At 42.3% G+C, this 60948-nt stretch overlaps 4 protein-coding genes across 7 annotated transcripts in view; all 4 read left to right on the top strand.

Moving 5' to 3' along the window:
- The first annotated feature begins 1171 nt into the window (after positions 1 to 1171).
- ctbp1l (C-terminal binding protein 1-like) lies at positions 1172 to 19821 on the top strand. 2 transcript variants are annotated; one of them, XM_026999323.3, is made up of 11 exons: positions 1172 to 1260; positions 2575 to 2621; positions 2838 to 3013; positions 11763 to 11917; positions 12012 to 12156; positions 12458 to 12664; positions 13276 to 13490; positions 13980 to 14110; positions 14561 to 14688; positions 14772 to 14892; positions 15165 to 19821. In XM_026999323.3, the coding sequence occupies exons 3-11, from the start codon at positions 2956 to 2958 to the stop codon at positions 15352 to 15354; spliced, it is 1350 nt and encodes a 449-aa protein (XP_026855124.2). In that variant the 5' UTR covers positions 1172 to 1260; positions 2575 to 2621; positions 2838 to 2955; the 3' UTR covers positions 15355 to 19821. The 2 variants fall into 2 exon arrangements, with proteins under 2 accessions (XP_026855124.2, XP_081554861.1); XM_081698735.1 differs by lacking the exons at positions 1172 to 1260; positions 2575 to 2621; positions 2838 to 3013 and adding an exon at positions 7437 to 7615.
- A 2862-nt stretch (positions 19822 to 22683) lies between these two features.
- spon2a (spondin 2a, extracellular matrix protein) lies at positions 22684 to 36873 on the top strand. 2 transcript variants are annotated; one of them, XM_026999331.3, is made up of 7 exons: positions 22730 to 22804; positions 23766 to 23786; positions 25734 to 25962; positions 27490 to 27710; positions 35007 to 35198; positions 35500 to 35674; positions 36069 to 36873. In XM_026999331.3, exons 3-7 carry the CDS (start codon positions 25734 to 25736, stop codon positions 36254 to 36256), a joined length of 1005 nt encoding a protein of 334 aa, XP_026855132.2. In that variant the 5' UTR covers positions 22730 to 22804; positions 23766 to 23786; the 3' UTR covers positions 36257 to 36873. The 2 variants fall into 2 exon arrangements, with proteins under 2 accessions (XP_026855131.2, XP_026855132.2); XM_026999330.3 differs by lacking the exon at positions 23766 to 23786 and having other exon boundaries at positions 22684 to 22804.
- Positions 36874 to 38463: 1590 nt separating this feature from the next.
- On the top strand, positions 38464 to 53613 carry kdm3b (lysine (K)-specific demethylase 3B). 2 transcript variants are annotated; one of them, XM_026999299.3, is made up of 25 exons: positions 38464 to 38896; positions 40065 to 40232; positions 40532 to 40645; positions 40949 to 41054; positions 41187 to 41311; positions 41493 to 41561; positions 41667 to 42395; positions 42513 to 43851; positions 44213 to 44420; positions 45152 to 45366; positions 45462 to 45614; positions 45862 to 45969; positions 46080 to 46207; positions 46365 to 46641; positions 46980 to 47233; positions 47507 to 47779; positions 47968 to 48139; positions 48720 to 48810; positions 48895 to 49025; positions 49212 to 49331; positions 49811 to 49834; positions 51494 to 51633; positions 51950 to 52126; positions 52216 to 52350; positions 52612 to 53613. In XM_026999299.3, exons 1-25 carry the CDS (start codon positions 38744 to 38746, stop codon positions 52690 to 52692), a joined length of 5490 nt encoding a protein of 1829 aa, XP_026855100.2. In that variant the 5' UTR covers positions 38464 to 38743; the 3' UTR covers positions 52693 to 53613. The 2 variants fall into 2 exon arrangements, with proteins under 2 accessions (XP_026855100.2, XP_026855099.2); XM_026999298.3 differs by having other exon boundaries at positions 51494 to 51654.
- Positions 53614 to 54422: 809 nt separating this feature from the next.
- Positions 54423 to 60948, top strand: part of reep2 (receptor accessory protein 2) — a 12014-nt gene continuing 5488 nt past the window's right edge. The window contains exons 1-6 of the mRNA XM_026999339.3: positions 54423 to 54630; positions 56600 to 56672; positions 57917 to 57993; positions 58691 to 58811; positions 58936 to 59049; positions 59148 to 59310. Of these exons, the coding sequence (XP_026855140.1) occupies positions 54599 to 54630; positions 56600 to 56672; positions 57917 to 57993; positions 58691 to 58811; positions 58936 to 59049; positions 59148 to 59310 (580 nt within the window). The 5' untranslated portion in view covers positions 54423 to 54598. The remainder of the gene's footprint in view (positions 54631 to 56599; positions 56673 to 57916; positions 57994 to 58690; positions 58812 to 58935; positions 59050 to 59147; positions 59311 to 60948) is intronic.

Here is a 60948-nt window from a genome sequence, read left to right as displayed (position 1 = left end):
ACTCAGATCAGATGTGAACAGAGTGAAATAGAATCTGCATATGTAGTTCAAGCCCTGATTAAAAAAAACCCACAAAGCTGTGCTTGAAAACAGTGCACTGCAGTCTCACTCTCAAACACATGATGCAAGTATTTCAGTGAAAGTATATACTAAAGTTAGTGTGGTTTCAAAGCCTGGCTATCTTGTCTTTGTAATGCTCATTCTTTTTAACTTTTAAAATGATGAAATCACTCATTTACACAAATACTTACACTTTGAATGTTGCATCAACCCTTACATTGCATGTTGTAATACGAAAACATAGAACACCTAAACATTTGTGTTATACCTGTTTTTATGGAGAGTGTTGACATTTCCATAGATAACTACTTTTCAGCTTTTCTGCATTTTAACTAGCAAAAATTTGGTTTTACATATCTGAGGTTTTATTTATATTACAGTCAGTAATAATATATATTTATATTACAGTCAGTACATGAATTAGATTAGTCATATAAATCTCCCAATGAGTGCTGAAGAAGTGATCTGAAGAAGTGATATGATGTGATACTTAACTGTAACTCAGTTTTGCCAAGCTACAGTAAAATATTTTTTAAAGTGAATTACCTATAAAGGATAATAATGACTAGTTAAATTAAGAATATCTGTAATTCATATTCTGTGCAGTTGGAATTACATTTTGAGTAGTTAGAACAGCATTTTACTAACCTTGAGTATTGAGTAAAACACCTTGAGTAAAGAGCTTTCCATAAACCTCTGCATAGAAAACTCTAGATACTGTATAGCTAACCTACAATTGTAAAAGTCAGCACAGTAATTATCAGGATATCAGCTACAAAGAAACCCAGCTGAGTGAATCTTTCTTTGTTGTATGTGAGTACGCTGAATTTACATGTAAGCTATTTCATATAGCCTACATTTGAACTAGTGTAGACTCATTCTCCTTTTAAAAAAGCATAACCCAAAACATAAGATAAATTGTGGTAGTTTTAAACTGCTGCAGAAAATCTGTTACAATCCCACCTTGACGTTTTTGACCATGTCAAAAGACCACCTCTGGGAGCCGCTATGCTATTCTGCGTTAGCATTATTTTTCCTGTGGTTCACTCTTTCTATACCACGTTGTTCACAAGGCCTCAACTCCCGACTTCCTTTTATGCAGATTTCATGGCAAGCGGTAGCGGGGAAGAGTTGTTTCACGTAACGTTACGCTGACCATACTGACCTGTCGCGGGCTAACCGCTAGATACGTTTTGTCGGGTGAGTTGTTTTATGTTACTTTTTCATTGCTACACTAATTATACATATTAAACTATTACAGCTGTGAGCACTGGACAATATAACAAGCAACCATCCACAAACTTTGCCTTTCCAGTAGTTGGTTGCTAGCTAGATAGCTTGCTAGGTAGCTATGCTACCTGGCTAGCTTGCCAGTAAATGGCAACGGGTGAAAAACTGCCTTTCTTGCTGTATGGGTCGCCACCTATAAGGCTAGCGTGGGCAAAGCTTTCAAAGACAGTAGAAAATAAGGAAACATTTAACAAAGTATTGTAATAACTACGAAATGCATTCAACACAACATTCCCTCGATTTGTTTAGCTATTTGCATTTTTCTTTAAAGTTTGTACTCATTTGAATTGTAGCTAACGTTAGCTAGCTACATTGGTTAGCTAGCTAGGTGTACAAACATCTAGATAGCTTACGTTAGCTAGCGAGCTAGTTGTTTAAGTTGCTAAGAAGTTTAGTAGAGGCTTGGAAACTACTCGACAGTTTGGCTTTTTCGACCGTTTAGCCAACACAATTCAGATTGTAGTAACTGCGAATGTACCATTAAAACACAGAGTGGATAAACGTGTACGCTAGAATAACACAAATTCATAGGAGACGACGTTAGCGAAACTGTTTTTAGCTAAAGATGTAGCTTTAGCATAGCTATTCTAAGCTGGCTAATTTTCATACAGCGGTGATGGCAACGTTAGCAGACAGCGAACTACAGCAGGCAGGTGATGGCAAGCTAAACTTGCTACTCAAGGCGACCCGCTACTAATTTGTTGAAACTTTACTACTACTTCGATTTTAAAGTAGCTAGCATTAGCGATAGCTGATTTAGATGCGTCCTTGCGATAAATGTATATGTACATTGGGTTTGCGTCAAAGTGCCAAGAAAACAAAACAGATATGTTGGCGTAAATAAAACAGCGAGAGAATAGCTACGTTATGTTTAATATGATTTGCTACTGCCGTAGTCATACTACTACCATTGAGTTTTAGTTAACTCCAGGGCTAAGTGTAACTATTATCGTAGCGCTTGCCAACTTTTTATTTTGAATTTTAGCAGATATTGCCAATTCGATTGCAAGGTGTTACGGTTTAGTTTGAACATGGAATATGTGGTCGTCTTTTTCATGTATGCCTGCAGGGTTGTGCTCGCCGCCTTATACGTTTCCTGATATTTTCTCTAGGATGAATACCAACCTCTATATGAACTGATATTTTAGAACGAACTTTTTCTAGATTGTACACGAAGTAGCCTGCAATAACTATTAACAGATTTTTTTTCTCTCTCTTAAACAGACTCCGTTTAAAGGAAGGTGACAGCTATTTATTGACTTGGTCCTCAGGTGAGACTGACAACTGTCATATCCAGTTGTGCTCTACTGTGTTGTATTATATTTTCAATTCAGCTGAGAGATGAATCCCTGTTTAAATGAATTGTAAGAACTCAATTACCCCGTTTTAAATTGTTTTGTTACTACTGCTACTTTTCAGACTTATCAGATAGTTCTACATTTATTTTTTGCTTCATTAATTATTACTTCTTGTCTGTATTATTTCAGGTTGTGAGAAGATTTCACTGATTTCTCTCCTCGTGTGGACGAGACCAAACTCTGGTCTGTGCTCTTTTACCTTCTCTTGTTGTGGCCTTAGCTGGTCTTTGTTAAGAACTGCCAGTCGATGGCTCTGATGGACAGACACAAAGTCAAGCGGCAGAGACTGGATCGCATCTGTGAAGGTGAGAATAACCTGTTGAATGTGTGCATAAATTTGACTTAATTCGCAATTATAGCTATGGCATTTTAAATAAGTGTTTAGAGCATGTTTTTCATCAGATAAGACGCATATTGAATATAACTGCTAGTAAGCTTGTAATTAAAAGTAATGCATAGATGTAGTCACTACATTTTAGTTCTTTGTAGTTTACCTTAGCAGTAATTAGGACATTGTGTTCTGATCTAGCTGGTTTGTTAACAAGTAACTTAAGAATAGGTAAATGAATGCTACTATGCAAAACATGCCCAATGAGGGTACTCGGCTTAGAAATGAAAAATGTTTAAGGGTCTGTATAGTGGTACAAGAAAATAGTCTCAAGACATTTGCATCCAATTAAAGCAACAATAACATTTTTAAAACAGTACTGTCATTGCATACAGTATTTTTGTTTTTCCTTTCAGTCAAAACATCACCAAGATCAGTGTGCTTTGTTAGCTCTTATGAATTATCAGTGTGAATTTGACACACTGAAAACTGCATATGATTACTTATTTTTTCCATATTGTGTGCTACTATTTGCAAGAATATTTATTAAAAATGTGACTGAGAAATGACTAGAGATGTATCAGAGATTTAAATCACTGTGCAACAATTACAATTTTTGTTCCTGGATAATAAGTGTTTTGTTAATTGCTTATGCTTCAAAGGTATATAAAATAGCCCATAAACTTTGCCTTTGTGTATAGGACAGTGATATTTTGACTTTCAACCTATTGTCCAGAACAGTGCAGATGGTCAGTGCTGAGTAGACGTTGTGTAACTAGTAGAATTTTAGAACTCTGACCACTCAAGCAATTACCTTTGCATAGTAGACCCTTGGTGGACTGGAAGAATGCACTGATCATGTATCCAGACCTTCCTTTGTCCATCGCCATGGTATCACACTGCCCTGAGCTCCCCGTACCCGATCCTCTGGAGAGGGAGCTTCTGTTTGCAGAAGAGAACAGCAAGTCAGAGAGCAAGGAAGATAGAGAGCCAGAATAATTTCAGAGGTGTAGCTGAAGAGAAAACCATACTACCCCATCCAAAATGTCATGAAATTTTGATCAGAAAGCATATTCTCACCAAATACAATGTCAAGAGTTTGGCATATTGACTCAAGCTGTGGAACTTGTTGAATGAAAGTGTGTAAGTTGCAGTCCAGAGGATGCGTCACTAAGATGTTTCCAGCTTCTTTATCCATTAAGATGATCTCTTCTTCTGCCCTAATGGGACTAATGTTTGTCAGAATCACCTGTAATCCAAACTAGCGGTATATCTTCATTGATGGCTCATCCAGGAATGTCAAAGCTGCACTGCTTCATAACTGGAACAAGAACACATCTCTTTCCATGGCTTACTTAGTGTACCTCAGATGATTACTACAGTATGAAAACTTGCTAGATGCTTTGAAGTATGATGAGTACAGCTGGGAAGTCGCCAGAGATTTCAAATGATAGCATTCTCGATTCTCTGTAGTGGTTTACCAAGTTTCCCTGCAACTTTGCCTTTGGGACAATGGGGACATTGAGGTGTACTACCACAGACAGGACTGGCCACAGCAAAATGAGTTCTCTGCAGTGAGAAACAGCATCTTGTAAGAGTACTACTGGACCTCTGGAAGGTGTTGATGCCACCACTGTACATTGTATTGAGCCTTATGAAAGAATTTGTCATAGCTCCAGATAGTCAGCAGCCGTCATGTTTTCATCCCTAAGCTCGGAGGCAAAGGTCGAAGCCAGTGTCACTGATGAAGATCCTGAGTGCAGGGAATTCACAAAGCAGCTCACTAGGAAGCAGAAAACTGTGGAGCTGTTTGAGGCACTGTTGAAAAACTGTCAAAATGGATTGCAGGGTGTCCCTCAAAGTCTATATCCTTGATGCTCATCTTGATAAGTTCAAGGAGAACATGGTGAGCTTGAGGAAAAAGACCAGCACTTCCATCAGGACAGATTGGGCCTTGAATGCTCATTAACATGGACAGTATAATGAGAACATGGTGGGAGACTACATTTGGGGCCTGAATAATGAAAGTATTTACAGTGTAATTGTAAATCTTGAATAACTGCTCACCTCAAAATCTTTTGTGATCATCAAGATGTTTTTTTTTTTTCTTTATGTGAAAGAAAAGCTGCAAATTTGCCCTTTAAAAAAAAATATATATATATTTACATTTCAAAACATCAGTCCTCATCACAAATATTATGGGGAACGAAAGCCATTTTCTATACTTTAAACGCATAAGCAATTAGGATGTAGGCTAAAGCTACCCAGGCTCAAAACTGTTAAAATGTGGCTTTTAGCCAATGGTGATCACCTTTTATAAATTATTTAATTGACCATATTTATGGTAAGAATCAGTTACTGATATGTAAGTATGGTATTATTTATGGCATATCTTAAAACATGGGTATATGTGCAAGTTTCACATATACAAATATTCAAGACCCAGGATGTGTGCTAAGAGGTAGGGATTATGTAGTTTAAGTTATTCAGGCTTGTGTTTACATACCGTTGATTGTGTGATTGGATTGTTTGAATGTGTTTAGTGTGAGCTTGTGGGCAGGTAAAGAGCTAGAGCTAGGCTGTAGCAAAGGCAGAGTGCTATTCTTTCTTATCTCTGCTCCTTCCTGTCAACCGCTGGGGTGGGGGAGACAGCTGGCAGGCCTTAAAGGGGCTCTTGCCCAGCGCAGCTAAAGGCAGCAGGAACAATGTGGGCCTAAATGGGGTGCTTCAGCTATTTATGGCACACTCAGGATAGTGTGCGCTAAAAATGGACTTGATTTTTTGGACTTGATCTCTTATGAGTTCTGGAATCAAAGTAGTCTTGCCCCAAGATATAACTAAATCAGATTGGTTCCGGTAACATTCTCAGCTAGAAAATGTTTGAGTGACATCATTTACGCCCAGTTGTCTCTACTGGTGTTAGCTAGTGGTTATCATCTAGCCTAGTAGGCGATGAAAAAAATGTTTTATGAATAACATTTAATACAGATCTGAAATTATATTCATGGGAAATTCCTGCTTGAGAAATATGTGCATGTGAACAGCGCATGTAGGACCTGATAAGTACACATGTATGCAGCTGTTATGTTATCAGGACAGGATGATGATGAATAATTTTGTAAGATAATAGAATGTTTTCTGTTCTAAGTCAGTGGTCTATATATATTTTCTTATCCTGGCAAAATGTAAATAATAACCAAACACAGTGAGCACTAGCCTTCCCACCTGCAGTGTGTGTTGGTGCCATTAACCAATTTCAGATGTTACTCACAAAGGTATTGGGTATTTTACCTAAAAAAACCCCCAACAGAAAATAGACATTGAAGTGAATTCACTGAATTTATCAAATACTTTTAATTGTGCTTTCTCATAAACTGGCTTTTTCTTTCTTAAGTGTATTTTCTTTCAAAGTGCAGCTTCTGCATATTGTGATCTTTTCACACATTGCTTACCACAGCAGGCTTTACACCAACCCATGTCGAGTGCTGTGCTTAACCAAGATTGTTGAGCATAAAATGGAGCTGACCTGGGTCAAGCTACGTGGCTTATGTTTTTTTGGTTTTTTTTTTGCTTGCTAGCAGCTGATATTGTTAGTTGTATAGACTGGCTATGTAGCTAGTCTGTTCAAAATGATATAAATTGTGGTTGCTTTTTAGTTAGCAGGTATCTCTCTGGTTTATAGAAGTATAGCAGGGACACCAGGCAAATTGTAACCATTAGCCACATGTTAAATTAGAAGTAAACCATGCTCATGTCCATTTTAATGATGCACAATAATTTTTGCACAGCAATGGCTACATTCATTTTCAGTGCTGCTCACACACATACGGCCTATGAAGGACCCCTGTCTGAAACATCTTGTTTCTCTGGAAACCTTATATATGTAGTTGAAAAAAATATAGATGGATAGATAGATATATAGATGGATAGATATATAGATAGATAGATAGATAGATAGAGAGAGAGAGAGAGAGGAGATATATAGAGAGAGAGGAGATATATAGATATGTGTATCTATATATATATATATATATATATATATATATATATATATATATATATATATATATATATATATATATATATATATTACAGAGAGATACACCTCTATAGAGATATAGATTTGATATAGATATATAAATTGTATGTGTGTGTATAATAGATATACACACACACACATATATATATATATATATATATATATATATATCTCTTTCTCATTCATATATATATATATATATATATATATATATATATAAAAGACTGGAATCAGAATGCCTATGAGAACAAACTGCTGTGTCTTTAAAAAAAACAACTTCTGCCCAAATGCCTCTAGCGCTTCTTGTATATGCTAATGAGGTTAGTGCTGGTTGGTCAGCACGCAATGCTGTGCCCCTGATTGGAGCTGGCATGTGGGGGAGGAGCTGGGTGTGGATGACAGCTGGGAGCCTGCCAGGCAAAAACAGTCTGACACTGATTGTAAAGGGTGGACAGAGAGTGATAGAGAGCGATAGAGGGAGAGGAGAGAGAGAGAGAGAGAGAGAGAGAGAAGACAGGCGTGCACACTTCATGATGCAAGGTTAGGATGTGTATGTTTGTGTACGTGTATTTTTGGTGGGCTGTGAAGAAAGGCTTTAGGGTTGGGAGTAACGTGGGATGGGTGTGGTTTCTCCAGCGGTCGTAATTTCCTTTTTGACAGTGTGTATATGTCCTTGTGGTCTTGCTGAGTTGAGCAAGTGTGTGTGTGTGTGTCTGGCAAGCAGGAGGTAGGGTGTGGTGCTGCTGTATTATCATTCCCCCCCCCCCATGTGTCCCTCCTGTAGCAGCAGCAGGGTAAGAAAACGAGGTGGAGGGGTGGGGAATGCAGAGAGAGAGAGAGAGAGGGAGACAAGGGGGTTTGGCAAGAGGGGGTGGTAGGGAAGAGATGGAGGCCTGAGCTATGAATGAATGGCATTGTTCGCATGGCCATGCCTCCTCTGCGGCTCTCTCTCTTTCATAGACACTGGCGCAGGCTCAACACACGACATCTGTGCTAGTTGCCGCCAAGCAATACTCCCTCTGTGACCTCGGTGGAATAAGCTTTTTCATTGTGTACATGAGGGTTTTATGATTGTTTTTGCTGCACTGACGTTTTCCCCTCTCCATGTATTTTAAGACCCCCTCCACTTTTGTTTTAACTGGGACTAGTAGCATTTTTTCCTCCATAAAATATCTAGTCTCTGCCATTTCAAAATTGTGTATGTATGCTGTGAAAATGAATGAATGGAAGAGGAGTTCACAGATATTTGTATTATAGCCCTCTCTGTGCCATGCTTCTCAGTGAATTGACTGGTGTGTTAGTGAGAGTGAAATGAGTGTTCTTGTATAAACACCCGCTGCTCTACAAAAAGTCTCAAGCTAGCAATGGACTGGGCACCTGTCGTTGTGGCACTGGGGAAAAAGATTTTGGAGAAAGTGGGCTTTGATCTCATTTGTGTTTTTTTTTTTTTTTTTTTCCTATTACATTTTAAATGATCATACTCTGGTGTTTTAATTGTATTCTTTGGTTTCATGTTTAGAAAAAAAATTGGAATATGTTGATTATATAGGGGACCTTTTTTTGTTGTTGTTGTTCAATACTGAATTGCAAAATGATTTATTTAATAAAAAATATTTGGGGGGGTAGACTACACTGCCAAAGCTTGAAGCATTTGCAGTGTAGTTGGTCCTTTCCCCCCCTTCGTCATACATCCAAATTACTATATTGGAATCAAATTTACCACTCAGTTTTGAAGAATGCCCACTTTGATTCTAATCTGTTATCAGCTCATGTCATTTTGTTGTGAAGTAGAACTTGCCTTATGCTGATAATTCAGTTATTTCACTATCTGTTTAAAAGTTAAATTTGCTGTAGGTGGGATGAAGTTACTCTTGGTAACTGTTGCATTTTGGGTATTTGGCAGATGTTGGCTCATTTTTAATGGTGATTGATGTGTAACCATTAAGTGCTAATGAAGTTGAGAAGGCAGTGTCTCTTTCTGCCAAAAACTTAAGTGGGCCCATGTGTAGCTTGTCCAAATTTGCAAGTAGCTTTCCTTACCTCCTAATATAAAAGGTCAATACACCTTCATAAAGTTCTAGTGATCTGTTGAGAAACTGTCCAATAACCAAGAAAAGCATTATTTAAATACCTAAACACAGATTTAGGATCACTGTGTTTTGTAGTGGTCTTTCAGTTCCATCTTGCTTCTGGAATGGGAACAGCTATACTGTGGAACCCAGGTCCACTCCCTATTGCTGCAGCAGTATTCAAGGCCATTGTGTTTGAAAATAGCAAACTATGGTAGATATGTGTTTGAGGCATGCAAATGAAAGCAGTTCTCTGGGGTGAGGGTCAAAGTGAGTTGTGTTTCTAGACGCACTGCAGAATTTAGGTCATCACGAGTCATATCAAGACTGCCTGCCCCCACTCACCAGTTCTTCCATTGCCCTTGTCATCCCACACTCCATCATTTCTCCTGGTCCCTCCATCCACCTCATCATCTCGCCCCCAACCCCTTTAGCTGAACAGCTGGTGGGGGGAGGGCTTGGATATGAACATGAGCCAGCAGTGGTGTGATTCTCAGTGTACAGATCCATGTATGAGTGTGTCAGTAGGTGGAAGTCGGGTATGCTTTTGTTTGTCTTTTTACATTACTTCTGCGGCCTTGCAGTGTATGGAGAATTAAACCGCGTAAAATGCAGGACACATTTGTTATTGGTCTTCTATAAGTTATGCACATTATCATGCCACAGCTAAAACACAAAACAGATATGATTGCTTAGCTTGGTATTTTTGCGTGCATTGAAATACAATCATGGCATTGTCACTTTTCTTAAATGAATGGCGTTGTGTTGGATTTTTTTGTGCGATTTTGAAATGCAATCCAAACTTAGGAATGAAATCCAGGCAGGTATTACATTTCACTGTCTCTACACAGTAAAGGTGGCACACAAACACCATGCCTTCCATGTTTGAGGCCATGAATCTCTATAACTTAAGGCTTAGGCATTAAGTGTCAAAATGAAATATAATCAACAGTCCAATCGCAGCTTTGAGCTGACTTATCCAGTTGAGCTGACTGATGTATGAGACTTATAAATCTAGTTTGTTGGAATTTGAAAAGATTCACATAGTAGTGTAAACAAATCGTTTAGTGCAGTGTTTGTACCATTACTGATGATTATATCCTCTTCAGAGTAGTTTTATAATATAGAATGAGACCGGTGGAAGCTGTCTAAGGCCCAGAATAGTCTGTTGAAACAGTAAGGACTATTCACAGCATTCAAGTGATAATGTACTATTAGTCAGTTAGTCTGTCGAGTCCTGTCTGAAAAATGTTATGTCTGTGGCTTGCCACTTACATGGTTGATTTCATTAAGCTGTAGACTCTTAGGATATCAGTACTTGGCATCAGTCTAGCAGTAGAAATACATTGCATTGAATTTGAGTCACCTTTAAGGACAGAGGGTGAAATGCAATAGCCACCTGGAGTTCATTCCTAGGTTTGGATTGTATTTCAAAATGGCACAAAAAAGGAAAAGCAATGATTGTATTTTATTGTATACCAAACAATTAAGCAAAACCATGTCTGCATTTAGTGATGATTGTGGCATAATAAATACTCTAATAGAAAGGCAAATGCATTTTGCATTCCAAAAAGTTGTTTATGCATTACTTTTTATTTAGTGTTGGTCTTCCATAGTTGACACAATAGTCTAATGAATGTATCATGTGACTGACTATAGGTTGGAAATTGGAGGAAACTTAAACATGTTTTTCCCCGTTCCATAAGGGCAGAAACTAAAAATGTTTGTTTATATATATATATATATATATATATATATATATATATATATATATATATATATATATATATATATATATAAATACACACACACACACACACCCACAGACAGTTATGTCTTTATTGAGTCATCAAATTGACTGTTATACTTATTGAAATGAAAGCCTTTCAAAACTTTTAATTATATGATTTGCACTGTTGGGATATGATTTAATCAAGCCTTTGGAAGTAGATTCATAAGAGTTAGGTTTTTCTTTTAGAAAGCATAAAGGGCCACAGTTACAAAGAAAGAACACCTGATTTATTTAATTTCAGTGAAGGGTTCTTGTAGGGCAGGCCAAGCCATGTAAACGTGACTTGTAAGAGGCTGCTTTTATTTGTGCTAGACTAAGTTTTCTGACAGTGGTCCAAGTCCCGTGGGGGAGTATCCAGTATCATATAATCCTCGCTTCTCAGTGCAGTGAACTGTTTCTAATAAATAAATCATGGGCCCAGTAATCAATATGGCTAGAAATATTCAAGCTTAAGTTTACATGTTTGATTAAAGCAGGGATTCCTTCCAAACCCATTTATAACATCTGCCTGCTTTTACTATCCTGGTTAAATTTGTTTAGCCACAGCGTTACCTAAATATGGGATGTTTGTGCTAAGACTTTAGATTTTCTTATGGGTCACGGGTCTGACAAGCTGCCTGACATTTGGCTGACATTTTAAAACACAGAGGTAAGCACTGACAAACTGGTGAAGCATGAAGCACAGCCCAGTCAATTCTATATGTGATTGTCAAGCCTGGTAGTTCAATTAGTAAATGTTGTCCTGTGTTCATACATTTCGGCAATAATAAAAAAAAAAAAGAAAAAAGCTCTGCATGATTTAAAAGGCTTTGCTTATGTCCCATAGGCATTCGCCCACCCATCCTCAATGGGCCCATGCACCCTCGGCCACTGGTGGCGCTGCTGGACGGGCGTGACTGCACGGTGGAGATGCCCATCCTGAAGGACGTGGCCACTGTGGCCTTTTGCGATGCCCAGTCCACCCAGGAGATCCACGAGAAGGTACAGGAGTAGTGCGTAGCATGGTGTTTTCTTCCACTGTGTGCATGTCCTGTGGCTGCGTTGCAGTGAAGGTGTCCTTCAATCTGGATTCCAGGTTCTTAACGAGGCTGTGGCTGCGCTACTCTATCACACCATTACACTTTCACGAGATGACCTGGACAAGTTTAAAGGGCTTCGGGTCATTGTGAGAATTGGGAGTGGATATGACAACGTTGACGTTAAAGCCGCGGCAGAGCTTGGTAAGATTTGATATTCGAGTCTTTGAGCAATTTATATCTAGTTAGTCACTAGTTGTGATTTTTCAGTTGAATTTCATCCCTGGTCACACTATCTGATGAGTCGTGCCTTTTCTGTTATAAGATGCCAATTCTTACTGTTTTTCTGATTGATGATAGTTAATTGAGTGAGCAAATCTTGAGTGCATCACACTCAATTAAACTGGACTTTCAAAAGGATAGTCTGGATGAATAGTCTTTTGAATATGGCAAAAATCCTTCTTTTACAGTTAACAGTACACACTACCCTGACTTCTGTATACAGGTATAGCTGTGTGTAATGTGCCTGCGGCATCAGTGGAGGAGACGGCAGACACTGCCATGTGCCTGATTCTGAACCTCTACCGGCGGGTCACCTGGATGCACCAGGCCCTGCGGGAGGGCACCCGAGCATCCAGTGTGGAGCAGATCAGGGAGGTGGCTGGTGGTGCTGCTCGCATTCGGGGAGAGACCCTGGGCATCATTGGCCTCGGTAAGCCTTTGTCTGTTCTGCTGTTTTGAAATGAAATCAACATTAGTCAAGAGCAGCTGCTGTTCTGTGTTTCCTTACCTGTTGCAGATATGTATAATTGTTTTTAAATCGGTTATTCAAACTTGGTAGTGATTTCAGTTCAGATTCAGTTTGTTTGCAACCTTCAGTTCATTGATCGTCAGGCACAACCATTTTCATTAGATGTTTTTCAGCATTAATAGTGGTAGACAGAAGTGCTTCAGATGCGTTTAGTGTTTTCTTATCTAGTCCTCTGGAAGTCTCCTGACATTTTTGCTTTAACCCAGTTTCCAACACAACAGAATTAAGTCTTTAAGTGTTCTTGATTGCTTGATTCAAGTTTGTTGCTTGCAACATCTGTGAGTCCCTGAGGACTTCACTGACAAATGCTGCTTTAGGTATTTTTTGTGCTTTTCACATTGCTTCTTTTGGGTTTCTACTCTTGGTTTGAACAGTGACTTAGCATTAGCTGCTGTTGAAAGGGGCAGATGATGTTATCAGCCAGAACAGATTAACGCTTGCTGCAGAAGAGGTGAAGAAACTGAGTGCAGTTCAGAACAGCATGTTGTCTGACATTGACATTTGTGTTTTAGGGCGCGTGGGACAGGCCGTGGCTTTGAGGGCGAAGGCCTTTGGTTTCGGGGTGATCTTCTATGACCCGTACCTGCCCGAGGGTGTGGAGAAGTCACTGGGCCTCCAGCGTATGGCCACCCTACAGGACCTGCTTATCCACTCAGACTGTGTTTCCCTTCACTGCAGTCTGAATGAGCACAACCACCACCTCATCAATGACTTTACCATCAAACAGGTCAATAACACACACATAAACACATCACCCGATCAATGACACCATCAAACAGGTAAAATATTCCACATAATCAAAGGCCTTTCATCAGACTGATGGCTGCCACACCTAGTCATATTGTGAACTTTCACAAAGATACCTTATGAACATTGTTTTCCCCCCCTTTCCATTTTTGTGATCAAATGCTTGTCTGCTCTATGAACATGTCTAAAGGCACACATTCGACACCATTAAAGCCGCTATTTCTTGTCTAGGAATTCTGTACCTTACCCTGTTTACCTAGGAGTTAGTTTTGATACTAAAGTGGACTAGTTAGCTTAACTATTTACATTAACTGTCCAATAAACAGCCCCCTATGAAGGCAATTACCTTAGTGTTGTCCAAGCGCACACATTTTTTTCTAAAAACACTATGATTCACTGGTTGGTGTTGTAACATCCACTATGCTGAAACCGCAATCACATTTACATGATCCGCTGGTTGGTGTTGTAGATGCGCCAGGGTGCATTCCTGGTGAACACAGCGCGGGGGGGGCTGGTGGATGAGAAAGCCCTTGCTCAGGCTCTCAAAGAGGGCAGAATACGGGGAGCAGCTCTAGACGTCCACGAGACAGAGCCCTTTAGGTGAGCCTATGTGTGTGAAAAACATGGATATACAACCCTTTAGTAGAGCCTGTGGATGTGAGACGGAGAACGTGTGGGTGCATGCACACATGGGTGGGTGGCTGGGTGGGCGTATGTCTTTGTGTGTGGGTCGATGGTGCGCACGCGCACACACACACACACACACAGAGAGAGAGAGAGAGAGAGAGAGAGAGAGAGAGAGAGAGAGAGAAAGTCCTTTAGGTGAGCTGTAAATGTGGGTGGATATGAGCAGAGGGAATGGAATTCTTTACCTGAGGTGTGTAGGTGTATGAGTTGGAGAGATTTGGACTCCTTTAGATAAGTCCTATAGGCTGTGGGTTGTGTAAGAGATTAGGGACAGTTACTTGGCTTAATGGGTCTGCTATATGTAAGCATATAGTCTATGATCACAAAAACCATGTCATAGTTCCTTCCCTCACTCCTCTCCAGTTTCAGCCAGGGCCCTCTGAAGGATGCCCCCAACCTGATCTGTACACCGCATACATCCTGGTATAGCGAGCAGGCCTCCATTGAGGCCAGGGAGGAGGCAGCACGGGAAGTCCGTAGGGCCATTACAGGTCAGAAAAATCCTGTCACCCCAAGACCTTGCCACCCTTTTCATTGTCCCAGCACTCCATTAGTTAATTCTCTGTTTCTGCAGGTCGTATTCCAGACAGTCTGAAGAACTGTGTTAATAAGGAGTACCTGATGGCTGCTTCCCAGTGGCCGTCTATGGATGCTGCAGCTGTGCATTCTGAACTTAATGGAGCTGGAAGCTACAGGTGAAGTGCATCAGATCATTCCCTTGGAACAGGTTCAGCATATCTGCAGCCATTACCTTACTGATATTAAAAGATGGAGTGCATGCTTAACATGATTGATTTTTCTTGTCTCACAAAGATACCAGCACAAAATTAAAACACAAAATAAAACGTTATTTCTTTATGTAAAAGGCATGTGTGTAATTAGGTTTCTGTTCTTTTCTCATCTCATGATTATTTTTCAAAACCAATGCTGTAAACCCTAATGTTGAGAATCCTGTGTTCTTTCTTAGGTTCCCGGCTAGTCTCATTGGTGTAGCACCGGGTGGTCTAGCCAGTGCAGGGGCAGGAGTGGAGGGCATTGTGGCGAGCACTTTGCCCCTGGCCCATGCCATTGCCCCGGTCTCGCACCCACCGCACACCCCCTCACCCGTGCAGCCCTCCAAGGCGGAGGCTGACAGAGACGTCCCTTCTGACCAATAGCATCCCAACACATTCCATCGTTGCCCCAGCGATGCCCTTTCACGTTTTGTAGGGCTGAACCCATGCCGAAGCCCTGCTTTGATGTGACCCCGGGTCAACCTAGTTCAACAGAACACAAGTCTAAACCCAGAAGTGACCCGCTGAAAAACATTGTTTGTTTGTCCCCCTCCCCCCTCGTCGTATCCTCTCCCCACCCTGCCCTCACTTGTGCAGTAAGCAATAACTTTTCTCAAGGATTAAGTAATTAAGTCATTTTTTTAGGCATTTAAACCCCTGTTTTTTTGTTTTGTTTGTTTTTGTTTTTTTAAATCTACTCTGGATTAGTTGGAGTTTATTTGAGTAGTGTCTCTTCTACCTGACTTCTTTCTGTCCAGCTGTTTTAGAAGTGTAGTGAAGAAAGCATGAACCTTTCTCTCCCACTCCCCACCTACATTTGATATTTCACTTCCTTTACCATAGTGTGGAACAGCAAAGCAAAGTCAAAAAGATGGCTTAAGTCTTTGAACATTTTATTTCCTTTATGGTTCCAAGGGATAGTCAACAACAGCAACTTATTTCCAATCTTAACTAGATTTCGAATGACGTCTGTGATCTGCATGTGGCTCTTGGTAACTCGGAGCACATGGAAAGCTCAAACTGGTTTCCACTCTTCACATTGTGGGCATCCTATAGAACTCTGTCTTGTCATGAGAGTGGAAGACGAGGGAATGCTGCCTCTCCTGGAACTATTAAGGATTTGTTCAGTCATGTACTTCAGTCTGTGTTTAAAGTATGCATGGGTGACAGGTCTGCTGTGAGATCATCATAAATGGGACATTCTTTGTGTACAACCGTTTCATTGATTTCCATATACAACGTGTCCAGTTTTCCATGTCACCTGTCAAACTATGTGAGAGTGAATCCTTTTGGTCTCAGTGTTGCATTGTGTTTGGCGCCTTTCAGATTTTTTAGATTTTATAGGACAAAGGTGATTATATATTATGGGAGTGTATGAAATCTGCTCTTATTGTTTGGTTTGTGTGTAACTCTGAACTTCACCCTTGTCTTTGTGTTTGTTTCTCTTATAAAGACCTTTTGTTAGAGGATATACAGTAACCTGTTTGTCATTGTCTACACTTAAACAGACTATCATTATTTTCACTGTTTTTATGAATTTATGGGAAGGAAAAGGAGGCATGTTTTCAGTCTGTAGGCTGTAGTTCATTCACAAACTTCAATATTACCATTATGTCTTCATACACTGCTCTTTGTAACTTCTCTCTGTGCTGTTTTAACAAAATGGTGGACATGCTTATTTTTTCTCCTTTAACAGTAACATGCTGTAGTTTTTGTTGGGTGGGATTGGGTTTTTGTGGGGGTGTTTTTTTTTTGTTTTTTTTTTACTCTTGCTTGTTTCAAATATATTCTTGTCCTCCATGATGAACCTGATGTGTACACCTCAGTATGCTTTACCCCTTTGTTTCTCTCTTTTTTTTCTTTTCTCTTGGTCCCTCTCTTCTCTCACACTGATATCTCTGTGTTTCCTGCCTGTGCCTCCTTGAGTGATTAGGCCTTGTACTGACGCACCCTGGGCCACCCTGCCTTTATCTCTTGTGGTCCTTCCCTGTTGCTCCTGCTCGTCCTGTGACATCACTGTGTAGAAGCCAGCCCAGCCCTGCCCTTGCCTTGCCCGGCCAGGCACTCAAGCAAAGAGGAAACCCCTTGTGTATTGTACACTTGCACGCGCACACATGTCCTCCAGTAAACCTACTGCAGTAAAAGTTTTGGAGATATGCTTAAGGTGAAGGCTGGGCTTTTTGAGTCTGCACCTCCCCCCTCATCCCACAACCCTTGGTAAGTGACTCCCAAACTAGTCACAGGGTCTTGTTCTTCATGGAAAAATGGAAAACTCTGTAGTAACAAAGAGCTACCAGTAGGTGCCGGTGATGCAATGTTTCTCAGAGTTCAGTCTCGCAGCACTTCATTTCACACACTGCAATTCTTTCAGACAAACTCGTTCCAGCTCAGCACTGATCAAGGCTTTTGGAGAATGTCCAGGGTTTTGTTTTTTTTATAAAGGACAGTGTCTACCTATTAGAAACTTGATATTGGATCTGGTCATATAGAGATGGAGGCAGGCAGACTTGGAGTAGACCACTGTCCATAAGCAGTCAACTGACTTCCAAAGACCTGGGGCAGAGAAGTGTGGGCCGCACCGTTTGTCTCTCTAACAGTAAAATCCCTGAGACAGGCGCATATTTTCTCCTGCAGATCCTGTCAGTGTTGGCTCTTCTCTGGTTCTCCACCCCACCCTTTCTTTTCCTATAATTGTTAAGGATATCTTTATATCTTTTTCCAATAACTCAACCCAGCATAAGGAGCACAGAAGCTTAAAACGAGAGTTTGGATGAAGCTAGTTCACGGGCAAACCAGTCATTGTCCAAAAGGGGACGCCATCCCCAGGATAAGCATGTTAGCTCTGAATACTGTTCTGCATCAAGGGAAAACCTTTGTAGTACCTCAGTAACAGATATTGAATGTATGCTTTACTGTTCTTGTTCTTGCTCTTTTTTTTTTTTTCTTTGTACAGCTTTTTTAGATGGTAGTTTCCTATTTCTGAAGTGTTGCGTGCTTGAGTGTATATTTTCAGCTCTTTCAATACGTCTGATGAACCCTACCCATTGTTGAAATCCTGCCCTCCCCATTTTTTTGTTTTTGTTTTTTTAAATATGTATAAAGCATCCACTTGTTTGATTAGCTAGATTAATAGGTTAATCTTATGTTTAGAGCTAACCCTTTCTTTCATTTGTAATTAATGAGCACAAATCAACATTAATTTACTCTGTGGATGTATGTGTATTAGTGATTTGTATAATTGTGGGGATTAGGGTCTGGTAAACTAGGTAACTAGTGCATTTGAAAATAAACTCTTAACAGGATGATTTAAGAACATTGCCTACTTCTAGGGCCATTCACCCTTATCCTAAACTTGGACTAAATTATTCTGTTGAGTATTTTTTTTTCTTGGCAAAAATCCAGTGTAGTTTTAGTACATTTTTTGTCAAGGACAAAATTGTATGTTGGATCTCACTGGCTTGAATCCCACGTCTGGACACTGTTGTTTAAATGATTCTGATCTTCATGCCAACATACCCCTTGAACGAATATGAATCTCATGGAATAATGCATGTTATTCACATGAGGTCGAAATACGACACAATATTGCAATATAGGAACTGTTTTTGGATAACTTGGTGCATCCTTGACTTCCCTGTCCCCATTTTGCTGGTTTTCCACATTTTGATGTTTGGTTTCTGGTGTGGTAGTTCTACTGAACTAAAGTGGCACCCATTATACCCATATTGAAATTTTCTTGCTACTCTGTCCTTTGCTATATATTTTTGACTGCTGTCATTTATTGGATTTTTGAGCATAACTGGCATTTCCTTTGCTATCGTTTTCATCAGGCTTTGGCATCAGCTGTGCACTGTACATTTACATTTTTTGTGTATAATTAATTTTAGTTGATATCGTTCAGTGTTCTACATGTTGTATGGAAACATTTCAAACAGATCTCTCTTCCCTTCGTTCTTCCCCTCAGTCACATTGCATTTAAAGATCATTTTTAGCAGCTAGTCTAATGGGCCTCCTCCGGGATTTCACTTACATGTAATCATTTAGCCCCTCACTGCCTTAAAGATGTAGACTGTGATGGGTTTGGTGCCGGCCTCTTTCGGCCAATCCCTGCAGTACGCATACAAGAGAGAGGAAGTTTTCTTTAGCCATTCTCTGCTAAAAGGTCATAGCTCTGTGTGCTGTATGCATATGTCCAGCTGGATTTTTCCTTGAGTTGTGAATTGGGCGCTGGTTGGCTGCTCTTTAAAGCTCCTTTTCAGGCTCTGCTAACCCATGGAATGGGGTGCAGCTATCGCTAAATCTAGTTCATGAAGGGAGATGGAGTATAGAGGAAAATGTGAGTCTGGAGCAGTCACTTTCTCTCTCAGGGTTCAAATGCACACATATCCTCCAGGAGTTTGTGGGTCACTCAACTCCAAAACCTCAGAATGAAGATCTAGAACTCCACATTGTTCTCATTCAGTCCTTTCTGTCTACATGATGTCTCTTTTCTACTCTCCCCTTTTTTTTTTCTTCTTGGCATATTTGTCGCACTGACATCTAACAATGAAAGAATGAATGTTTTAATTGAACTGTGTGTAATGTTGAAATTGGGAAATGTATTTTTACAACATGTGAACTTTTTATTCCTTTCTTTCACCACCTTTTGTTTTTGTTGTGAATTGATTCTTTTCCCCCCCATCACTAGACTGCAAAAACAACAAAAAGGAAAAAAAAAAAACTCCAATAACTAGGCTCTTAAGCTTTTACTTTTGTTTTTGTTTACTTTTTTATTAGAAAACAATCATGTTTGTGATGGTAACCTCTGATGGTAAATTCCACAAGGTATTTTAATAAAATCCTAAAGATTAACCCCTTGTTTATTGTCTTTGTTAAAGAAAATTGAGTTTACATAACTATAGAAATTGTTTTTGATTGTTATTAAGGAAATTATTGCTGTTGTATGTGGTTTTTTATTTTATTTTTTTTATTTTTGTTTTTTTTTTTTTTTACACCAGGCAGCCTCCACAGACTGTGTATATCCTGCCCCTGGCGAAGGTTGGCAGTTATGGTGCTATTAGCTTTATGAGGGCTACAGTGCGTGCACTCCCTACCATGCCTGCCAACTAAAATCATTACCATATGGCCCTTTTATGAGGGTTCTGTCCTGTAGCCTCGATTTTTGACCCACATTTAGTACAGCAACATAGAGTGCTATATTTCCAACTAAATTATAAAAGGATCTTAGCAGGTGAGGAGGCTCACCGAGGATGTGAGGTATCTTCTCAAGAGGATTTGTGACCTTTTTTCAATTACCTATACTAATTTTGATCTAAATAGAGAAAAAAAGATGTCTGTACTTGTGCTAAAGAGAAAATATAAGATGCCTGTATTTTTAAAGCTTGCTTGGTGCCATCAGCTAGTGGGACCTTTGGAACAACTTGGTTCTCAAACAGCACTTGTAAAGGAAAAAGAAGTGTGTTCTAGAAATCGTTTGCCCTCATTTCACAATGGGTGCTTGGCAACCCCTTAACAAATTAAAATGCAGGCTACTTTGAGTGTGTGTTTTATGTTACAATTCAGCAAAATTGGCTATTGTGTTGTTGCTGGGTATATAAATATTTGAAGCAAATGTAAAATATCTGCTTTAACTTCCTTTTTAGTGTTTTTCTTTTGTGTGTCATTCAGGTAAGCATCACAAAGTGCTCCAGTGTCTGCAGAAATACCCTTTTGCATTAATTTTTTAAAATATTTTTAAAAATTAAAATTTATTTATTTTTTTTTTAGCACAGGCCTGCAACAGTTCTGTTTTCTGTTTTGTAGATATGCATGGAGACTCTTAAGGTCATAATGAATATTGAAATTAACTCCTAAGGTAGATTTATACTGAGGAATGTGTCTGACACTAGACTATAGTCATCAACCCTAATTCCCTGATTACAGCAGCAGTACATGGGGTTTTGCCATTGTAAGAGCTGATCACTGACCACTCGCCCTACTACATGTCCTGGCAAGAGTTCCGCATATTATGTCTAAAGAGGTTTCACTGAAATAAAGATTTAAAGCAACTTCCACAGTTCTCACACCACAGTCAACAAAGGACAACTGTTAACGCTGCACTTGGTCATGATCTAAATGTTTGCAAATGGATTGCTCCCAGTGCGCATCACTGTTCAGGGTGGTTTCTCTCTTTTCACTTAAGTGCATCAGCACTTAATCCCAGGCCATGATGTCAGTTTTTCCACTGAATATTTAGCTTGCTAAGAAAGCTAAGTTGAAATAGGCTTAAAAGTTGCACTCAGAGGTACACCTGAGGACCAGCTGAAATTGTGCAGTTGGTATAAAAGTAGGACTATTGGCCTAAACAGCCGTTCTTTGCGGCCTACGGGCTCCCAGCCGGCGTGACCTCCACTAGGGCCTGGGAAGTTCAAGCCAGGGTCACCATGGCAGCTGTGTGCTCAGCACTGCTAGAGAGAAGGCAGCTCTGTTTGCACTGGCATTCAGAAACTGCTCAGTCCAAACTCATTTACGTCAGAGCAAACCAATAAGTGGTCAACCAGTGTGGCGATAAGGCACATTCTGCTTAAGTTCTCATGACTAGTGTGGCTTGCTGCAGTTAACATGACACATTTGACAGGCACTGGTGCTTTCTTTCCCTCCATTTCAGAGCAGTGTGTCAGTATCCCTTTTCATTTAAATGCCATCACTGATTTTCATGGAGCAGTTTAATAGACCTCATTTTTGGCAGGAAGGCACACTGGAGCCAGTAAGCTGCTTCTTATGGACTGAAATAAAATGTAGCTCTAGCTTATTTTTTTTTGGTTCTTAAGGAATAAGTAGTTTGAGCTTGTATATTTTTAGCACTAAATACCATCCATATTGACAGTACCCAGTTGTGGGGCAGCACCTCTCGCTTCCTTGTTTTGGCATTTCCCAGCACATGAAAACATAGACATGCTTCATACTGCTCCCTCTAGCTACAAACTGGGCATTGTTGTAAATTTTGTTCCCATTTGACTTGGGGCTATTAAGACAGGTCAAGGTTTAGGCTTAGAAGCACCAGTCTCCCTCCTGAACATCAGACCCATTTAAATAGTTACCTTAATGAAAATTGTTTAGTAACTACTTTGAATTATTCAGTAGCTTCATTGGAATTACAGTGATGTAATTTCAGGAGTAAGAGTCCAGACCCACTGAAGGGTCTGTGGAGTTTAAGCAACTGAAGCATTCACACTTGGTTTTTCACACAATGCTTTTTAAATTTTTGCTTAGTCATTGGTTTTTGCAAACTAGTATCTGAACAGAATGCTCCTGGCAAGAGTCACAGTGCTCTTAACTATAGTAACACACCCCAAATCTAAACGAAGTGCATGCATTTTCCATAGGCAGTGTGTTCGGAGTAAGGCTTGAGGATGCTGCAGGATGCAAGGATGCACACTCAGCTTTTCACCCTAACAGGGTGCCCTTAAGCAACTGTTTCCACCGTTTGAGGAATCCTGAACTAAAGCAACTTTGTGCAATAAAATGTGCTTTGCCTGATGTTTGCCTACAGAGATGAGGGAGTTTAATGGCAATGGGGGAGAGGAGGAGAATTTTTGCATGGCTGTGAAGAGCTAAGGAGAGACATAGAGGTAGACGAGAGAGAGAGAGAATGAACGAACACAACTCTTATGGGAGAGTGTGTGTGCTCTGCACCCATACAAGGAGGGGGTGTAGAATGGGAGGGGAAAGGGGGGGAGAGAGCGTGTAAGCGACAAGGGGAGAGTGAGAAAGAGAGACAGAGTAGAGAAGAGTACTGCACAGTGCTGCACATCATCTCCTCCAACTCTTCCTTTCTTGACCTCCTCCAGAACAGGTAAGAACAAGCCGCACTGCCGCTGTGAAATGCATCTCTTGTGCTCTCCCTCTTATCTTGTCCATCTCTGTCTCTCTCCGCAGGACTGATGTTCCTTTCAAAAACTGTGCCCTCTTTCTGAGTGATTTAACATATGAACTCCCTGTAACCAGTTTCTTGCTTTCTCTTTTCTTTTCTCTCCTTTATTGCTCAATTTTTCTTATTCCATGGTCTTGAAAAGTCCATCATCACTGTGGTTTCTGTGTGTATGAGATGAAAATGGGAGTTTCTCAACCTTTCTGTCGTTTGTGTTTCACACTGTGTCGGGCTCGGTAATTTTGTCTTAGCATGGTAAGAAGTGTCGAGCATTTTTTTGGCTCTTCTATTCCTCTCCTGATTTTATTGTGTCTGGTTCGTGCTCATGGAAGGGAAATGCTGTCTGAAAGCTGAATATGAGGTTTGAGGGTGTGTGTGTCTTGTGGCTTGTCTAACAAAGAGGGCAAATAAAAGTTGGTTTGCTTTAGGCCAGTGTGACTAAAGCTAGCAAAGCCAACAGTACTGGTTAAGTTTTAAATCAATGGAACTGACTATAACACTGGCAATTCTGGCTCCGGGCTTTTTTCTTCACCAATCACAATAACTTTTAATGCAAAACACTATTTTATCTTTAAAGGTGCCCCAAGTCTTAGTTTTGTGTTATGCAAGACACAAATGACAGATTTTCTGTTTGCCACATGTCATAACATTGCAGCAGAAAGAGGTGTTACTGAGGAAAAGAACTACTGTCAGATGTGGTAAATGTGGTTAATATTTCCTTAAATGAAATGAGAAGTCAAACATATTACTTTAATTAGCAAATGTTTGTGTAAATGACTTGGATCAAATGCATCAAGTCCTTATGAAGTAATGCAGAAGTTGGTTGGCAACATAGAGATGTGCAGCACAGTAACTGAGTTTGTTGTGTTTGTGTCGTTTTCTGCAGATGTCAATGGAAAGACTTTGAGTGAGTGTTCTGTTTTCATGAGTTGTGTGTTAACATTCTCTGTATTCTCACTTTGTGTTCTCTCCCACGCAAGCATCTTTCTTTGGTCATGTTTGGTTTCTCGAAAATGCTTTATGGCAGTGCAGTGTACCCGATAAATACACACGACTTTAAGGCTTCCAAGAAGAGTTGCATCAGACCTTTCAGATCTGTGGTCCAATAAAAGGAAGACAGACGGTCACACTGAAAACGAACATAGCTTTCGTCCTTCAGCAGTTGTATCTGTGATTTAGGCCTCTTTTCAAATCTGAGGAAGTCTAGATTGCACCAAAGACCTAGAAATTAGATGGTTAGACATTAGCTCACCTCGGGTGACTCAACATTGTCCCATATGTTAATATGGTTTATATCACTTCTGATGAAGAATTATTGTTCTCCACTTTGTGCTGCATGGGTCTGATCATTGTTTTGTGCTGTTACAGTTCCTTCTAGCTAAACACACTTTCTAAAAGCCTATACATCAGTCTTTTAACTTGCATTAATGACTTCAAAATTTAAAAGCCACTTTAAAGTTTAAAAATACTTGGGTGGAGGAGGCGGTTGAAGCTTGCTCTTTAATCTGTGGACCCATCTGATCATGGGTGATTGGTTCATTTAAGGAAACAGCTGGCAGGGTGGGTGCTGGAGACCTGGTGCTAGTGACCTAGTGACCTTCGGGGCGTTATTGTCTTTATAAAGTGGCTGTGACAGACAGGGCAGCTCCCTGCGGAGTGTTCAGCCATGCCACCGCGTGCCGCGCCGACCGCGGCGGCGGCGCTCTCACTTCACACAGCCACTCAGACAGAAATATCTCAGCCCGAACGGCTTTGCCACTGTTCTGCTATTTTAATGCGGCCAGGCAGTAAATCAGGGAGTGTGTGTATACGCATGGGAGCATGTCGGCGCACGCTTGTGTATGCATGTGCAGAGAGGAGATGAGGGGGGGGGGGTTGGGGTTTGAAGGGCTTTTGTGGAGTTTGATTTATGCTGATCTGAGGCTCTAGGTAGAGCTCCATCTAGGAGCAGAAAAGAGCACAGAGAGAGGGACCTGCTGCTCTAGTTCCTGCTCTGTCATCACGCCCCTCATCTGACCCTGCACAGCCCTGACAGATGCTTTATTTTAAGTTTGGCTCTTTACACCAGTCTCACCATTTATAACAGTTACGTCATTATAAAGGAGTTTAAATTGGCAAGCTTCTGACCTCTAGTCAAGAGCAACTGAACACACTACAAACACGCAGTGACTTAGCATATGTAATGTTGCATATGTGTAAGTGACAGTAATATGTTGGTATCTCTTAAAAATGGGCTAACATAACAGAACCTCAGGACATCTCCATAACTTGTGCTTATCTAAGGTTTGAAATTACGAGATGATGTAATGAGACACAAATAAGATTGACCAATCATTATATGTGCCTGGTTGCTTAGCAAGAGGCAAAAATAAACTGCAGTCCCTGTCTTCAGCTTTTAATCACAAAGGATTTGAGGGGCCCATCTGAAAACCTTGCACCTGGTGCAAAGTGCTGTAACACCATTCTACGCAAATTATGATGATATAATTTCAGATATAATAATCTCTGTATTAGAATGCAGAGGATTTGGAGGATTCACACAGTTGCGAGGCATCAGCTTCAGTCCCTAAAGAATATCTATGAAGCAGTGATCAAGTTAACGAATTCGGAAGTTTGATACTTCAGGTACAAAATTTGTACCAAGATTTGGTAGGAAGAAGTTTTATTTGGTAGGAAGAAGTACTGGATTTATAATGCAGAACAATTACATGCTAGACATATGGTTTGCCCTGGTCTAACAAAAGCACTTCAACTCACCGGCAAATTATCTAGATTTTCAGTAATCTGTAGGTTTTGCAGCAGTTCACGAGTACAAGCCTGTAGTGATGTCTTCCCCACTTTATATTTACTGCAGATGATGTCATCCGATACCTTCATCCCTGGTTGGCTTCAGCACCTGCTTATTGTGCTCTTGAAGCTTACCCTCTCCTGTGCCTCGCCGGTAAGAGTGGCCAATGAAACTGCATGCACTGCTCGAGGAGCTGCCTCTTACATCCTGGTCTTCACTGGTCACTGGAGCTCACAGATGTTCCCGAAACAGTACCCCCTATTCCGACCTCCCGCACAGTGGTCCAAACTTGTAGGTAAGACATGTCTATAGGGTATATGAGTCAGAAGAGATACTCTGTAAAACTGTCCTTTACCTTCTGCTGAGCTCTGGAGCTCAGTATGAGGTGTACCAGCCCAAAAAGATGGCTGTCCCTTCTGGACTGCCTCCACAGAGCCTCTCCATGCACTCCCTGATTTCAGTTCTGTTCCCAATGAAATTTGTCTGTGTGGGGCGGGTGGGGGAGGGGAGGTCTTACTTGAGGTTGTGACATGTTGGAAGGCTGAAGATTCACAGCTGGCCTATTAACCTACCGTGGTGCCCCCCACAACCCCATGAGAACTTCCCAAACCCCCTCCCCCTGCACCTCCTCCATAAGTGAGTGAGGCAGCCTAATGAGGAAAGCAGAGGGCAAGAAATAGAGCGGGGGGGGAAAGGAGGGGAAGTGTAATAACTGTTACCAGATGATACCAGGTACCCCACAGCTCCCCTTGACCTGAAGTGGAGAGTAAGAAGCCCGAGAGAGACAGACAGAGAGACGAAGAAAAAGCAGGGCAGAGACAAGCTAAGTGGGAGAGGGAAATGGACCTTTGGTGCCCTTCTGCATACAGATGTTACACAGCATTAATACCGGGCTACCAAGCAATGCCAGCCAGAGGGGGATGTAAGGCCCTACGACTGTGACCCAGACATTTACATCTGGTGTGTGTGGGTTGTGGGGATGGGACAGATCAGGCCACTCCTTTATGCCTCCCTGTTCAACTTTAAAGTAATTTGTTTTAAAATTGCAGTCAAATTGAAAAGAAATGAGAGTAGATGTGAAGAAGTGAGTAGACCCTGTCTACATGAGGGTTTGGTTTGGTAAAGGCAGATATGGCAGGGGGAGGAGGGCTTGCTGTGGTTCTGTGGTAATGTTGCCTGAGGTGAAGACATTTGGTTCTGACTGATTGCGTATATGCACAACCAGTCATGCCCTGCATTGAACGGATGAAGTATGTCAGTGTAACCAACAATATTTTCCTCTTTCTGTCTGTCTCTGTCTCTGTCTCTCTCTCTCTCTCTCTCTCTCTCTCTCTCTCTCTCTCTCTCTCTCTCACCCACCAAAATGGTTTGTATCTGCATAAATTAAAAACTTTATTAATGAGATTTCAATCTCCTCTAAGCTTTAGTAGCTGTTACAGCTGTTTTGTCACTGTGTCGCACACTGGCGCACACTGGCGCACACTGGCGCACACTGGAGTTTCTGAGAGGATACAGAAGTATGGCAGAAGTGCGTTTGGTCGTGTGTGGGTGTTTAGATGGACGCAAAGCTCCTGGAGTGTGTATATGGTACATGTGCCTGTCCATCAGCATGCCACGACATGCCTTATGGATTATTATTACCTGGTTTTATTTTGATAGATTTTATTTTATTTATGTAGAGCTGGTCACACGTGAATTACTAAATCAGTATCAGTAAAATCATTTTAGATGTTTCACCTAAACTTTGAGTACCACATGAAAGTATTTTCTTCACATCTTAATTAAATCTTAATTGCTTAATTAACTCTCCATCTCCCTACAGCTGTCACCCATAATGATCAGTACCAGCTGTGGCAGGAGGGGGCGCCAGCGAGTCTTGGTGTACAGATATTCGCTGAGCTGGGTGTGACTGTGGAGCTGGGGAAGGAAGCCAAGGAAGCAAGGAAGAGAAAAGCGTTGGGCTCCATGTACCGCACAGCTGGGATCCCCGCCGGTGTGGGCCACAGCTCCACTGAGCTGCTTCTGCTGCCAAGGAGCCCACTGGTATGTCCAGATGGAAAGGCCTGAGGGCCTGAGGGTCCTGAGGGTCCTGAGGGGCTGATGGGCCTGAGGGGCTGATAGGCCTGAGGGGCTGATGGGCTGAGGGCTCACAGGATGTGCTAACTTGGCAGTTATCTCTGTTTAGACCAATTATTAATAATATACATACAATATATAAAGCATAATTTAAGTTACTATTAAGTTACTATTGATGAAATTCTTATACTAAACTAATTTTCTTTTTTAAATCTTGCCTAAAACAAGTTGTGTTGATGTCAGGTCCTAAAGATAAAATCCTCTGTTGGTCCTCTGGCCGACAAAGGACACTACAATAGCCACAATATAAACAATAAAGACGAACTAATGAGAGAAAAATAAATTAGCTAATTAAATAAAAAATAAGTAATGAATGTCTGTTCCAGTTTTTAGAAGTCATAGCACGTGTGTCCGAACCCCATCTTGCATGAGAATGTCTGTTCAGGGCAACGGAGAAGTGGTTAGCTGGGGTGGAGGGGTGGTGGGCTGGTGGGCTACAGCATGGGTCATCAGGGGGTGGTGGAAGGAGCCTTAGAGGCTCAGTAACAACATGACATCAGGAGTAGGTGTACCTCGACAGAAAGAAAGAATAGATTATTAGGCATGTCCAAGTACAAAGATTTGTAAATTAGGGAACTATAATGTACAAAGATGACCTTCGGCAGAGGCTATGGCAGCACAGCATTAAGTATAGCACCACAAGGAAACACAGGCATGAGGGCTCCCTAGAACATCAGCACTCCACCGCTCTCTGTCTCTGTACTGTGGGGCATTTACATTTATGGCATTTAGCAGACGCTCTTATCCAGAGCGACTTACAAAAGTGCTTTGTCATTTACTCATAGAATATATCCAAGTACAGTATAGTAGGTTAGAATTAAACATACCAATGAACTAGAATACTGCAGAATACAGGGATGAATGCTGATACCTAGAAGTACAAAATACATAAGGTCTATCTTAAACAATGATAAGTGCTATAAACAATAAGTGCTAGAGTTTGTTAAAAAACATAAACAGTGCCCTACAATAAGTACTAAATTAGTCAGTCAATAAGGGAGCAGTGTCAGTTGTCTTTTAAGTATTCTGCAAATAGATGGGTCTTCAGTCTGCGTTTGAAGACTGCAAGGGACTCTGCTGTCCGGACATCAAGTGGGAGTTCATTCCACCATCTTGGAGCCAGGACAGAAAATAGTCTCGATGCTTGTCGTCCATGATACCTAAAGCAAGGTATTTCAAGCCGAGCCGTACTTGAGGTTCAAAGTACTCGAGGTAGAGATCGGTCTTTGACCATTGACCTCATGTATGAAGGGGCTGGTCCATTTTTGGCTTTGTAGGCAAGCATCAAGGTTTTAAATCTGATGCGTGCAGCTACAGGGAGCCAATGAAGGGAGCGCAGCAGTGGAGTAACGTGTGAACTTCGGAAGATTGAAGACCAGTCGTGCTGCTGCATTCTGGACAAGTTGTAGAGGTTTGATGGCTCTTAGAGGAAGACCAGCAAGTAGCGAGTTGCAGTTGTCTAGCTTTGAGATCACAAGAGACTGTACAAGCACCTGGGTAGCTTCCTGCGAAAGAAAGGGTCGAATCCTTCGTATGTTACAAAGGAGGAATCTGCAAGACCGGGTTAGATTAGAAACATGAGTTGAGAACGACAACTGGTTGTCCAAAGTTATACCCAGGCTATGGGCAGCTTCGGATGGTGATACCAGGGAGTTCTCAAAGGAAACAGTGAGGTCATGGTAAGGGTTGAGAGTACCTGGGATGAACAGAAGCTCAGTTTTACTGGGGTTGAGCTTCAAGTGGTGGGCTGTCATCCATGACGCAATGTCAGTCAAGCATGCCGAGATACGTCTGGAGACCTGCGTGTCAGAGGGTGGAAAAGAAAGAAATAACTGAGTGTCATCGGCATAGCAGTGGTAGGAGAAACCATGAGAAGATATTACATCACCAAGAGAACGAGTATACAAAGAGAAGAGAAGGGGGCCTAATACTGAGCCTTGTAGAACACCAGTGTAGAGTCTATACGGTTTAGATGTGGATCCTCTCCATGTCACCTAATAGGACCGTCCATCCAGATAGGACTGAAACCATCTTCAAGCAGAGCCAGTCACACCAAGCCTGGAAAGAACAGAGAGAAGAATGTTGTGGTTCACTGTGTCAAAGGCTGCTGAAAGGTCTAGAAGAATCAAAACAGATGACTGTTTGGCAGCTTTAGTGGCATGAAGTTTCTCAGTCACCACTACGAGGGCCGTTTCTGTGGTTTGTAGCCAGACTGATTGGGATCGTGCAGCTGGTTCTGGGTGAGAAAAAGAGACAATTGATTATAAACTGTTCGTTCAAGGGCTTTTGAGAGGAAAGAAAGAAGTGATACCAGTCTGTAGTTGGTAACGCTGGAGCTGTCAAGTGTGGCCTTCTTGAGGATTGGTACCACCCTGGTGGTTTTGAATGCAGTAGGCACGTATCCAGAAGATAAGGAGTTGTTGATGATGACAGAGATGAAAGGAAGCAGATCTCTTGCGATTGTCTGGAACAGAGCAGAAGGAATCGGATCCAGCGGACATGTAGTCAGATTGCTAGAAGTCAGGAGTAGAAGAATTTCATCTGTGGAGAGAGGAGAAAAAGAAGTCAGAGAGTTGGATGTTGAGGAATGCACGTTAGTTGGAGGGTTGGGAACAGAGGAAAAGGACTGGTGGATTGCTGCAACCTTCTCCTCAAAGAAGGTGATAAAATCCTCTGGAGTAAGAGATGAGGAAGGAGGGGGAGGATTAAGGAGAGAAGAAAAATAGTGAAGAGCTTGCGTGGATCAGATGATGATGATGATTTGAATTTCTCCCTATAGTAGGATGACTTTGCAGATGTTACTTCCAGTGAGAACTTGGAAAGGAGAGACTTGTATGAGCTAAGGTCTAAATCTACATGAGATTTCCTCCACCACCTCTCTGCAGTCCTTAGTTCTCTCCTGTGGCAGCGAAGTGTTTCTGTTAGCCAGGGGGCAGGTGGGGAGGACTTAGTGGGTCTAGAGGAGAGAGGGCACAGATGATTCATTGATGGGGAGAGTGTAGAAATGAAAGTATTTGTAACTGTATCCAAAGAGAGGATAGAGAGTCAGGGTAAGGCAAGGGTGGGGCAAGACCGTTCAGTGCTTTGTAGATCATTAGAAGTATTTGATTATTAATATGAAATTTTACTGGGAGCAGTGGTACAACCAGATAGTAAGGCATTACAGTAGTTCAATCTGGAAGTGATAAAGGCATGGACTAGCTTTCCTGCATCATGTGAAGATAGTATGTTCCTAAGCTTTGCAATGTTCCTGAGGTGGAGAAAGATTGTCCTAGAAATATTATTTATATGAGCTACAAATGAGAGCCTGAGGACCATAATTACACCAAGATCTTTAACTGTTAAAGAAGGTGTGATTGGGAGACCATCAACGTTTATTATGTAATTAGAGAGCGAAGGCATAGTCTGTAGGCCTAATAGAAGGCATAGTCTGTAGGCCTAATAGAAGCACTTCTGTTTTAACAGGATAACGTGAGAGAACGTTTCTTGACATCCAGTGTCTGATGTCCTTCACACATTCCTCAGTATTATTAAGCTGATATTTGTCCTCTGGTCTGGCATATATATATATAACCCTATATATAAATAGATGGCAAAGTTACAGGAAAGTGGGTTTTGCAATAAAAACAGAAGAGACAGGTTAGGCCGATTTAGGAAATCCATGTATTAAGGAAGATGACAGCTTAGGTCCAATATTCCCTAAGTAAGGATCCCAGACTTTGTAGAAGGTGTCCACTGAAGAGTAAAACATACATGAAATGTATTCATTGGCGATACACTCCATTATCGGATCCAGCTCTATTGGAACACCAAAAATTACACACAGTTCATTGACAATACCAGATCAATAGCTTTGTAGCTTCATGCATGACCAGAAACAGTGAATATAGCCAAGCACTAAATAGTTTTTTAAATAATCTGAATACCTGTAGATGATCTATGAGGTAACTCATATATAGCAGGCTATTAAGTTTCAAAGAATAAATATAGAATGTATAATGCTAATCATTTAAACCAGAAGATATGAAAATCCTGCCACTAGTTTCAAGTTTCAAGTTTGGTTTATTTGTCACATACATAGTCATACACAGTACAACACGCAGTGAAATGGTGGAGAGTGCTCTGTCCAAACTGAGGAAGAGAACCAGGGGTGCATAGAGAAAAAAAAAATATATACAGATAAATATATATATTCTATGTATGTACAAAATATATTAATAATGTATGTACAATATATATGTATATTGTGATTATATACACAATGTACAATGTATATGGTTGAGTATATATGTACACAATCTACAGAATGTACAGATCCATTGTATAGTACCATATCTACAGTTGTTGTAACAGCCTCATGAAGTTCACACAGTGCAGTGTCCATGTTAGCCTGAGGTGGGATGTACACGGTGTTGATGATGACCGAAGTGAACTCCCGGGGAAGGTAGAAGGGACGAAGCTTGAGGGCGAGCAGCTCCAGGTTGGGTGAGCAGGAGCAGGCGAGAGTAACAACGTTGGCATTGTTGCACCAGCTGTTGTTTACCATCACACACACTCCGCCGCCTCTCGACTTCCCCGAATCTGCCGTCCTGTCCATGCGGTGAACCGAGAAGAACTCGGCCGGCTGTATAGCGTGGTTTGGTACCGCTGGGTTCAGCCACGACTCGGTGAAGCAGAGGAGATTGCAGTCCCGAATGTCCCTCTGGAACTTTATCCTGGCCCAGAGGTCGTCTAGCTTGTTATCCAGAGACTGGACGTTGGCTAGCAGGATGCTAGGTAAGGGATCCTAGTGTTACATAGTAGGTCAAAACTGAAAACAATTTCTTTTGCGTTTAGTTGTGAAGTGCTCAGTAGACCATAATAACAGCAAAAACCAAAGCGGCTTTCCAGAACCATCCAGAGTTGTGCTCTGAGCCCCCTCCAAAACCACATCCTCCTCTCCCCAGGCCCGGGTCTCTGGCCTGTGTCTCTTGTACCCTGAGCTCTGCGCCATGCAGCCCAAGCCATCGTCTGGATCCTTCTCTGCCACTCTTGATTGTTTATCTTCCAATGTCTTACGCTTTCCACTGACTCATGGCTGCTCCCCTGACCGGTGGGGGACATTTGGGCGTAGCGGCTAAAAATGGCCACAGGTGGGGATGCGACGACTTGTGTTCATTACCCAGAGGGCTATTTTCAATTTGGCACCTGCAAAATGAAAAGAAGCCTCCTAAAAAAAGGAAAGAAAAGAAAACATCAGGTACACTGTGGCTCTCGGACACGTGTCTGATGTGGCTGCCCGCTCGTAGCTGACAGGCAGGACGTCTGCTGCGGTAAGGCTGTTTATAGGCCTTATCATGAGGCCATGGATGCCTCGTGGCTCTGTGAGTGTCTTTGTGTGCATGTGGGAGTAGACACAAGGGTGTGAGGAATGTGATATTTATCTGTGTTTATCTGGCCTCTACCACCTGTCACACGCGAACAACTTGAACAATGGAACATGCAGTATTGAACGATCCTTGGCTCTCTCTCTCTGCTTTGCTCTTCATCTCTCTTTCCCTTCTCTCCCTTTCTTTACTCAGATGCACAGCATTATATGCACCTGCAGCCTGTTGGGTGTTTGTGTGTATGACACATTAGGTGGTTATGCCATAGCAATGTCTTCAGGCCAGCACACAGACATCTTGATTTCACCTTACATGCACTTCCCCAGAAATGAAAAGGCCAAGTTGTCTGGGATGTTATGGAGACAGCACAATGTACTATTAATGTGGAGACAAGATCACTCTGTTGCACATGCCTTTTAGAGCTTTCTTAGTTTACCTGCACAGTACTGACGTATGGAAGTGCATTAATAGGGCAAAGCTCACATTCAAACATTTCTGAACGGACTGGGTTTCAGTCAGACAGCCACGTAATCATAGGGTAAGGATTGGAATATCATTTGATGGATTTAGCTTGGAGAGTCCTTCTGGCCACAGTCACACAAACACTTAAGATGAACTAGTTTATCAAAAGCCACAAATTGTTTGCCCATAAATATTTATAAGTCACTTTTCAAGCGATTATGCATTTAATGGGAAACAGGCAATACTAGAGTTTCAAGCAGCAGCTGAGAAAGAGAGAAAAGTATGATGGCAACAAAAATTTTTCCTGACATGGTGTAATTTGCTGTAAGTTAGGTTTGGTGGTCAGGGGAGAGTTGGAGTGCGTGGGGGTTGTCTTTCACTAACTTAAAGTGAAATGGAAGCCAAAAAGTGTATGAGTGTGATGGTGTAGCCACCGATTTGCTAGTGTGTGTATGTATGTGTGTGTGTGTACATGCACCTAGTCTGCTCTCACCAGTGTTAGTTGACCATAGTAGACGATGGAGAGATGTGGCCGCTCCCACTGCTCCCACGCCAGTGAAAGTGATCTAGCAGGGCGGATTCCTGGAAAAGTCAAGGCACTAGGACAGGAGGGGGAGGAAGAGCAAAACAAGGCTGGCTGGGAGATCAATTCATTTACTTCTGTAACAGGATATTGGAAGAGGAAACTGTGCATCATTATAGGCAGACGTTTTGAAGATAATGTTCATATTATATGGTATTTCTATCGGAATACGATGTATATAAAACAAAATGTGAATAATAAAGGACACTGTGGGCTTTGCAGCAGTGCCTGATCATGGGCTCAGAATAACCTCAGCTACCTCATGCATTACTAATGTGGTGATTTCAACCTTTCAGATCTAAAGCCAGTAATAAGCAGTAATGTATCTGAACTGTCCATTTGGTTGCACTTTATATGCATGCTCCACTAAAAACTCTGGCTGCATATCAACTTTTGCTCTAATCTTGAAATAGCCCTGTCCCTCAGGATCGTGTGTAATTGCGTGTGGTTGTATGTGTGTATTTGAGACGGACTGAGAGTGTGTGTGCTGTGACCTAGGGGCTCTTCCTGCATGAGGTCATATCCCAACAGGAAACATTCATCACCATTTAAAGGAAAAACACCCAGCAGGTTTCAGTCTAACAAACATAGGAAAAATGGAAAATTCTGGAAATTGCTGCAAAGAAATGTTTCAGATATGACTTATGAACTCAATTACTCTTGCATAGTGAGGCATGTACAGCTCACAAAAGTAAATTGCCAAAAAATTTACTTTATAAGAATCTGTGGCGGTATGTGTGCATAACTGTATGTGCCTCTGTGTGTCTAATTACGCTACATTTTCTCACTCAGCTCTCCCTGATGGTGAAAGTGATTCCCAGTCCTGACTGGTTTGTGGGCATTGACAGTCTAAACCTGTGTGAGATGGGGCAGTGGAAGCAGGAAGTGACCATTGACCTGCACCCATATGATGCTGGGACAGACAGTGGCTTCACTTTCTCTTCACCCAATTTTCCCACAACACCCCCGGAGAACATCACCATGGTAAGACAGTCCATGAGCTCTCTCCTCTACACCTGAGAAACCTTCTACAGTACTGGTGACAGCCATGCAGAAAAGAAATGCTCCTTTTCTAATGGGCTGGTGATAATGCGCATAACATTTTCCATGAAATCCAGTGTACAACAGTGGTCTTATTTTAGGAAGTGTTCTATTAAATTAGTTTTTCCTTTGTCATGTTCCTTTTGGGATTAAAAGAATATTTTGAAATAGGTGATTTCAATTATGTGCTGGGATATAAGAAACCTCAAAATCTGCGTCATTGTTGTTTCATTTTAAAATGCAGATTACATCTCAAAGGCCAAATCATCCAGCTAACTCCTTCTACTACCCACGCCTGACAGAGCTCCCGCCCCTGGCCACCGTATGGCTGAAGAGACAGACACGCTCACCTGTCCGTCAACAGAACCATGTTTCTAATCACATTCTACCCCATCATACCAAGCCACAGCAGTTCTCAGGTGAAAATATAGACTTGAAGGAGGAAATAGCTTGTGCATGTGCTATTATTTACCTCACCAAAAACCTTTGACATACCATTTAAACTTGAATAAAATAGTTCAAATTACAATTATAACATAGCAAACTATGAATAAAAGCTAAAAGAGGCCAATAATCATTATGCAAATGAGATAAAACTAAAAGAGCACAATTAGCTTTATGGAAATAAGTGACTGATGAGATAGAAAAAGATTAGCATTATGCAAATGAATGAAAGCTAACCCATTAACACTGGCAAATTAACTCATGCCCATTTTGTTCACACTCACTTTGTTCCCACTGTTAGATTTGTTAGCATTTTTTGGGTGGGCTGCTCCTTGAGCACTCATTCATGGCTGGCTCATGTTCTTGCAGAGACACCGTTGGACTGTGAGGTGTCCTTATGGTCCTCGTGGGGCCTGTGCATGGGGCCGTGCTCACGCGGAGGTGTGCGCCACCGCACGCGCTACATCCTGCTGAAACCGGCCAACAGTGGCGCCCCCTGCCCCGAGCTGGAGGAGCAGTCCCAGTGCACACCGCACAACTGCCTGACGCAACAGTGACAGCCACCTGGGCACCGGCGCAGACACCCCAACGTGGCCCGCATTAAGAGCGGCTTTGAGACGCAGGCCAATGCGAGGCTGCGGCTGCAGGAGGCAGGGGCATGGCTGGTGCTCGCCTGCCCCACCCACCCAGCTGCCCTGCCTGGACAAGCACGGCCTGTCTAGTCTGTTCATAGAGAAACTCTGATCATAGGTACCGCTTTTCTATGGTAAACACAGCGTGTTGAAAAATAATCACATGCATCATACTTTGCAGCTGCAGTTATTATGGAGAGTGGATCTTTTTTAATATACACACCTACTGACCTGTCAAATGTAGGTCCTATGGACATTTTTATTTTCTTGTTTTTTTCATTTCACCATTGCACTGAGACAAAGGTACTTCAGTTGTGGAATGAATTGACCAACAGTGCTGTTCACTAGTAGACATGGAAACTGAAATCTTACATTGGGAAAGATGGGCCAGGTCCCTTTTATTAGGCTAACAGACCCTGAACCATGTCTAAGTTCAATTTGAATACATAATCATTATATATATATAATGAGTTGTATATATGTTGTTTTTGCCCTTTTCTCTCTGTCTAATAAATACATTTGTTTTCCTTAATAATAATGAACTTTAGTATTCTGGTAGATGTAATTTTGGTGCAATCTAGAATAAACTCAGATTTCCCTGCTCAAACACTCCTATTCATTTACTGATAGGTTTTATTAGGTGTGTCTGAGCATGAAAATCATAGACAGTGCTAGACTCCATCCAGTTCACCAAGAATGGAATTGGCCAATGCTGATCTAGCCAAATGCAGTACTCACATACCCCCCCCCCCACCCCCAGAGAGAGAGAGAGAGAGAGAGAGAGAGAGAGAGAGAGAGAGAGAGAGAGAGAGAGAGAGAGAGAGAGAGAGAGAGAGAGAGAGAGAGAGAGAGAGAGAGAGAGAGAGAGAGAGAGAGAGAGAGAGAGAGAGAGAGAGAGAGAGAGACCGACCGACCGACCTATCAAAAGCCAAGAGCAGTGAGAGCCACCAAATTCATTACAGCAAAAGTGATTCTGTAATCCATGATGACATGACTATTTATGTCTTATGTTTCACACAGTGGTCTTAATTACCCTCTCACCTTTATATTTACCAGTGCGGGGCATTTATAAGTTATGACAACAGCAACATGTGGGTTTCATAAATAGTTTATTTGAAAATCAGTAGCAAGCAGTGGCCATTACTTAATAAAAACTAACTCTTAAGTGCAATCAACCAGTAGTTCATCAACGATTGCTTTTGAAATTCTCATTCATTAAAATATTTACAGAAAGCAACGTGTAACCAATATGAAAAGGTCATTATTTTGTTTCATCGGTCATTAATTACAAGTCATACCCTTGTAATCATTTCGTCATAACTTTTATACTTTTACAATTCTATGGCTTGGACTTGGAGCCAGCAAGTAAACGATGTGGTGAAACGTTGGCTACTGCTTCAAAAGATGACATGCCGCCCCCTTGTGGTTAACACAAGTTATTTCCTTAAAGTTTAACTACAAATGGTCTGTCCTTGAGCTCACTTGCGCCACTCTTGACCCTGTTCAACTTAAACATAGAGTGACTCAAATACAAAATCATCACTAGTTCATAGCACCAATTTGACCAAATAATAATAAAAAATCCTTTATCATTTATTGCTAATCTGATTGAGCCAACAGGTAACTACCCACAACCACAAACACTACGTTTATGAACGACACAAACAGCTCACAGGTTTACATGAATACATACGTTTCCCAAAGGCCTTTAGAGATGAGCACTCTCGCCTTAATAAAGCAAGCCTCTACCCTATGTCCAACACTTCTCCTTCTATCATCTATTGGCTTTTAAAAGTACAAGACTAAACAGTCTACCACTGAAACGTAATGATAAGGCATAAACTTAACTAGATCAAGCACTGTATGGGTTTACCTGGGGACTAGGGGTGATTTTCTCCTGGATGACCACTTTCATAATGCATTCTAAGACAAGTCTCAGGAGGGTCTACCATTAAAAAGCCGAATAAAAGGGACCATACTGTTTATACCAATCAATATATCAGCAATAAGGTATATCTGCATTTTTATTTTAAAAATCTTCCCATCACAATGTCATTATCCATAAAATTAAATACTCGGCAGAGGGCGCTATTAAATTCCATGGGTAACTTGAAGAGCTAGAGCCCGCAGTGTACGAGGAGTGCGTTTCGTTATTGCAAGCCTAAATGGCGGATGCGGAGAAGGGACCGTAGTCAGAACAATAACATCTCAGTTATCCGGTAAAAGTGGTGTAATTCGATTCAGTACCCATAAAAGAAACCTTTCGGTAGAGGGCACTTCCATGCATATGTAGCTAAACATTAGTTGCAAGCCAATGTTTTATGTTTAAACAATTTAAGGCTTGCAGCGGTCTTGGTAATTTCAAGTGAGTTTCAAGCAAGGAAGTCGCGTCTTCATGGTGGTTTTATAAATATGGGGGATTCTCTCGGTCTTATCGGGAAGCGACTGCTGCTCCTCCTCGACGATGGGGGATCTGCTGTTGGCAACGAAATGGACCAGGCCGCCTGGCTTCGAGGGACCGTGCGGGCAGTTAGTGTTATTGGTCTGGCGAGCCCAGGAGTAGAGGTAAGAAACGAAAATGTAACAACAGTAGTGCTGACGGTCATTGAATATACAGACAGTGATAGCTAAAGAACATAGCAAAGCTAACTGGCTCAAGAAGACGAGTTGTGTAGACGTCAAGTTAAATATTAGTTAGCTAGCACCTTAGTAACGCAGAGCTGGACAAGATTAACTATCTAGCGCTCGGATTTTCTATGTTCATATGATCGCAGCCTTTTATTAAAGATGACTAATAAGAAAGCTAACTAGCTAGCTAGCTAGCCAGCCAGCCAGCTAGTTAGCGGTTTGTGTGGCTGGAATGTGTATAAACACGCACAAATAAAGGTCATTCAACAATCGAAAACACGTTCATAATGTAAGTTGGTAAATGTGCGTGTAAAGTATAGCATGCAACACGCGTTCTGTTTGTTTATGGGTAGTTTCTGTGCTAACTTCAAGTCAGCTAGCCCGGTAGCTAGCTGTCTGTCTATCTAGGTAACTGTAGTCAGGAATGTAGCGTTACCAAATAGCTAACCCATGGCTACGAGCTACTCAGTCTGTAAGCCAGTCATGACACAAATTACACTGAAAAGAAATTTTGGTTATTTAACAAGGGGCAGGCTCAAAATACACACGCAACCACTCTCACAAATGTATTTAAATGTACATTGTATTATTGTGTAACATTTGTTTTTTAAAATACATAATTGTATATGCGTGCTGTCACTGGCTATTTCGTCTTACATTTAACTTGGCCTATGTCTATTTATTTGATTTGATTTGATGTTGCAGTTCAGCTCTGTTCTCTGCAGAAAAAACTGGTTTGGTCTATAAGCAAGTAAATATTTTCAGTATGTCAGAAAGCAACCCTGTTCACAAAGATTGGCAGATTGATGAAAAGTTGGATGGAAATTTGCTTCTCTCTGAAAGTTTCTTAAGACCCAGTGCTTTTTTCAGCTCTGCCCTGTCACTGTTAACATGAGCCATATATGTTATGGTGGATGATACAATGCTAACTTGTATAAGTATTACAAACTTTTTTTTAAAGCATATCCTTACTTCCTAACCATTTACTTCATGTGTAAGCAATTAGGATGTCTTTAAACAGGTGCAGCATTACAAATGCAAGCTACCTGTCATTCGGACTCATTGGTAAAGTGAACTTGTAAGCCAACTCTTCTTATCGCTGTAGGTGTTCCTGGAATTTGAAGATAGCCCATGGCGACAGCGCTCCTGGGTACAGGTGTATGGAGAGGAGGTGCGAGCAGCTTTGATGGAGAATACAATAATTTGGGCTCCCCGAAGTGAGCCCTCCCTTTCCACAACAGGGGGAACGTCTACTAGCCATTGGCCAGCCTTAGTAAGTCCCACAGACAAAACTTCATTCACTTTTGGAAAAGTAGCCTGTTATGGCTGTTAACTTGGTGTGCAGTCTGTGCTGAATACATATATTGCTTAAATGCTTGCAAGTATAGTTCACAGAAGCCCTGGTTGTTTTAAAAAAAAAAAACCTGCCACATTATTTGCAAATGAGACTACAAATATAAATTTTATGCATGCAGTTTTTAAAATATAGTTGATGTTGTACAACTGTTACTTAAGTGTAAACACCCGTTGAAATGCTAGTGGTAAAAGACATTCCTCTGGTACATTTTTCAGGTGTTCCATTTGCTTGTGGACCGTGTGGGGTTGGGATCTCTGGTTCCTGTTGAATTCTTTGGAACTAGAAAGCTGGAATTTCTCCCCAATGGAAATTCCTTGCAGAGATTTGAGGTTGGCCATTTATAAATTTAAATGTCTTCATGAGAGATCTGTATTGATTTGAACAGGTTGATCAAAATCTCAGAATGGCTTGCATGAAACAAAATCTGGCAACCGCTAACCGTTTTTCAAGGAACTACATTTGCAAGAGATGGCTCAAATCCAGGTCTTCAAAAAATCCACTTATCACACATTCATTTGGGAACTTTAATTTTGTTTGAACTTCTCCTTTATGGCTGCATTGTGCAGAATTGCTGTCAGCCTGTGTTATCCATGTAGACATGAGTTCAAGGTCAGCTGGTATTCTCCCTGCAGGCTGAGAAAGATGTGAGGCACCCACTATTCCAGGAACAGCCATCCCTTCATGCTGCCGTCAGCAGCTGGCACCGGGATTCTGAGCTGCAGGAGATCCTGAGAAAAGGTCAGTAGCATTTGCCCTAGAAACAGCCCTTGGCATGGGAGACCCTGCCCAGTGTGCCCGAGCACAGCTTTGTTGTGGTTCCTCCCACAGGCTCTGTAGTTAAATATGCTATGTGCTTTCTTCCTCGGTCAGGACCCTATACTATCCAGGGGCGGAGGGTGCAGGTGTACCAGCCGGAGTTTGAGGAGCCCTGGGCAATGGGGCTTGTCTCTCAGCATGACCCTGTTTCACATATTATGGAGATTACCATGGATCAGGTTTGTGCATAGTCTGCCACAAATGTTTATTACATTCCCATCCACTTCTGTGGTGTTGTCATCATCTAGTTTTCGATGATTATTTTTGAATTCTCCTATGCTGGAATTGCTGTGTGTAGATTTCATCGCTGGGCATTTGAAACGCTTTATTCTTATTCATGTTCACCTTTTTCCTCTGCAGGGAGAAGAGACTCAGGTGGTAGATCCCCGTGTAATTCATGTAATGCTTGCTATGGATCCAGTAGATGAGGTATACTTATGCTCTCATTTTGCATCATAAGGGTCATCCTTGTAGCAAAGAATTCAATACAGTCGTGGTTGTCTTTGCTTGCTTCGATTCGCTGTAATCTTGCAGAACCAGGATCGCCGCAAGAAGGAGCTGGATGGAGGGAAGGGTGAGGGTGGCCGGCGACGGAGGACTGCGTCTGAGGGCGGTGATGATGACATTACACTCAAACGTTTCAAAGGTGCTGGCGAGGGTGAAGCAGATGGGCAGAACGGTAGCCCTCCCAGTAAGGACAGTGAGCCCCTGATGAGTGGAGAGACACCTGTGCTCGGAGTGGTTGAGGGAAAGGACGGAGTGGGTGGAGTAGTCAGCAGGGGGAAGTCCACCGCCAGCCCAGAAGCAGTTACTTTGGCCAGCCGGGGTCTGACCACCAGCACTGCGTCTCAGCAGGATCACCCCGGAAACCGATCTGCAGGCGTCATCAAAGAGAACGGTAGTGCTATCCTGAACCAGGACAGAACAGGGCCACCAGCAACTGTGGCCCTTCCTGTGCCCACCCCAACGCCACCACCCTTGAAGCCGGCTCCTTCAGCATTCTCTAATATTTTTCCCTCCTTGGGCCAGATGCCCAGTCTGGTACCCGGAGCTCCTGCACCCAAGTCCTCGCCTACAGCCCTGGTGCCAGAGAGGGAGGACGGTGTACTTTCAGGATACCCCAAAACTGCTGCCCTCGTGTCCCCAGGCCCTGTCACCATCTCCTCACCTTCCCAGGACAATGCACCAAGTGTGGTTCTTTCTGCACCCGCCGACCGCAGCCAGAAGACCCCTGTTTGGGGCTCACCCCCAGAAACCAGCCAAGTAAGCCTGTAGATCATGTTCTGCTGTTGTTGTTGTTTTTTTTTTTTTTTTCTCTAGTTCTTATTAATGTTTGAGTTAAATGTGAGATTTTGATTCTAAGGAATTATTACATTTCAGACACCGAAGACAACTACCCTTGCTGCTGCAGGATTCAGCCCTTCCCAGCCTAAGCAGACCAGCGGGGCAGTGTTTGGCGACGTCCCTGCGCAGGCGAACGGCTCATCCCAGGAAAACAAGCCCTTTGGATTTTATTTCTCTGGCCCAAAAGAACCTCAGCAGCAGGCATCTGATCCTTCACAAAACCTGTTCTTCCAATGCATGTCTCAGACGCAGACTCCATGCCCAAGTATGGCTCAAACACAGTCAAAAGACACTAACTACTTCACAGCCCTGTCAGAGTGCCTGAGCAAGGAGCCTCAGAGCCTGTTCAAGCCTGCCACTCCCTCTGAGGGCCTAAAGAAGGCTGTTGTTGCCTCTGCGTCCGCAGGACTCTTTGGTTCTGCTCCAGCCAGTGGCTTGCCATCTATGAAAGAGCAGCCCAAAGTACCTGATGCCAAGCCAGCAGGTAACGGAATTCTGATGAGCAAGCCCTTTGGACCAGGAGCAGATGCCCTCAGCAAACTGGGCTCTGGGTTTCCTGCAGCTGTAGGGAGCAGCCCTGCGGTGGGTTCAGTGGAAATTTCCAAGCCTGCCTTAGGGCTTGGTGCTTCCTTGGGTACAGGTTCTGCTGGACTGAGTGCCGCTGGAGGTGGGTTAAGAAACACCAGTTGCACTAACGCAGCTAGCAGCTTTGGCCTGCTAGTAGGCAGCAAGGGTTCAGAAGCTCATGAGAACTTGTTTTTACAGGCTTCAAAAGAGGCAAATCCATTTCTTGCTTATAGCAGCGCGGCCTCACCTAGTCCGTTTAGCGTGTTGACCACCCCCAAGCTTCCTACACCTGTGTCCACTACTCTGCCTACCAGTGGCCCTGGAATTCTTAACCAAGATCCAACTTCCACTGATGGCCAGTCAAATCTGTTCATCATGGCTGAACCTCCCAAGGGTATCCTATCTTCCCAGTTCACTGGTGGTTCATCTTCCTCTTCGGCTCCAACTTTCATGTCGACACCCCAAGATGGGCAGCAAATGCTCAAAGCCAACAAAGAGTGCACTGAAGGTGGTGCCAGTGCCTGCATCGACTCCGAAAGCAACTTGGTGGAGGAGGAGGTTACCTCTGTGCCCTTTGACCAGACATCGCAGAAGTTCACCTTGGATGAGCGTGGGCAGGCGACCAAAGTTGACTCTGAATCGAGCACGAACAGTGACTTGTCAGACCTGAGTGAAGCTGAGGATCACTCGGAGCAGAGCCAGAAGCCCAGTGTCCAGGTGCCTAACGCAAAGGCTGACGGGGACGAGATGCAGAATTCCAAGCCCCAGTCCGCTCCTAAAAGCCGCTCAAGGAGCAAACCCTTCAAAGGTGACCACCACTCCATCACAGTGCTGTCATGTTGCTTTCTTCATGTTTGTGTAGATGCTGGGGAGCTTTCTGTTGCTGTGTCTTTTAATGCTAGCAGGGATGCACATCTCTGGTCCTGGAGAGCTGGAATTTTGCGCAGTTTGTAGTGATTTCCTAGTTCAGGCACACTACCGATGAGAAATCACCCAACTGGGCTGTACTTCAGCCAACCAGGAACATAGCTGGGCACTCCTGACCTATTTCATGAAAGCATAGAGTTATTTATCACATAAAATGGTTGGTACTTTACAGAAATGTACTACCGATGCAGGCATGTGGCTTTGGTGTCAGAGATTAACTCTTTTGTTGCCATACACTGCAGTGGGTCAGTCAGTGCTAAAGGACCAGAGCAAGGTTCGGCGGCTGAAGCAGTCTGGTGAGGCCTTCTTGCAGGACGGTTCTTGCATCAACGTGGCACCTCACCTGCACAAGTGCCGCGAATGCCGACTGGAGCGCTACCGCAAGTCCCGCGAGCAGGAATCAGACGATGATGACCCCAATGTTGCCTGCCGCTTCTTCCACTTTCGCAGGTCAGTACGGGAGTATGGAGTCGTGTAAAATATTAGTGTGAACACAAGTGAACTGCTGAAATTGAGCTGTTCATACTGTACATTTTAGAAATTGCAGTGAAGAGGAAAGTCCATTCTGGTAATTGTATTTAAAATGTGAGCAATTCTGAGTGTTGGTTTGATTTAAACTTTGAGATTAAAGAAAATCTAATACAAGTGATGATATAATGTTCCATGTACAATACTGTAAGTGATTTAGCATTATCAACAGTTATATGATGTTAGCCAGTTTTTAGCATTTGGATCTTATACACAGTTGTCCAATCAGTATTTGCTTGTAGTGTAAAAAGATGGACAAGGAGGTGGAAAAAGGCACAGAGAGACAGCCAGCTCAATAGTTTCTCAGAGAACTTTCTAGGTAGAAGGTGAGCTAGCTAAACAGTTTTCCCTTATAGTGAGTGTGTTTTAAGAGCTTTGAATTTGTTTTTTCAACGTTACAATCATGTTTACAGTGAAAATCTTGTTTTTGGACATTTGGGATTTATGACTCCACCTGAGTTCTGACATGGTTGTGCCTTGCCTGGTTTGCCTCGCCATGATTTGATAAGGAACAGTGCAGAACTCCAAGCAGCCATTATTTTGGTCCGCACACCAGCTATTATACAAAAGCATTAATACCTACCTTTCACGTTCCCGTAAGATATAGCGTTCTGTAGGAAGCATATTGAACATGCTCTTTCTCCCTCCACCAGACTAGCATTCACGAGGAAGGGTGTACTGCGTGTGGAGGGCTTCCTGACCCCACAGCAGAGTGACAATATGGCCATGGGCCTGTGGCTCCCCTCTTCAAATGCACAAGACTGCCTCGACCTGGACACATCCAAGTACATCCTGGCCAACGTGGGAGACCAGTTCTGCCAGCTTGTCATGTCTGAGAAAGAGGCCATGATGATGGTGGAGCCTCACCGTAAGCCTCACCACAATCCTCATGTTCCTCCTCCTTGTACCAGCCTGCTACTTTTGACTTGGTTTTTAACACGTTGTGGGTGTTTGTTGGTACAGAAAAGGTGGCATGGAAGCGGGCGGTGAGGGGTGTGAGGGAGATGTGTGATGTGTGCGAAACGACGCTCTTCAACATTCACTGGGTGTGTCGCAAGTGTGGCTTTGGCGTCTGCCTAGATTGCTACCGGCTACGGAAGAATCGACCACGTGATGGTGAGTCTGTAGCAGCTGTCTGTAACAGCTGGTTAAGCATTTCCCTGGCATGAATTAAGTCCTTTCTTGGACTATATCGAGATGTTAGTAGTGATCCACCTTTTGAAATTTAGTAGTCTGGGTTATGAATAATCTGAGTCTTGGTCACTGGGCTTTTATTTGTGGTATCTGATGACAACTCAGTGTGTGATGGCATTTGTCATTTCTGAGTTGCCCTGTTTTTCTAATTTATTTCCTATTCATGCAGAGGTGGACGACAGCCCAGATGATGAGGTCTTCTCATGGCTAAAGTGCGCGAAAGGCCAACCTCATGAACCGCAGAACCTCATGCCCACTCAGATCATACCTGGCACAGGTAGGCCATCCACACTTGAAAGAGATTCTGCTTTTTGTCCTACGTACTTTGTCGTACTTAGTTCAATACAACATGTTGGCTGATGTTATTTGTTACTTTTGTCCTTGTAGCACTCTATACTATAGGGGACATGGTCCATGCAGCAAGAGGCAAATGGGGAATCAAAGCTAACTGTCCCTGCACTAACCGACACAGCAGACCTGTGGCAAGGCCCACTGCACCCAACGGCCTCTCCCAAGTAAGGCTGCTTAACGCTGAATTTTAACTACACCAGAACAGCTTACAAGTGCTTATTATTTATAGCTTTGTGCTTCTTATGTTGGGAGGTTCTATCTCTTACAGGCTGTATGGATTCAGTATGGATCTAATGTGGTGGCAATTTTTTTTGCTTGCAGTCAGGTGCAGGCTCAAGTGGGGGGAATGGGGCCTCTTCTAGTTCAGCCATGATCCGCCCAGATGGGGACCCCACGACAGACGCAAGGGTCAAAGTGGAACTTGGTGTGGAGGGGAGCAGCATCGAGGCATCTTTGGGCAATGGTGGAGCCAGTGCTGGAGGAGTAGGCCCGGCTGGCACACAGGTGCCTGGTTCTAAGGATGGCAAGGGCAACCCATCCTCTGCCCTCCACTGGCTGGCCGACCTGGCCACACAGAAGGCAAAAGAGAACTCCAAAGGTGGGTTGTTTCAAGATTATTTGGAGCACTGACTGAGCTTGAGCTTCTGGTTGCCAGTTTCCTAGGGTTTGAGTAAGCAAGCTAGCGTATGTTTGTGTGCGCATGTGTGTCCTTGTCCTTTTGTTTGCATGGTGGGGCGGGGGGGGGTCTGGTTTCAGGCTGTGCTGTGTTTTGAGAGAGAGAGAGAGAGAGAGAGAGTCCATGCAAATTATTAATCAAGTTTCTTTGAACGCCGGAGTATTTCATATATCCTCTCCTGCCATCAGATAGTTGCCCAATGTCAATCATCTTGAATTTCCCCTGGCCCCTTTCTGAATGCTCTTCCCTTGTCCCCACAGATTCGGGCTCCCTCCGGGCCATGGTGGGTCGTGATGGGCGCACCCCCTTTGGTCTAGATTCCTTCAGCTCACTCTCCAAGCCATCCAGCCCAAGTCCCAAGCTCTTCAACAGCCTGCTGCTAGGGTCCGGTCCTGCCCAGCCCAAGGCAGAGGGCACCAGTCTACGAGACCTTCTCAACTCGGGCCCTGGCAAACTGCCCCAGGCCCAAGACGGTGGAGTCCCTTTCCCTTCAGTGTTCTCATCTACAGCAGGGGTGAGTGGAGGTCCCTGGTCTAAAATCTGAAGCTCAGAATGGTTGTGATTTTGATGCAGCTGCACGATTCGTATCCATATGCACTGTATCCATTCCACCTTAGATAGGATATTGTCAAACCATATTGGAGTTCAATTGTCTCCAAAGTTACTGCTGAAAGTGAGGTAGATTAGGTGGGTGATGGGGTGATTTTCACCTACTCCGTCTATCTTGGAGACATCTGCCATTAAGCAGCTGAGGAGAATGAGTGACTGGTTAACACCATCCTGACAGGCTGACAAGATGAAGGGAGGTCTACCCACCATCCTTGACCATATCATCGCCTCCGTGGTGGAGAACAAGAGAGCAGAGGGGCGCCGAGTGCCAGGCTCGACAGAGAGCACAGACCCTATCGGTGTCTCGCGACGAGAGGGTGTTATGGGCCTCAGCGTGCTGGACCCCCACACTTCCCACTCATGGCTGTGTGATGGACGCCTGCTCTGTCTGCAGGATCCCAGCAACGGCAACAACTGGAAGATCTTCCGCGAGTGTTGGAAACAGGGCCAGGTGAGTGCTGCACGGGTGCCTAGGAATGCTGTTGCTAAAACCTGGAGTTTCTCAATGAGTCGGTAAAGTAATACAGTGTCCAAGTCCAATCATTGTTGCAGTAATTTTTGCCTAGCTTTCACATGTGCAATTAGGATCATGTAGCCTTAAGCAGTATCTGACGTGACTTGTTCTGGTTCATTATTTAGCCGGTTTTGGTGTCTGGTGTCGACAAGAAGCTGAAGACCGCTCTGTGGCTGCCAGAGGCCTTCAGTGAAGAGTTTGGAGATCAGGACGTAGACCTGGTCAACTGTAGGAACTGTGCCATCATCTCTGATGTCAAGGTCCGAGACTTCTGGGACGGCTTTCAGGTCATCTCCAGTGAGTGTCCTGGTACAAGGCTAAAAGTCTTTGCCATTACATGTCACAGGCTGTTTAAAATGGTCAAACCAGTGTTTTTGTATAAGTAGATATCATCTTATTCTGTGCTTGGGCTTGGTAATGCCTGTCTGATTTCCTGAAGGTGATGCAGATTCGGTCAAGGGTTTACCCACTATGTCCCTCTTGGAGATATCTTTGCCATTAAGCAGTTGAGGAAAGCAAAAATTTTTCTTTTCATGGTACAGAATATGTTCTTTGCAAATAGAAAGGAATGTCAATAGTAAATAATCAGGAATGTTAATCTGCATAAAAGCAAAAGCCTTGTAAAAATAAAATGTTCTCCTCCATTACAAAACATGGAGGGAGGGAGAGGGGGGAAAGAGTGAGTGAGAGTGTCCTGGCCTCCCAAAGATCAGAGTGCAATTTGAGCACTTTCTCTAATAGAAAAGTTCATGTAGGCAGTGCCACATAACACTGGCTCTAGTTTGGAATTATTGTTTGTTTGCTTGTCACTACCTTGTAGCACAAAACACAAATCTTTACAACTACACCATCCCATGTCTTCATCATTATCCTACAGAACGGTTGCAAGGTACTGATGGGCAGCCCATGGTACTGAAACTCAAAGACTGGCCTCCGGGGGAGGATTTCCGAGATATGATGCCCACTCGGTAATCTTAATGACTTTTACCTGATGTCCCAGCCACGGTCTCAAAGAGAGAGCTTGCCAATGAGCTTTCTTCCGCTCTGCCCAGGTTCGACGACCTCATGGACAATCTTCCTCTGCCGGAGTACACTAAGAGAGATGGACGCCTCAACCTGGCATCCCGTCTTCCCAACTTCTTTGTGCGGCCGGATCTGGGCCCCAAGATGTACAATGCCTACGGTGAGGGGCACACTGATCAACACAGCACTGCTTCATTAACACCTGTCCTGTATTTCTGGTTTAGATTACTTATCCTCTTTCGCTATCTTTTCTCCATCCCCTTTTTCTCTTTCCTTCCTTCTCTTTTGTCTCCCTGTCCTTTGTCCCACCTTGTCTTTCTAATCTTTCTTTCCTCTTTCCTTCCAGGTCTAATATCTACGGAGGACAGGAAGGTTGGCACCACCAACCTGCATCTGGACGTTTCCGATGCGGTTAACGTGATGGTGTACGTGGGAATCCCTGAGGGAAAGGATGACCATGAAAAGGGTAAAGCCTCTCATTGGTTACTTTTTATTACTTTTTTTTTTTAAAGGCACCACTTATTTAAGGAAACGGCTGTAGTACTGTCAGTATTGTAAAGCTAAAACCAGGGTCCAATTACAAAAGCAGAAGACGTTATCATGTGATGACCAGGTGCCAAGTGTTCAGCAGTGAAATAGGCTAATGTCACCAGCTTTTTTCTTTCCGTCTTGCCAATATACCTGTGTATTCTGTGTTTGTGCAGCAGATTTGAACCCAATTCCATAGGCTTTTCGATTATTCAATATTCTAACCTGAGCCTTCATCTGCTCTTTAGCCTTGTCTGGTCCCCCATATCGTTTAGTGTCTTGTCATGACTAGACTCTGACGTGTAAAACCTTATATTCCTTTAGCCTGTGAGACTTGGATCCTTAGATAGCAGTCACAGCGTTACTTGGTTACAGGGTCTTGCTTCTTTTGATTGTGGCCCCATTTCTCATTCACAGAAGCAGACCTCGCTGGATCCAAAGGTCTGTGCAATTTTTTTTCCCCCCAAATTTGTCATCCCTCCTAGGCATGCCCCTCTAGACTAACCCCTCTGTCGTTTCTTGTCTTTCACTCATCTCTTTCTCAACCTCCTTATATGGCATCCAGAGGTGGCTATATTCTACTGCAGTAAATCACATCCCAAAGTTATTCACTCCTTATGCACTGCCACCTATAGACAGAATGTAACACTGGCATTAAGAAATAAAATTATGCTGGCTACCAAACCCATCACATGTTCAGACCTAAAATGAGTCAATGATTTGCTTTAATTTCAGGTAACCATAACTCTTATACCCTTAATTGTTCACTGAACATCTAAGGGCACTTGGATTCGAGTTCTTCAACATTATTTCAGTCACCTCTGTCAGAGATAATGATTGTTGTTTTCCACTAAAATACGTTTTCAGAGTATATGCCCTAACTGTGAGTATAGCAGGACTTTGTACAGCTATCTGACACAAACCGTACAAGCTGCATGCAATATGGCTTTGACCTAAAAGGCTGGAGCATTTGTTTAGTAACAGCAGTCTTTTGGGGAGACGGACATCACCCAACCACATCTTTGGTGCTTATGCAAAAAAAAAAACCAAACCCTTAGGTCAAGGACAAACTATTGGTCTCTTCCACTCCCTTTCTGTGAAGAGCAAAGTAGGTTAACAGCATAGATCAATGGTGCCTCAGTACTTTTTGGAAGTCAAACAAACACAGTAAACATAGGTGTCTGTGGAGGGTTCCTCCAGAAGGAATGATGTCATTCTCTATCAGCTCCTGCTTCCAACATTCTCTCATGCTGAATGGCTGTTCATCATAATAAGAAAAGGGTAAAGGATCGGTTTGCTATTTCTTCAACCCATACCTCAATAAAATTTTCACCTTATTTATAATTGTGCAGCTCTCAACCATTTCACTGCGAGTTATACTGTGAATGACTATGTATGTGACAAATAAACCAAACTTGAAACTCTTGAGGAGCTACAAAGTCTCTCAGTCCTAAAGGCATGGATGTGCTATACATGATGATTAAATGATATGTAATTTTAAAAGCAATAACGTATGGGCTAAAAAACAGCAAACCTATTCTTTACAATACCTAACCACCAAATAGTATGGAGTATCTGGACATTAATCTTCTCTTTATTCATTCCTACCTATAAAATCACTGTCTATTAATGGTTTGGTTGAAAATACCTGTTGTAAAGATGTCCTTTGTTCAGTGGTCATTGTTGCCATGTAAACCTGGGGAGATGCCTTGTGGTAGTTTTGGTATTGGGATGATTTGCTAGATTATAGCTTGTCTAAGCAATATATCAGGATCTTTACTCTCAGTTCAGAAACTGGTGAAGAATGTGCTATAATACTCTTGTTATTAAAATCTTGTAGACCCTTTTCCAGTTAAACTGTTCAGAGGCCATGTACAGTTGGCTGCTCATTATACTTGACCTTTGAATGATCTGAGTCCTGGCCTATAATTTATAGTGAATTAAGTGAATTGTCATCAGTGTAATAATTTTAATCCCGGATTTGGTCTTCATCTGCACTCGGAACAGCTGAGTGCCTCCAGTGTTCTAGCAAAAGTCACCTCTGATCAGTTTTAAGGTGTGTATCTGCACCCGTTTCACACACCTCTGTTATGACTGCAGAGGTGGCGCTCACCATTGAGGAGGGAGATGTGGATGAGATGACAAAAAGGAGGATTTACGAGGGAAAAGAGAGGCCAGGTGCCCTCTGGCACATCTACGCAGCCAAAGACGCTGAGAAGATCCGTGAGCTCCTGCGCAAGGTAACGCCCATCATCTGTGGGGTAAGGCCCCATCCAAAAAGGCCACAAAAGTGCTGTTAAACCCTCCCATCCATCGAGTAGAATAAACCAAGAGTGCTAATTTAGGATCATGGTCCCTTGGTGCATTTATTTGGTGCCTGACATTTTTCTATTTAAACCCTAAGCAAATGTGTACAAACGGATCTCTTATTTCTCTCTGGGAGTTTTAGACTGTTTTCTTGGTTGCCGCTAAAATAAACATCATGGAAGTACTCCCAGTCATCTGTGAGATTCCGGGTTAAGACTAAAGACTTGTCTCATTCGGCTACTGCTAAAGGTGGGAGAGGAGCAGGGACAAGAGAATCCTCCAGATCACGACCCCATCCATGACCAGAGCTGGTATTTGGACCAGGTGCTCCGCCGCCGCCTCTACGAGGAGTATGGTGTTCAGGGCTGGTCCATTGTCCAGTTCCTGGGAGATGCCGTCTTTATTCCAGCTGGCGCACCCCATCAGGCAAGCATCTGTGATTTAACCCTATTTCACATGTTTATCTTTTGGTGGTCACTTGACAAATTAATAGTTGATGCTCATGGCCCATCCAGGTGCACAACCTGTACAGTTGCATTAAGGTGGCTGAGGACTTTGTCTCACCGGAGCATGTGAAGCACTGCTTCAGACTGACGCAGGAGTTCCGACATCTTTCCACCACGCACACTAACCATGAGGACAAACTACAGGTATTTGCTACTGGTACCTGCCAAAGTTAGCTACGGAGACCCCTGATTACAGAACCAAAAAGATCTTTCTTTTTTTTTTTTTTTTAAACTCTTGAGGATATATTTTATTGACAGCTGCCAGAATGTGAGCAGAATTTTCTCACTTAAAATGGTTGAGCTTACCTAAAAATAGAAACACCCTGTAAGATCTATTGTTGCCATCATTATAAACACTTTTGTGACTGATTTCTGATGGGGTTTGTGTCGTGTCAACTCCCACAGGTGAAGAACATCATTTTCCACGCCGTGAAGGACGCCGTGGGAACGCTAAAGGCTCATGAGGCGAAGCTAGCACGGTCGTAGTTTTGTGTGTCCAGGGCTGACTGTAATCCTAAGCTTGGGCTGTTGCTGGGACAGCACACAGAGACTGGGTGTTTGGGTGGCACTTAAACATGGGTTCGGAGAGAGCCAGAGGGCTTCCAGAACAAGCCCTATAATTCAAGGCTTCTCAGAGCTTCAGGCTAGGATGAAGGATGCGCTTCATCAGTGTTACAAAACCGTTGTTTAGTTTTATCAAATGACTTAAGTCATTTTCCCCTGTATTTAAAATGTCAGTGTCCTTTTTTTTTTTTTTTTTTTTTTTTTTTTTTTTTTTTTTTTACGTGATAGATTGTTGGATTGTTCAGGAAGAAGGTGATGGAATTTTAAAAGAAGGATCAGCTTCTTTATCCCTTCTGAATAAATGTAAGCACTGGGGTTCTTTTTTAGCCAATGTTAATGGTTTGTTTTCTTCACTAATGGAAAGCTCTGTCTGTACAGGAGATTAAAAACAGGCAAACAGACATAAAATAGAAAATGAAGATTCCCTCTACCCTCTGAGGCAGACAAGAGTTTTGAAGGGAACTAGACCAAAGTTTTGTATTTTTAGTTTTGGAAATGGAAATTGTCTTGTTCTTTTCTCTTTTACTTTAATAGGCCATTAGGTAATTTGAATCACTGACAGTGAGCGGTAGGCAGATGGCTTTGAGAAATGATTGTTGAAAAATCAAGAATTCCAGTTATGGACTACTGGTCATTAATATGTATCAATATATATATTGATCTTAGCAGTGTGTATGATTTTTCAAAATAAAGTTTACAAAAAATGGATTTGGCCCTCCTGTTTTGGAAATTGTGCACACTTAATTTGTTAGAAATTTTTGTTCAGTTCTTACAATTTTATCAAATAAAACCTTTTGTGGTTCCTTGATAATGCTGCAATAAACAAAGCATTTTTTAATGTTGTACATGCTACAGATGTGTTTTCTGCCTCAATTGTTTTGGCTGTCTGATTTAACTTACAAACTTGGTTTACTTTTAAATACCTGTAAATAAAGTAAACCTTTCAGTTTAAATAAAAATATTTAAAAATGAACTAGATACATTGATTATTTTGGTTAGCAAGTGGAAAAAAAGGGGGGCTTTCCTTCCTCCTTTCCAACAAGAGGCACTCTGGAACGCTTCCTGCTGCCAGCAGAGATTGAGGTGTAGTAATGTACAAGCAAAGGCCTCCAATTTGCTTAAATTTCAGGGTTAACATGCCTCTAGAGTAAGCAAGTACAGGAAACATGTCAGAGCTCACTGATCATCTCTGAATTATCTTTTTAACATTTAATGCATAACTATACAAAGCTAAAGCAATGTTCTACAGTAAATGGTGTTAAACATTTGCCTGTATACACTATGGGTGTAGTAAAAATCTATTTTTTATACCTCTGAATATTTTAAACACATTTTCTCAAAGCAATTCAAATTAATCTGGTTGTCTTCTCTGCTGTAATTTTAATCATTTTGATCAACGGTCCCTAACTGCTCCTAATTATAGAAATCAGTTCATAAATCTGGGACAGTTAAGTATTTTTAATAATTTTGTTTAGCACTTCCAAAATTCTTTCCTGGGATCCACTGTAGAGGTAAAAACAAACGAGAACACAAAATCTTAGGACAAATCTTCTGTTCTATCTTAAATTGTCTTAAAGTAGGCTGTGTTTGTAGGACAAACTGATACAAGAGCCATCTGTCCCTTTAAGACTGTAGGGGGCTTGTCTGCACAGATATGTAGCCAGCAGGACTCAGAACAGAAGCTGCTGGCTAATGTAGTTCTGAGGTACCTGTGATTCGGTTGAGCTGCGAGGCAAAGGGCCATGTTACCTCAGAGTAATTCACATCATTTGTCGTAATGGATGCTACAGTAACATCCAAGGAGAAGTGAAATTCAGCAACAATCAAGATGGTGTCGTGGATCATTTCGAGGATGGTGGTGTGAGTATGGATTTTTTGAGCTTGTTTGTCGTAATTTGCTTGCCTTTTGCTAGTCTTTCCGAATCATTCTCCCCTGTTCTCCAGTTAGCTGTAATTTGTAAGATGTTCACTCCCCCCCTCAAAACCCGGTTCTCTACTTAAATATACCAATGCTTGCTAACGGATATCTAGCTAATAAAACGGCGACCGATGACTTCATTCAGACAGGGCGCTACCTATCTGTATTGGTTGTCACTTGACAGATTTAGCTTCTCTATAAAAATAAATTTTAAATATAATTTTAATTAACAATGATTTTGATAAATCACATAGCCAAGTATATTTTAACGATGCCTGACCAAAAATGAAACGTGAAACAGGACACGGACAGGTTTGAATAAGGCTGCACCTATTCCAGCTGTTGACCTGAGCACGTTGTGCTTTATCCTCTGCTGATTTCGTTTTCCCTGAACATTTCTTGAACATCCGTTTGAATGGGAGTCGGAGCTTTAGCTATATTAATAACCAGGCCTAAATGCAGAGATGACCTCCTTGTACTGTTAATGTTCTATAATGAAGGATTATAATCTGTTACTGATGACTCTCACATTTAAACCGTCTGTTGTCGACATTTAACGTGGTCGAGTGTACTAAACCGAATCGGATGTGCCTGAGAAGCCTCGAATTTACAGTTTCCTTCGTGTACTGCTGTTTGAAGAAGACTCGGGCCGTGTCCCACAGAGGATGCTTTGTCATTATTGTGATTAAACCAGCAGGCCTTGGTCTCCATGTTTTGATGAGGGAGAGAGAGAGAGGCTAGGTTGCAACAGCGTGGACTGTGATATGTTTGAACTGCCACTGTATAGCCTTGTTTGGTAATTATCTGATAAATCTCTTACATTGTGTGCTTTGGAGTGGCATAGTCTGGGAGAGGCATTATGGCAGTGGGAGTATTCTGAATGGGATCGAGGACATGTACTGGATCTGCCCCACTCTTGCTCAGTTCATTGGACTCTGCATATGCACAAGTACAACACTCAGACTGAACACAGAATTATTGTACACTGAGAAATGCACACACACTGGCAGCTGATGTCTACAATCTTTGCAGTGGCTACAACTGCCTGTTAATTCTGCCATTGCAGAGGGGTTGGGATCCTGTCACATTGGCAAAAAAATTAGCATCCAGGGTGTGTGTGGGTGCATGCATGTGCTTGTGTCTGTGCGTGTGCGAGAGCACGTGTCTGCACGAGCGGCTTTGTTGCCTGTGCCTCTTTGTGTCAGCCCTTAGCGCTGACCCCGCTCTGGCCAAACCGCTCTCCTACTCTCAGTCCATGGTAATAAATGATTCATTCTGACTCTCTGCTGGTTAACATTGGTTCAGGCCCCAGTGAAGCAGCCCTGTCCCAGATCAGAGGGCTGCCAGAGCCCCAGCGGTCAGTGTCTGCGCCCAGTTTTGAGGAGACGAGTAAAGGGTTCTGGCAGTAGAACTTCCCACTAACTTTGGTTTCTGCAGTGAGATGACGCCATCGAAATCCGGCCAGCTCATGTGCTGTTTTCAAGGCCTCGTTTTTCACCCAGGCCTTTGCACAGCTTGCTGGGTCTCTTATTTCAATTTACCCTCCATGGGTTTTGTTTCCTTACTGAACTGGGATAATGAGTTTAGCATTTTGGGTGGCTGGACCGATTGACCCAATTGTCTAGTGACTGAGGAGCTGACCATTGGCTTTGTCGTAAGCCGAGTGAGAGAAATGCACAGTAGTTCAAAAACATCACATCATTGTTGCTACAGAATGACTGACAGATTTCATCTGTGACTGGTCTCTTACTGACATTTTAAGTAGATACTGTCCTTCATGTTACTCTGGTTTGCTTGTGCAAAATGCTGAAATCTAATTCATCATTGTAAGGTGAGCTGGGTGAAATTTACTGGAACAGAAAGCATGTGTGGGTCCTAAGCCAAAGGCTAATATGTCTCTCTCCCCAACAGCCTGGCGTTTGGAACGCTCTATCCAGCTTACTCCTCCTATAAGGCAGTGAAGACAAAGAATGTCAAGGAATATGTGAGTATTCCAGCATGGCTACATGCAGCTAGTCTGGCCTGCTGGGGAGGCTAATCAGGCTTTCTGGATACTCTGATCTGGCTTTTTCTTTGGTTTTGTCATATCATCTATAGGCCTAGCAATGGATCCACTATCATTAAGAGATCCGTGTGATGACAGTTCAGTAACAGTATTTGGGTATTACAGAGAGTGGTGGTGTCCAGCAAATGTAAACTGAAAATGATGCAGAAATAATTCAAAGTGAAAACTGGTAGTTATACACCATAGTTAGTTAGTTAGTTAGTTAATTGTTGTTGTTGTTCAGAAAAAAAAAATTTGCTAAGAGTTTTATTATGAATCTGGTACCAATTCTATGCATTTTATTCGTTAGTCATGTACCCTGTACATGATGTTTGGACATCATAGCCTAAACATCAAAGGAAGTTTACAGTTTGTTTAGTTTTTATTATGCAATTTGATTATAACTTGAGGCTTATCGTTGGTTTATTTATAACAAATTTCTGAGTTAAAAATATCTAGTCTTATCTGTTCACGCTCTGATCTAAGTGCTCAATGCCTTACCATACTGGTGGCATAATGAATAAATGTCAGATGAGGTGATTATAGCACCTGAGGGGGTTATTTAAAAGACACATTTTGATACTTCTGATACTAATTAAAAATTAGTATGTTTTTGTCAACATTTAGCATTTAGCTCCTGTTTCCTGGAGTAGACTTCATGCCACATCATTCCAGGGAGATTTCTCACAGGTTGCTATGGAAACCCCTCTGGGTCAGAAAACAGTTGGCAGGCTTGCCATTTTTACTCCCCCCCCCCCACCTTTTTGCCTCTCTGTGTATGTATCTCTCTCTCTCTCTCTCTCTCTCTCTCTCTCTCTCTCTATATCTCTCCTGCTTTAGCAGGGGTCTAGATAGTCCGGTGTCTGTCAAGGGTCTCTTACTTATTGTAGAATTACATTTTTCGTTTTTTATGTTTTACTGTTTCTCAGTTCTTTTGACAATTGGTAGATGATAATTTTAGTTAAATTGTGTTTGTAGTTTATAATGACCCTTCTGTAACTGGATTATTGTGAACCCATTTTTAAGGCTCTGCGAGTGACTCCTGTGTGCCGTACAAGTTACCTAAGGCTAGCATATGCTGAAAGAAGGCATGGTGTATGTGCAAGATGTGAACCTGTGCCTGTTGAATCTTGGCCTTGGCCGATATTGTTGCATGTGTGAGCATGTGTCCTTGTGTCCCTCAGGTGAAGTGGATGATGTACTGGATAGTATTTGCACTCTTTACGACAGCAGAGACGATCACAGATCTGCTTCTCTCTTGGTGAGTGGCCTTCACATACTCCAATTACTGACACTAATACTAAGAAAGTGATTTGCTTTCATTATTAGGTGTGTAAATATACATACATTAAGATGTTTTCTGATTTTCAGTTAGATTTTTAATGTATTTTTTGAATGTACATTGTTTAAGGTATTTTATATAGTAAGAAAATTACTTTGTTCTACAAAGTTCTGATTATAATGCATGTACTGTTTATAGTTTTATAAATGCAAAAATGTGAACTGTCACATTGAACCTTATTAAAACTGCTTTACATTTCAGTACATGGTTTTTAACTTTTTTCTTTTCAGTTTTTCATTACAATCTAAATGAACACATCTGTATAGCTTTATCTTTTTATGTCTCACAAGTAACTAAGCAGTTGTTTTGTATGTTGCATTGTTTAAGTTTTGAATAAGTACTTAAACTTGGTAAATTGAGTTCCTTCAGGACTATTTAACATTTTTAATTTACTGTGTTGTTACTTTACTGTGTAACAGTCTTAATTCACTGTATTGCATCTTTGCAACCTTGTAAATTTGTGGCAGTTGCCACTAAACTTCTGGTTTAAAAGCCTGTAGTCCGCTGTCCGCTGGGAAAGCTTTTCATCTCGTGTGGCCCCAGGTGTATTATGAAGATGTATTTCCTCTTGCGTGTTGTCCCGGGTGTGCTACGAGGATGTATTGTGTTTGCGCAGGTTTCCATTTTATTTTGAGCTGAAGATCGCCTTCGTGATCTGGCTGCTCTCACCGTACACAAAGGGCTCCAGCGTGCTGTACCGCAAATTTGTGCACCCCACGCTCTCCAGGAAAGAGAAGGTCTTGCCTCTAGCACACCCACCGCTCCTGTCAGACTAGCACTGGCTTGGTTTATTAGCCAGGAATGCACATGCTGATCCTGGTACATGTGCTTGCGTGCGTGCGTGTGCGCGTGTGCGTGCAGGAGATTGACGAGTACATTGCTCAGGCGAAGGACCGTAGCTATGAGACGATGATGCGGTTCGGGAAGAGGGGGCTGAATATTGCAGCTACAGCAGCGGTCACTGCAGCCGCTAAGGTGAACGGGAGGGACTGGTTGTGTATGCAGTATAAATGTGGGGGAAAAAAAAGTGTCAGTACAGTATAAAATGTATAATTTTTTTTTTGTGTGTACAGGGTCAGGGTGTCCTCTCGGAGAAGCTACGTAGTTTCAGCATGCAGGATCTGACGCTTATTCAGAATGAAGAGGAGCTACAGCTGCGTGCTGGCCTACTCGACCCGGCTGACGACACGCACACCGCCGCTACTTTGCCTCGCACCAAGACGCCTGCACGCACAGGTGCACACACACTTGCTGAATAATGTCCATTTGCTAACTTGTGCACGCACACTCGCAGAGTAATGTCTTCCTGCTCAGGTACACACACCCTTGTGGAGTAACGTCCACATGGTCAGGTACACAGACACTTGTGGAATAATGTCCATGCGCTCAGACACACACACACACTCTTACAATACAGTGCCCACGCACTGTTGTGTTCAAAATAATAGCAGTGTGTTTAAAAACATGAGTAAAGCTCAGGATCCTTATAATAGTTTTTATTTCCATGTATTGGGAACACTGCGCATTATATTCTAGAAGAAAAATGAATATTGGGCTGTTAAAAAAATAGCAGTGTGCATTTTTCTTCACAAACTCAAATATTTACTGTATAAACTGACAAATCTTTAGGATTTAGCATTGCTATGAATAACTAATATTTAGTTGTATAACCACTGTTTCTGAGAACTGCTTCACATCTGTGTTGCATGGAGCTGACCAACTTCTGGGACCTGTGAACAGGTATTCCAGCCCAGGATGATTTGACAACTTTCCACAATTCCTCTGCATTTCTTGGTTTTGCCCCAGAAACGGCATTTCTTATGTCCCCCCACAAGTTTTCTTAAGGTCTAGGGATTGGGCTGGCCACTCCATAACTTTAATTTTGTTGGCCTGGAACCAAGATACTGATCACTTACTGGTGTGTTTGGGGTCGTTGTCTTGTTTTAAACACCCATTTCGAGGGCATTTCCTCTTCAGCATAAGGCAACATGACCTCTTCAAGTATTTTGATATATGCAAACTGATCCATGATCCCTGGTATGTGATAAATGGACCTGACGCCATAGTAAGAGAAACATCCCCATATCATGATGCCTGCACCACCATGCTTCACTGTCTTCAGAGTGTATTGGGGTTTGAATTCAGTGTTTGGGGGTCGTCTGACAAACCTTGGATCCAACAAAAACAATCTTACTTTCATCAGTCCATAAAATGTTTCTGCATTTCTGTTTAGGCCAGTCCATGTGGTGTTTGGCAAATTGTAACCTCTTCAGCACATGTCCTTTTTTGTAACAATGGGACTTTGTGGGGGCTTCTTGCCAATAGATTAGCTTCACACAGGCATCTTCTAATTGTCACAGTATGCACAGGTAACTTCAAACTGTCTTTGATTACCCTGGAGCTGAGTCTTTGCCATTCTGGTGCTGTCTTCCATTTTCTTCCATGTCTCTGGTTTTGCTTTCCATTTTAAAGCATTGGAGATCATTTTAGCTGAGTAGCCTATCATTTTCTGCACTTCTTTATACGTTTTCCCCTCTCCAATCAACGTTTTAATCAAAGTATGCTGCTGTTCTGAACAATGTCTGGAACGACCCATTTTTCTCAGGTTTTCAGAGAGAAATGCATGTACAACATGTGTTGGCTTCATCCTTAAATAAGGGCCACCTGATTGACATCTGTTTTTTCAGAATGAATGACCTCACTAATTGAACTCCACACTGCTATTATTTTGAACACGCCTGTTTCAATTAATTATTCAATTACACAAACTCAGGAGCATGCATATCATGAATGTTGGATCTGATGGTTTTCTATGACTCTACTACACCTGCTGGCAAGTTATTTGCCATGTACGTGCGTTATTATTTGCCATGT

Source organism: Electrophorus electricus, chromosome 16 (genome assembly GCF_041902795.1).
Source record: "Electrophorus electricus isolate QZ-2024a chromosome 16, ASM4190279v1, whole genome shotgun sequence".
Taxonomy (NCBI): Eukaryota; Metazoa; Chordata; class Actinopteri; order Gymnotiformes; family Gymnotidae; genus Electrophorus; species Electrophorus electricus.
The sequence above is the reverse complement of the archived record's forward strand: the minus strand, read 5'-3'. Positions and strand labels throughout refer to the sequence as shown.

Coding starts and splice junctions, on each gene's coding strand:
- ctbp1l (XM_081698735.1), top strand. CDS start 7,447: ATGTGGGGGAGGAGCTGGGTGTGGATGACAGCTGGGAGCCTGCCAGGC. Junction 11,918..12,011: donor CCCAGGAGATCCACGAGAAG/GTACAGGAGTAG, acceptor TCTGGATTCCAG/GTTCTTAACGAGGCTGTGGC. Junction 12,157..12,457: donor TAAAGCCGCGGCAGAGCTTG/GTAAGATTTGAT, acceptor TTCTGTATACAG/GTATAGCTGTGTGTAATGTG.
- spon2a (XM_026999330.3), top strand. CDS start 25,734: ATGATGTCATCCGATACCTTCATCCCTGGTTGGCTTCAGCACCTGCTT. Junction 25,963..27,489: donor ACAGTGGTCCAAACTTGTAG/GTAAGACATGTC, acceptor ATCTCCCTACAG/CTGTCACCCATAATGATCAG. Junction 35,675..36,068: donor CAAGCCACAGCAGTTCTCAG/GTGAAAATATAG, acceptor ATGTTCTTGCAG/AGACACCGTTGGACTGTGAG.
- kdm3b (XM_026999298.3), top strand. CDS start 38,744: ATGGGGGATTCTCTCGGTCTTATCGGGAAGCGACTGCTGCTCCTCCTC. Junction 47,780..47,967: donor AGTGTTGGAAACAGGGCCAG/GTGAGTGCTGCA, acceptor TTCATTATTTAG/CCGGTTTTGGTGTCTGGTGT. Junction 52,127..52,215: donor CAGCTGGCGCACCCCATCAG/GCAAGCATCTGT, acceptor TGGCCCATCCAG/GTGCACAACCTGTACAGTTG.